The following is a 62,806-nucleotide window of genomic DNA, read 5'->3' as shown; positions in this document are numbered from 1 at the left end:
CAAGTCCATTTTTAGTCAAAGTATGTGTTACCTGTCAATGTTTGTTACCTGCCATCTTCAAATGGAATGCCTGGACTGCAATCCTTCATTCAACAGGAAAATATCATTGATCATGTTCCTTCACAAACTTTCCAGGGCTTTGTAGGTCCTTCTCAGAGACCAGTGTTCACACTTCATAATCACACTGTATTCACACCATCAATTTTTATAGCACCTACACGTTTGAGCAACTACTTTCAAGAATTGAGTACACAGGACTGGACAGATACCTGGAAGTCTTAATAGAACACACTGCTCTTGCAGTGGATCCAAGATCAGATCTGGGTACCCATGTTGAATTGTTCATAATCATTTGTAACTTAAGCTCCTGTGGCCTACAAGGGCACCTGTACTTACATGCATATACCCAAGCCAAGCACAAACACAAACACAGACACATCATCCAGAGGTAAAAGTCTTTTAGACAAATGTTTCTATATATGACAAAGGAACTATGCCTGTGAAATATCAGCAATATGACTGCTTAAACAAAACCTGAGCAATGACAGCACCACTTGACCTCCCAAAGTGGATAGAAATAGCAAGGCACCCCCTCCCAAGATGAAGAGCAACAGGAAATTATACACTGCCTAGACAGGGAGAAGTAATCTTTGCCAAAGATGAGCTCCCCTAATGGTTATCAAACCCCAAGTGGTTAAACCTAAAAGAAATACGATTTTTAGCCTAATAAACCCAATCTATAGGTTGGATTTATATTTTTATCTCCTTCCATGTTGAGACAGAGGGAAAAAGAGAGAATGACAATTAAGGAATAAGAGGCCTTGTATCTTAAAAGACAAACATGGTACGTACTCACTCATATGTGGATTTTAGACATAGAGTAAAGGATTACCAGCCTACAATCCACACTGCCAGAGAAACTAGTAAACAAGGAGGAACCTAAGAGAGACATACATGGTCCCCTGGAGATGGAAAAGGGTCAAGAGCCACTGAGCAAATTGAGAGCACAGGAAGAGTAGGGAGGGAGCTACGAGAATGAGAAGGGAAGAAGAGGAAGGATGCAGAGGTCATGAGGGAGCAGAAAGGTTGAGTCAGGGGAAGAATAGAAGAAAGGGTATGTGATAGGTAGGGTTTTAGAGTTGGGGGAGGACAGGAGGGAGAAGGGAACTGGGATTGTCATGTAAATCAATCTTGTTTCTAATACAAATAAAAAAAGATTTTTTTTTTAAAAGGCCTTGTATCTGAAGGTGATGGGGAATTGTGTGGAGTTCAAGGGACAAATGGGGGATATCATGATTATTTTTTTAATTTTTCTATCAATTCAAAGTGTTCAGCACACTAAGAATAAAATTAGAACTAAAACATCTCAGCCCTACCTTAGAAATTCACTGAGATCAGAGCTGCACCCATCAAGCCTGGGAGTAAAGCATTCCTAGCTCCAAAGCAATGTCAAATATCCCACCAGACTCATGCTGTCCTCCTTTACTGTATGATTAAATGTAGACCAAAATAAATTTTATTATTTATATGACTTCAATTTCTTATTTAGATATCACAAACATGGCGCCTTTTCCATGGTTTTGAAAGATTCTGTATAAATGGGCACCATACAATTAAGATTATTTTATTGTCTAGGAATTTTGTTGCTTCTTTGTATGAACAGATATTGTGTCACTTGCATATGGTCCCTTTTCAGGGGGGAATCATCTTCTTTCCTCACAGTTTGTATGAGTAATGTGTAGCCCAAAGCAGTTATCCCTTCACTGTGGCCCAGAAAGGCCAAAAGGATACACACCCCTGAACTGGAAGATTAATTCTGATCCAATTAATATCATGCAGTTCATGACTAAGACAAGAAAGTCTCTCTTGGTCATAAGTTTTGAAAGGAGTGAATTAAAAATTATCTGAAAAACATAGCGCTGTGGTGGCAAAGCACACACACACACACACACACACACACACACACACACTTGTTCTTAGGGCAAGGCCAGACTGTCTCCCATGTTCCAGAGTTGATCTCACACAGCCCTAACCACCTCATCCTCTAAGTACAGATTCTCAACTCACTCCAGTCAATATCTGCATTTTCACAGGCTGGATCCCTGTTGTCTCACTCCTGAATCTAGTCCTCTAAATAATCATTCCAGATCTAATCAAAGTCCTTGTTTATTATAGAAAATCCTAGACAACACCGGAAAACACCACTGCAGTCCTCAGCAGGGAGGCCAGCACTGATCCAATCTTATTGTGCATCAAATTCTACCCCGAAGCTCGTGATTAGAGATAAAAGCCCATACCTAACAAGCAGGTAACCATACATGTCATTGTTATTCGTTATTATACTTAACTGTGTATGGCTCTAAGACATGATCATTGGCCACAGGACAAACACTTGCTTTGGAGATTTCTCTGTGATGTCCTAGCAGTTTAGGAGAGTCAGAGTGAGTTAAGATGAATTCATCAGACTCTTCAAACAGATGATTCCACTGTATGATCAGAGTCCCAGAGGTTAATTAGATGCTGTACTGAAACTCTGCCTAGTCAAATATGGCTCTGTATCAAGTCTCACTGAGTACCCTATCAATTTGTTGTATATTATAGTGTTATAGCTATTTAATAGTCAATTGATTGTATTATTTAAAATGAAAAGAAAGAAACCAAAGAAACCAAATGAGATCTTACCAGATAGCACAGGATGTAAGAGATAAAAAAAGACAGACTTTGGTTCAATGCAGTCACTGAGGACTTCCTAGGGTCTCAGATCACCCGCAACCACAGCCTCAAACCCTCTTTTCTTGGTCTTTATCCCACCTTAGCTCATGCTAGTATGGTGGCCGTGTCATTTTACCCAACCAGAAATGTTCCTTAACTAATAGAGCCAATCAGAGCTAGGGTGCACAGGTTTAAATGCCTGTGAGGTCCCTGGGCACTCACCTTCTTCATCCCTTCAAGGGCCGTGTCTACTCTGTTCTCCTCCAACCTGAACAGCCTCCTGGGAAGATGTCACCAGTCCTGATTCTCTTGATCTTTCTTCTGCAAAGTGGAGCTGGTGCAGGTGAGTGAACACCCCTGTCCCAGAGGTGCCATCCCATAATACCTCTGTGGACTCTCTGCCCGGCTCTAGTCAGGAACTCTGCTGCACTGAACCAGGAGCTTTCTGAACCTCAGGTCCCATACCAAGCCCACACATGAGAATCTGTCACTGGCTAGATTCTCAACAAGGTCTGAGGAAGGGAGGTGTCCTCAAAAGACTTAGTGGACACTATATACTTTCTGCTCTTTCTGTCACCTGGAGAGTGGATCTTCTTAGACAGGGATGTTACAGAGAATGCAAAGATACTAAAATCTGTATCATTAACTTTACTTGAGCCCACTGAAGGGCAGCATTAATGACAAGCCCGGAAAGGGACAAGGACACCAACTATAGAATATTAGCATCATTTATGAAACTCCACCCTCAGCCTGCTGAAGAAAGAGGCCCAGGGTCACAAGAGCCCTACACTGCCCACTCTGCTAGCTCTGTATTCTAGTGTTGCCTGGCCCCTCCACTTGTGTCTGAGGTCCTCAGCTATCCCATCTTTGCCATCACACACTCAAATGTCCCTCAGGCCCTATATCCCATGAGCTCTGAGCCCCCAGCCCTCCAGCTAAGTAGTACTCATTCATTCATTCATTCATTCATGCTGCCAAATCATTACTGAAACCTAAGATGTATTGGATGCCAGAATAGGAGAATTTTAGAAAATCATCTTCCATAGGGCTTGGTGGGGTAAAAGGTGAAAAAATGGCACCAATGAAGATATTAGTGGGGTTGGGAAGACTAACAAAGAAATTATCAAGGCAAATCACACGAGATCCCCTTGGTCTCTACCAGGATGAAGACAGAGCTTGTCCCTTCATGTATTTGTAAAGAGGGACTCGAGTAGATGTGCTATCCACCCCTTCTCAGAGCAGGGCTTCAGCTTAAGAGTCAACAAAGATTGTTCTGTGTGTAAGGAATTCTGTCCACAACAGGCTTGGGGAACTGCAGATCCCATCATCTTTACCCTACCCAAGATCTTCCCTCCTGACCTCATCTGCTGCTCTCAGACACCCCATATTCTAGCCTTTTCTTTCAGAGGAGATCATCGGGGGCCATGAGGTCAAGCCCCACTCCCGTCCCTACATGGCATTTATTCAGTTTGTGTGTGATGATGTGGATATTTGTTGCTGTGGAGGCTTCCTGGTGCGAGACGACTTTGTGCTGACAGCTGCTCACTGCCTGGGAAGGTGAGGAGAAGCAGCAGGCCCACGTTTTCTGAGACCCCAACAGGAGCTTCTGTCCTCCACTGGTGGATGCTCCTGTGAGTGCTTGCTAGAAGGCAAGACTGTGAAAATGGGAGTCTGAAAACAGGAAAGTTTGAAGTCAAAGGGTGAGATGTCAGAGCCAGCAGCACACTTGGGTTGAAAACAAGGACACTGGCCAAACTAACACAGTGGTTGAGGTTGAGCACACACAGTAAGAGTCAATGCAAACTTTGGAGTATTGCTTAGAAGCAAGAGGGAGTAGTTCCCAGGTGTCTTGAGTCATTGAGAAGCAAAGAAAATCATCTCAAACCTTGAGACCCTCCTGTCTTCTCCAGTATCCTAGCTAGACCACCACCCTACCCACCCTGCCTTTTATTCCTCCTGGATAGTGTCCTCTCTCGCTCCACATCGCTCATCTCCACCCTGCTTTCTTCACAGTTCCATGAAAGTCACTCTGGGAGCCCATGATGTCACTACACAGGAGAAGACCCAGCAGATCATCCCTGTGGCTAAAGCCATTCCACACCCAGACTATAATCCCAAGGACCACTCCAATGACATCATGCTCTTAAGGGTGAGATCTGCCACACCCATCCACACATATCCCAACCCTAGTACCTGTTCCCTGCTTGCCACAGGGCTTCTCCCTCCCCTCCTGCTCTCTTCCTGCTTTTCCTCCCTGCCATCCTGGTTTTCCGAGTGTCCCAGGCCAGCAGGCTCCTGGCTGAGCTGCTCTCTCCTGTCTCTTCCCCAATAGCTGGAGAGGAAAGCCAACAGGACTAAAGCTGTGAGGACCCTCAAGCTTCCCAAGGTCAATGCCCAGGTGAAGCCAGGGCATGTGTGTCGCCTGGCTGGCTGGGGGTTAACATCTTTCAGTGCCACTAGAGGACCTGCTGACCTCCAAGAGGCTATATTGATTATCCAGGAGGACCAGAAATGCAAATCAAATTTCCACCACTACTCCAATACCACACAGATTTGTGCTGGAGACCCGAAGAAAACACAGGCTGCTTTCAAGGTAGGTTCAAGCATTTAACAGAAAGAATTCAGAGAGAGGAACCTGGGAGAGGCCTAGTTATGATGATGGCCAAATCCTCAAGTCTCAGCTCACAGCAGTGACATCCCCAAATCCAGCTTTGATACCTTCCCTGGGTTAGCAAGATTGGAAGATGGAAAACATTCACCATCCCAAAGCAGAATAAAGTATCCCAGAGCATCCCTGAGGACTACAGGGGAAGCCTGGGACTGAGCTAGAAGGAAAAGGGAATTTGAAAAACTGTCCTGGCAGTGACCTAACAGTTTACCTTCCCAGGAGAAGGTAAGGAGAGCAGATCCAGGGGAAACAGGCTCAATTCTCCCTTTCACTGTCCACAGGGTGACTCTGGGGGACCTCTTGTGTGTGACAACAGAGCTTATGGAATTGTGTCCTTTGGAAACACCGAGAGCATCTCTTCAGGAATCTTCACTAAAGTCGTGCCTTTCATGCAATGGATAAAAAGAAGCATGAAGCCCATCTAACAGGTGGTCAAAACAAAACAAAACAACAACAAAAATAGCTGTGTCTGACCATCTTGTCTGGACACAGGCAATGCTCACATATAGTGGGCACCAAAGGCTGAAAATCCATAATAAATTGCATTCTCCACAATGAATACAACGGGATTCCTGTGTTGTTGGAGCCCCTGTCCTGTGCACACCTCTGGTCGAGACAGACCTCTCATGTCACTTTGGGCTTTGCTTCCTTCATCTTCCCCAGCCCCCCCTCAAACTGAAACTTCAGGCAATTACCACATACTTATCACCCATACATGGTGTAGGTGAACAGGTTGTTTGTTTGCTTGTTTGTTTATTTTTTGAGATAGGATCTAACTACATAGCACTGTCTGACCTTGACTTTGCTATTTAGTCCAATCTGGTTTTAAACTCACAGAGATCCGCTTGCCTCTTTTCCCGAGTGCTGGGATTAAGGGTGTGTGCCATGATATCCAACCAAATACATATTTTAATACCCAATTCTCCAAGGTTGCTTTTCTTACAACACAAGCAGGAATCTACAGCTCTACTGAAGTGCCCTACACTCAGTCACTCCTTTTCATACTTAGCCCTCCAAAATTGAATCTCCCTGGGATAGGAAATCCCTACCATCTCTAAACGACCTTCATAAAGTCCCAACATTTTACAGAGAGGCAAACAAGGCATTCCAGCAAAGGAAGACTTGACTCTGGGAATTCAGAAGGCCATGGGCCATGCCATTGGATAAGTTTCCTGTTTCCAGGATCTCCCAAGCTCCAGCTGGGCATGGTATAAGCTCCTCCCTAACTGTGTGCAGTGTAGAAGGTTGAGACATCTCTACGATGGTCTTGGGCTCACGTAGGTCCCATTTCCCATCTCAGAGCTCAGTCACGTTGCTGGCATCGAGTGTTTTCCACTTACTTCCTCTAGCCTCCAGTAGTTTCTGAGCCAGCCCCACCTCTCCCAGCCCTGATTTAAACCAGCCTTTCACTCATCTACCTGTAAGTTTCAAACACTTGCAATCTCTTCAACTCTTAGTCCAGCTACACCAGTCACCTGGCTGCCAGTCACCTGGTGCTCACCCCACCCACATAGGCCAGGCTGGCAGAGCCCTGTTCCAACCCAAGTCTTCCATGAAGAGGCTCAGTCAAGTCTCTCAAAAACCTTGGCTCAGCCTGGAAACTCTGTCTCCCCCAGCTGGCACCATGAGGTATAGCAGTTTGTGAATCAGAGGGATCCAAGAGAAGTATGTCTTTTACACTGATACTCATAGATCTCTGGTTTTGTATAAGATACACAGTGATTCCTTCTTCACCTGTGTTTTTCAATGCACCTCATGTGGAGCCCTCAGTGAAAGAGATGGGCAGGAAAAAGACAAGCAGGGGGACTATGCCTTACTTCATGTTTTAACCACAGACTCCCCACTCCAGTTGAATATAAGACATTTCATTGTGACCCCTGTGACCCTATTTCAGTCCTTCAAACAGCGCCACTGTTGAATTAAGGTCCCTGTACTCTTGGGTGTTGATTCTGTGTATGTAGCTACTCTGTGTTTATTGAGGCGTTCTGACACATGTCACTCACCAGTGGTGCTTTTAGAAGGACCAATTTTGTTTCTGCTCTGATTTTCATTTTCTGAATGTTATTTGGGGGTGGGCTTCTCAGGTTTTTGGTTTGAGGTTGGGGTTTGAGAGAAAAAAAGAGAGGGACAGAGATTGTGAAGTTTAGTGTGTAGGGAGTTGGGGAAGAATTGACAGAGGGGAAATAATATGATCAAAATATATTGTGAAAAAATTAAAGAAATTAGCAATGATAACAGTGAAATTTTATAATTAAAATTTATTTAAATTAATAAGACTAATAACAGAAAACACATTAAGACAGCTCTTCCTCTTTTCTTCCACCAAGTCCTGGGAGTGAAATTATGCCCTTGAGATGTGGATGATGGTAAAAGGACACTGTGAGGAAGCTGCTGGAGGCTTCATGCTCCTGGGGATGAGCTAGCTTCCAGCCTACTTGAGGCTGGCCTGCACTCTTTTTTTATATTTATTTTATTATATATATTTGACTTACAAACAAGATTGAATTACATGACGATCCCAGTTCCCTTCTCCCTCGCTTCCTCCTCTACCACCCCCCCCAACTAAAATCCTACCTGTCATATGTCCTTTCTTCTAATCTACACCTGACTCAAAATTTCTGCTTCCTCATGACCTCTGCATCCTTCCTTTTCTTCCCTTCTCACTCTCATAGCTTCCTCCCCCCTCTTCCCATGTTCTCAATTTGCTCAGGGGATGGTGACCTTTTCCCCTTCTCCAGGGGATAAAGTTTGTCTCTTTTAGGGTCTTCCTTGTTGACTAGTATCTCTGGCAGTGTGGATTGTAGGATGGTAATCCCTTAATCTATGTCTAAAATCCACATATGAGTGAATACGTATCATGTTTGTCTTTTTGTGATTGGGTTACCTCGCTCAGAATGGTTTCTTCTAGATCCATCCATTTTCTGCAAATTTCAAGATTCCATTGTTTTTTTTTCTGCTGAGTAGTACTCCATTGTGTAAATGTACCACATTTTCTCTATCCATTCTTCGGTTGAGGGGCATCTAGGCTGCTTCCAGTTTCTGGCTATTACAAATAATGCTGCTATGGACATGGTTGAACAGATGTCCTTGTTGTATGAACGTGCTGCTTTTGGGTATATGCCTAGGACTGGAATTGCTGGATCTTGTGGTAGACTGATTCCCATTTTCTCGAGGAGTCGCCATACTGATTTCCAAAGTGGCTGTACAAGTTGGCACTCCCACCAGCAGTGGAGGAGTGTTCCTCTTTCTCCGCATCCTCTCCAGCATAAACTGTCATTGGTGTTTTTGATTTTAACCATTCTGACAGGAGTAAGATGGTATCTCAGAGTTGTTTTGATTTGCATTTCCCTGATGGCTAAGGATGTTGAACACTTTCTTATGTGTCTTTCAGCCATTTAGATTCCTCTACTGAGAATTGTCTATTTAATCCTGTACCCCATTTTTTAATTGGATTGTTTGGTGTTTTCGAGAATAGCTTCTTGAGTTCTTTGTATATTTTGGAGATCAGCCCTCTGTCAGATGTGGGGTTGGTGAATATCTTTTCCCTGTCTGTGGGCTGCCATTTTGTCTTGCTAACTATATTCTTTGCCTTACAGAAGCTTCTCAGTTTCAGAAGCTTAATTAATTGTAGATCTCAGTGTCTGTACTACTGGTGTTATGTTCAGGAAGTGGTCTCCTGTACCAATTAATTCAAGGGTATTTCCCACTTTATCTTCTATTAGGTTCAGTGTGGCTGGATTTATGTTGAGGTCTTTGATCCATTTTGACTTAAGTTTTGTGCAGGGCAAAAGGCTTGGGTCTATCTGTAGTTCTACATGTTTGCATCCAATTATGCCAGCACCATGTGTTGAAGATGTTCTCTTTGTTCCAGCGTACATATTTGGATTGTTTGTCAAAAATCAGGTGTTCGTAGGTGTGTGGGTTAATTTCAGGGTTTTCAACTCTATTCCATTGGTCTACCTGTCTATTTTTGTGCCAATACCAAGCTGTTTTTAGGACTATAGCTCTGTAATAGAGCTTGAAGTCAGGGATGGTGATGCCTCCAGAAGTTCCTCTATTGTACAGGATTGTTTCGGCTATCCTGGATCTTTTGTTTCTCCATATAAAGTTGAGAATTGTTCTTTCAAGGTCTGTGAAGAATTGTGTTGGGATTTTGATGGGGATTGCATTGAATCTGTAGATTGCTTTTGGCAAGATTGCCATTTTTACTATGTTGATCCTACCTATCCAAGAGCATGGGAGATCTTTCCATTTTCTGGTATCTTCTTTAATTTCTTTCTTTAGAGACTCAAAATTCTTACAGTACAGGTCTTTCACTTTTTTGGTTAGTGTTACTCCAAGGTATTTTATGTTGTTTGTGGCAATTGTAAAGTGTGATGCTTTTCTCATTTCTTTCACCACCAATGTGTCATCCGTATATAATAGGGCTACAGATTTTTTTGAGTTAATCTTTATCCTGCCACTTTACTGAAGGTGTTTATCAGCTGTAGGAGTTCCCTGGTTGAGTTTTTGGGGAAACTTATGTAGACTATCATATCATCTGCAAATAGTGAGAGATTGACTTTTTCCTTTCTGATTTGTATTCCCTTGATCTCCTTTTGTTGTCTTATTGCTCTAGCTAGAACTTCAAGGACAATATTGAAGAGGTATGGAGAGAGTGGACAGCCTCGTCTTGTTCCTGATATTAGAGGAATTGCATTGAGTTTCTCCCAATTTAATTTGATGTTGGCTGTCGGCTTGCTGTATATTGCTTTTATTATGTTGAGGTATGTTCCTGTTATCCCTGATTTCTCCAGGACCTTTATCATGAAGGGGTGTTGGATTTTGTCAAAGGCTTTTTTGGCATCTAGTGAGATGATCATGTGACTTTTTCCTCAGTGTTTATATGGTGGATTATATTGATAGATTTTCATATGTTGAACCATCCTTGCATCCCTGGGATGAAGCCTACTTGATCGGGATGGATGATTTCTCTGATGTGTTCTTGGATTCGATTTGCCAATATTTTATTGAGAATTTTTGCATCAATGTTCATGAGGGATATTGGTCTTTAGTTCTCTTTCTTAGTTGTGTCTTTGTGTGGCTTAGGTATCAAGGTTATTGAAGCCTCGTAAAAAGAGTTTGGTAATGGCCCTTCTGCTTCTATTGTGTGGAATACTTTGAGGAGAATTGGTATTAGCTGTTCTTTGAATTTCTGGTAGAATTCTGCACTGAGGCCATCTGGCCCTGGGCTTTTTTTGGTTGGGAGACTTCTAATGACTGCTTCAATTTCATTAGAGGTTATAGGTCTATTTAAGTTGCTTATCTGTTCTTGATTTAATTTTGGTAAGTGAAATCTGTCTAGAAAATTGTCCATTTCCTTTAGATTTTCAAATTTTGAGGAATATAGGTTTTCAAAGTATGACCTGATGATTTTCTGGATTTCCTCTGTGTCTGTTGTTATTTCCCCCTTTTCATTCCTGATTTTATTAATTTGCATGTTCACTCTTTGTTTTTTGGTAAGTTTGGATAATGGTTGGTCTATGTTGTTGATTTTCTCAAAGTACCAACTTTTTGTTATATTGATTCTTTGTATTGTTCTCCTAGTTTCCATTTTATTGATTTCAGCCCTCACTTTGACTATTTCCGGGTGTTTGCTCCTCCAGGGTGTATTGGCTTCTTTTTTGTTATCTAAAGCTTTTAGTTGTGCTGTTAATTCTCTAGTGTGATTATTCTCCTGTTTCTTCATGTGGGCATTTAGTGCTATGAACTTTCCTTTTAGCACTGCTTTCAAAGTATCCCATAGGTTTGAATATGTTGTGTCTGCATTCTCATTGAATTCTAAGAAATCTTTAGTTTCTTTTTTTCTTTCTTCCTGGACCCATGAATTGTGCAATTGGGTGTTATTTAATTTCCATGAGTTTGTAGGTTTTCTGTAGTTCTTGTTGTTGTTGAATTCTAGTTTTAAAGCATGGTGGCCTGATAAGACACAGGGGGTTATTTCAATTTTTTTGTACTTGTTGAGGTTTGCTATGTTTCCAAGTATGTGGTCGATTTTAGAGAAGGTTCCATGTGGCACTGAGAAGAAGGTAAATTGTTTTGTATTTGGGTGGAATGTTCTATAGATATCTGTTAAGTCCAATTGTGCCATAACTTCTATTAGTTCTTTTGTTTCTTTGTTAAGTTTCTGTCTGGTGTTCCTGTCCAGTGGTGAGAGTGGGGTGTTGAAATCTCTCACTATATGTGTTTGCGGTTTTATGTGTGATTTGAGTTTTAGTAATGTTTCTTTTACGAGCATGGATGCCTTTGTTTTTGGGGTGTAAATGTTCAGAATTGAGACTTCATCCTGATGGATTTCCCCTGTGATGAGTAGGAAATGACCTTCTTCATCTCTTTTGACTGATTTTAGTTTAAAATCCAATTTGTTGGATATTAGGATTGCTACCCCTGCTTGTTTCTTGGTTCCATTTGATTGGAAGCTCTTTCCCCAACCTTTAATTCTTAGGTACCGTCTGTCTTTGAGGTTGGGATAAGTTTCTTGTATGCAGCAGAAGAAAGGATTCTGTCTTCTTATCCATTTTGCTAATCTGTGTCTTTTTGTAGGGGAGTTAAGACCATTAATGTTGATGGATATTAATGACCATTGATTATTTATTGTTCATTCTTGTTTGTTTTTGATTTGGTGCTGGTGGCGAGATTATGTGTGGGATTCCATCCCTTTTTCCTTTTGGCTGTTGGTAAGTTGGGATTATCTATTGCCTATGTTTTTCTGGTTGTAGTTAACTTCCTTGGGTTGCAGTTTTCCTTCCAGTACTTTCTGTAGGGCTGCATTGGTGGATATGTATTGTTTGAATCTGGTTTTGTCATGGAATATCTTGTTTTCTGCATCTATAATGATTGAAAGCTTTTCTGGGTATAGTAGTCTGGGCTGGCATCCATGGTCTCTTAGTGTAGGTAGAATATCTATCCAGGACCTCTGGCTTTCCGAGTTTCCAAGGAAAAGTCAGGTGTGATTCTGATAGGCTTGCCTTTATAGGTTACTTGACCTTTTTCCTTTGCTGCTCTTGATATTTTCTCTTTGTTGTGTATGCTTGGTGTTTTGATTATTATGTGGCGAGGTGACCTTTTCTTTTGGGTCAGTCTATTTGGTGTTCTGTAGGCTTCTTGTATTTTCATTGGCATGTCTTTCTTTAGGTTGGGGAAGTTTTCTTCTATGATTTTGTTGAATATGTTTTCTGTGCCTTTGAGTTGGATTTCTTCACCTTCTTCTATACCTATTATTCTTAGGTTTGGTCTTTTCACGGTATCCCATATTTCCTGGATATTTTGTGATAGGGATTTGTTGGACTTAAGATTTTCTTTGGTTGATGAATCTTTTTCCACTAGTGTGTCTTCAACTCCTGAGATTCTCTCTTCCATCACTTGTATTCTTTTGGTTATGCTTACGTCTGTGGTTCTGATCATTTACCCAGCTTTTCTATTTCCAGCATTCCCTCAGATTGTGCTTTCTTTATTGTCTCTCTCAGTTTTTAGGTCTTGAATTGTTTCCTTGAGAGATTTGTTTATATCTTGTATTTTTTGGTTAGTTTTTTCTTCCATTTCTTTAAGGGATTTTCTCATGTACTCTTTGAGGTCCACTATCATTTTCATGAAGATGCTTTTAATGTCATTCTCTTCTGGTTCATCTGCATCGTGATGTTGAGGTCTTACTGGTGTATGGTTCCTAGTCTCCGGTGGTGTCATATTGGATTTTCTGTTGTTGGATGTGCTTTTGCCTTGTCCTCTTCTCATCCTTTTTTCTGGTGGGTGTAGCAAGAGTTTCTTGTTCTCCTGGTGGGTGTGGGAGCAACGTTCTCTTCTGTTAGATGCAAACAGATCCAATACTCTGATGTCGGTCCTCTTCTCATGGATGGAAGTGTCACTGTTTCCCTGGTGTTGGCAGTGTTGAGGAATGCCAGGTCCAGCCGGGCCGGCAGTTGGAGGCAGAGCTGTCACCAGGCCTCGGGCACGCAGGTTGCCTGCGTCAGATGACCTTGCCTGCCCTCTTAAGGAGCAAAGAAACACAAACATGGTGTCTATGATGAAGCTGCCATTGCTGCTTCTCCTAATGCTGCTTTTCCTCCTCCTCCTCCTCCTCTTCCTCCTCCTCCTCCTCCTCCTCCTCTTCCTCCTCCTCCTGCTCCTCCTGCTCCTCCTCCTCCTCCTTCTCTTCGTCTTCCTCCTGCTCTTCATATAGCAGTTATCCCATGCTTAGCAGGGAAGACAGTGCAATATTCTAAGGTTTTAATGCCAGGTACAGCTCTTTTTGCAATCTGTATCTGTATGATATTGTCAAACTTTGCTTCTGTAAATATTAACTTCTGATCTTTGTCTTTAGTCCAAATCAATATTTAAATCTTATTTCTCATTATAACATAAAAATAAATGTATTTGAACGTTTTCTAAAGATATTTAGAACTTTCTCGCTATATTGTGTTAATTTATACAGGAAATGGGCTGTAGCCTCTTTCTCTCACTCTTTCTCTTCCTTTTATTGAAAATAGATTGTTTTCCTCACATAATATAACCTGATTACAGTTTCCCTTCTTTCTATCCCTCTTTCCTCCTTCCCCTCCCATCTGGATCCACTCCCTTTCTGTCTCTTATTATAAAATAAAATGGTGTCTAGAGACACCTGAGTTGAAAGCAATTGTACTGCCCAGACTAAAGCAGTGGTTGAGGTTTTACAAACTTTACAATATTGCCTAGAAGCAAGAGAGACCCTCCTGGAGTCTAAGGTCCTTGTCAAACAGAAATCATTAAGTCAAACCCTGAAACCCTCCTGTTTCTCACGTCCCCTCAGCTAGATCCCAACCCTGCCTTTTACACATCCTGGACGGTGTCCTCTCTCACTCCACATCTCTCATCTCCACTCTGCTCTCTAAAGCTCAGTGAAAGTCACTCTGGAAGGCCATGATGTTACAGCACAGAAGGAGACTCAATAGATCATCCCTGCGGTAAAATCCATTCCACACCCGGCCTATAATTGAGAAGGTCTCCAATGACATCATGATCTGAAAGGTGAGACCTCCCACAAGCTCACACACACACACACACACACACACACACACACACACACACACACACACACATCCGAGCTCTCTCTCTCTCTCTCTCTCTCTCTCTCTCTCTCACACACACACACACACACACACACATCCGATCTCTCTCTCTCTCTCTCTCTCTCTCACACACACACACACACACACACACACACACACACACACACACACACACACATAGCTCTCCCACATGGGCATTCCCCCACCCATATCCCATTGCATCCCACCCCACCCCTGTTTCCTGTGCTCTGCTTGCTGCAGGTCTTCTCTCTCCCCTCCTGCTCTCTCCCTGCTTTTCCTCCCTGCCATCCTGGTTTTCAGAATGTCCCAGGCCAGCAGGCTCCTGGCTGAGCTGCTCTCTCCTGTCTCTTCCCCATCAGCTAGAGAGGAAGGCCAAGAGGACTAAAGCTGTGAGGACCCTCACGCTGCCCAGGGTCAATGCCCAGGTGAAGCCAGGGCATGTGTGCCGCCTCAGTGGCTGTGGGTAACATCTCCCAAGCCCATAGCAGGAACTGCCATCCTCCAAGAGGCTGAAATGATCATCCAGGATGACAAGAAGTGCACACATCACTTCCTCCACTACTCCAGGCCCACACAGATTTGTGTGAGAGACCTGAAGAAAATACGGGTGTTTTTCAAGATAAGATTCAACTATTTAACAGACAGAATGCAGGGAGAGAGGAACCTTGGAGAGGCCTAGTTACGATGATGGCCAAACCCTCAAGTCTCAGCTCACAGAAGAGACATCCCAAAATCCAGCTTTGAGTTTCTCCATGGTTTACCAAGAGTGGAAAATTGGAAACATCTGTCATCCTAAAACAACATAAACTATCCCAGAGCATCCCTGAGGACTACAGGGGAAGCCTGGGACTGAGCTAGAAGGAAAAGTCGGGCCTCTGTGGAGCTCTGATACTGAGAGAATTTGAAACCCTGTCCTGGCTGTGCCTAACAGTTAACCTTCCCATGAGGAGGTAGGGAGAGCAGAGCCAGGGGAAACAGGCTCAGTTCTCCCTTTCCCTGTCCACAGGGTGACTCTGGGGCAACCCTTGTGTGTGACAACAGAGCTTATGGAGTTGTGTCCTATGGAAAATCCAAGAGCATCTCTCCAGGAATTCTCGCTCAAGCCATGTCTTTCCTGCAATGGATAAAAGGAAACATGAAGCCCATCTAACAGGTGGTAAAAACCAGCTGTGTCTGACTTGCTTATATGGATACAGGCAATGCCCACATGGAGTGGTCAGCAAAGGCTGAATATTCATAATAAATTGATCTCCATAGTGAATACAACTGAAGTCCTGTATTGTTGGATTCACTCTTGTGTGTACCTCATTTGTCCAGGCACCCCTGTCATGTCAGTTCTGGGTTTTGTTTCCTTCTTCCCTAGCCACTTCCTCTACCTAAACTTCAGGCTAGACAATTACCATATATTTATCACCCATACATACATGGTGCAGGTGAACATGTTGTCTTTTGCTTGTTTGTTTTATGAGATAGGATCTTACTACATAGCTCTGATGACCTGGACTTTACTATGTAGTCCAATATGGTCTTAAACTCACCAATATCTGCCTCCCTCTGCTTCCCCAATGCTGGGATTAAAGATGTGTGAAGTGGTATCCAACCACACATAACTCTCTAAGGTTGACTTTCTCACAACTGGAACAGGAGTCTACAGCACTACTGAGGTGTGGTACACTCAGTCCTTCCTTTTCCTACAGAAATTAATCTCCCCAGGACTAGGAAATCCCTACCATGTCTAAGCCACTTTCATCAAGTCTCAACATTTGCAAGAGAATGAAAAAGACATTGGGGTAGATGGAAATTATAATCTGGAAACTTAGAAGGCCTTGGGATTTTTTCTGTTTCCAGGACCCCCCTTCTTCAGCAGGACAGGGTACAAGCTCCTTCTTTACCGTGTGCAGTCTAGAAGGTTGAGACATCCCTCTGATGGTTCCAGGTCAGAGCTAAGTCAACTTCTGCACCCCTTGCTGGCATCCAGTGTTTTCCACTGACTTCCTCTGCCTCCAGTAGTTTCTGATCCATCCCCACCTCCCCCAGCTCTGATTTAAACCAGCCTTTCACTCATCTACCTGTAAGTTTCAAACACTTGCAATCTCAAAGCTTAGTCCAGCTAAACACGGGCTGCCAGTCACCTGGTGCTCACCCCACCCACCTATGGAGGCTGGCTGAGCCCTGTTCCAACCCCACAGCTGACACCATAGTGTATAGCAGTTTGTGCTCGAGGGGGATCCAAGAGATACTAAGCTAGATGCCTCTCTTTGAAATCGTCAACCAATACTTGTAGATCGCTGGTTTTCTATCATGTACACGGTAGACTCCTATTTCACCTTATTCTCTCATTTCACTAGACAGGTCAAAGTGGCACAAATGGATCTCTATTTGGAATTCACAAATCAGTAACAATTAAAAATGATTAAATTATCTATATTCTAATAGTGCCCCATGCAAAATCTCCTTTGGTTCAGGAAAGCAGTGTGTGGAAAGGGAAGAAAGTTGGAAGCCCTCCAAGGATGTGGTTTTCAATGTACCTCACGTAGAGCCCTTTTCTAAATATGATAAACATGGAGCCTGCTCCATGGTTTTGAAAGATTCTGCGTGAAACGGCACCATGCAATTAAGATTATTTTATTCTCTAAGAATGTTGTTGGTTCTCTGCATGTACAGATATTGTGTCACTTGCATGCGGTCCCTTTTCTGGGAAAAAATTATTTTCTTTCATCACAGCTTATATGAGTAACGTGTATCCCAAAACAGTTATCCCTTCACTGTGGACAGATAAGGTCAAAAGGTTACACACCCCTCTACTGGTTGATTAATTCTGATCCAATTAACATCAGTACTGCAGCTCATGACGAAGACAAGAAAGCCTCTCTAGGTCATAAAGCTGTGGTGGTAAAGCAGGAACCCTAGTAGCTCTGTGGGGACAATACCAGCCTTTTCAAGGGCTGGATCCCTGTGTGTCCCACCTGGTTCTAGTCCTCTAAATAACAATTCAAGATCTAATCAAGGTCCCTGATCATTATATAAAATCCTAGATTCAGACTAATCCAACAGATGATTCCACTGTATGATTGAGTCCCAGAGGTTAATTAGATACTGTATTGAAACTCTGCCTAGCCAAATATGGCTCTGTATCAAGTCTCACTAAGTATCCTATAAATTTGTTTCATGATTAATTGTTATCTGTATTATTAAAAGTGGAAAGATAGAAAGAAACCAAAGGAACAAATAGAGAACTTACTAAAACATGATGGATATATAAGGTAAAAGAGGACAGACTTTGGTTCAATGCAGACACTGAGGACTTCCTGGGGTCTCAGGCCAACCTCAACCAATGACACAAACCCTCTTTTCATGACCTTAACCCCAGCTTAGTTCAAAAGATGTCAATATGGTGGCACTGTCATTTTACCCAAACTAGGAAACATCCTTAAATAATAGAGCCAATAAAAGCAAGAGCGCACAGGTATAAAATCCTGCGAGGGCACTGGGCACTCACCTCCTCCATCTCTTCAAGGGCTGTGTCTACTCTGGTCTCCTCCAACCTGTTCAGCCTCCCTGGGAAGATGCCACATGTCCTGATTCTCCTAATCTTTCTTCTGCCACATGAAGCTGGTATGCATGAGTGAACACCCCTGTCCCAGAGGTGCCAACTCATAATACCTCTGTGGACTCTCTCCCCAGCTCTAGTCAGGAACTGTCCTGCACTGAACCAGGAACCTTCTGAACCTCAGTTCCCCTATCAACCCCACACATGATAATCTGTCACTGGCTATGTTTTCAACAAGGTCTGAGGAAGGGAGGTGTCCTCAGAAGACTTAGTGGACACTATATACTTTCTGCTCTTTTTGTCACCTGGGGAGTGGCCCATTCATTAGAGAAAAACAATACAGTGAATGAAAAGATATATGAAACTACATCATTAACTTTACATGAGCCCAGTGAAGGCCAGCTTTAATGACCAGCCTGCAACGGGGTAAAGCCACCAGCTCTAGAATAGTAGCATTATTTAATATACTCCACCCTCAGCCTGCTGAAGAAAAAGGCACAGGGTGACAAGAGGCCTGCTCTGCACAGTCCATCTATGAGGTCTGCAGTCTAATGTTAGTTGGTCCCTCAACATCTGTCTGAGGTCCCCAGCTATTCCCATTTTCGCCATCACACTCGAATGTCCCCCAGGCTCTACAACTTATGAGCTCTGAAACCCCTGTCCTCCAGCTAACAAAAAGTCATTATTTTTGTGTAGCCAAAAACATTTACTGAAATACAAGATATGTTGGGCAAAAGAATAGGAGAATTTTAAAAGACCCACATCCATAGGGTTTCTGGGTAAAAGGTGAGAAAATGGCACCAATGAAGACATTAGTGTGGTTGGGAGACTAACAAAAAATGACCACGGTAAGTCACACAGGATCCCCTTGGTCTCTACAATCATGAAGATATAGCTTCCCCGCCCCCAAGTATTTGTAAAGAGGAACTCAAGTACAAGTGCTACCCACCCCTTCTCAGAGCAGGGCTTTGGCTTAAGATTCAACAAAGATTATTCTGTGTGCAAGGAATTCTGTTCACAACAGACTTGGGAACTGAGAATCCTATTGCAATCACACTTACCCAGATCATCCCTCCTGACCTCATTAACTGCTCACAGACGCCCCATATTCTAGTCTTTTCTTTCAGAGGAGATCATCGGGGGTCATGAGTTCAAGCCCCACTCCTACCCCCACATGGCATTTATTCAGTCTGTGTGTGATTATGGGAATAAGAGGTGCTGTGGAGGCTTCCTGGTGCGAGACAACTTCATGTTGACAGCTGCTCACTGCCTGGCAGCAGGCCCACATTTTCTGAGACCCCAACAGGAGTGCCCATCCTCTACTTGTGGATGCTCCTGTGAGAACTTGCTAGAAGGCAGGACTGTGAAAATGGAAGTCAGAAAACAGGGAAATGATGGGGAATGTACTTCTTTGTATGTTTATCTTATTGATTATTGAATAAAATACTGTTTGGCCAATGAGACAGCAAGTTAGACAGGACTAGGAGTCAAAGAGGATTCTGGGAAATGTAGTAGAGAAATGATGATCCAGGCAGGAAGTGACATAGCAAGAAGACTCATATAAGCAAGGAGAAGCAGGAAATGTCCCCCTTTTCCCTCCCTCCTCCAGCAGCGCAATGTGATCCACCGGCAAGGAGGGACGCCAATAAGGCGTCCGATAAGATAAGTCTTATAAAATATATAGATGTATGATAATTAAGACTGAGCTAACAGATGAGAATCCTAGTCATTGGCCAAGCAGCATTGTACCTAATATGTCTCTGTATTTTTTTCCATCCATGCAGTGGGCAGTACTCAGGCGGGTGGCGGAGACCGCTCACGTGGAGGTAGGGCTCTGCAGCTTTGGCAGAAAGATTTATCATAACAGGGAAACTTTGGACAAAAGTGTTAGAGGTCAGAGTCAGCAGCACATTTGAGTTGAAAGTAACTACACTGACCAAACTAAAGCACTGGTTGAGGTTGAACTTACACAGGAAGAGTCAACTCAAACTTTCAAATAGTAAGAAGGAGCCCCCAGGTGTCTGGAGTCATTGAGAAGCAAAGAAAGGCGCCTTAAACCCTGAGACCCTCATCTCTCCTCAAATCCCCAATGCTAGACACAACCCTCCCTTTTACAGCTCTGAAATAGTGTCCTCTCTCACTCCACATCTCTCATCTCCACCCTGCTTTCTTCACAGCTCAATGAAAGTCAGTCTGGGAGCCCATGATGTCACAACACAGGAGGAGACCCAGCAGATAATTCCTGTGGCAAAAGCCATTCCACAATCCTAAGGACCACTCCAATGACATCATGTTCTTAAAGGTGAGACCTGCCACCCCTATCACACATACACCACCCCTGGTGCCTGTGCTCTCTGTTTGCTGCAGGACTTGCTCCTCTTCCCTGCCTGCTCTCTTCCTGCTTTTCCTCCCTGCCATCCTGGTTTTCAGAGTGTCCCAGGCCAGCAGGTTCCTGGCTGAGCTGCTCTCTCCTGCCTTTACCCATTGGCTAGAGAGGAAGGCCAAGAAGACTAAAGCTGTGAGGACCCTCACGCTGCCCAGGGTCAATGCCCAGGTGAAGCCAGGGCATGTGTGCCACTTGGCTGGCTGGGGGTCAACATCTCTCAATGCAATTAGAGGACCTGCTGTCCTCCATGAGGCTATATTGATTATCCAGGAGGACCAGAAATGCACATCATGCTTCCACCACTACTCCAAGACCGCACAGATTTGTGCTGGAGACCCGAAGAAAATCCAGGCTGCTTGCAAGGTGATTTCAAGCATTTAACAGACAAAATGCAGGGAGAGAGGAATCTGGGAGAAGCATAGTTATGATGATGGCCAAACCCTCAAGCCTCAGATCACAGAAGTGACATCCCAAAATCCAGCTTTGTGACCTTTCCTGGGTTAGCAATAGTGGAAGATTGGAAACATCCACCACCTGAAAGCAGCATAAATTACCCCAGAGCATCCATGAGGACTACAGGGGAAATTGTGGACTGAGCTAGAAGATAAAGTCGGGCCTCCATGGACCTCTGATACTGTGGGAATTTGAAAACCTGTCCCTGCTGTGACCTAACAGTTAATCTTCCCATGAGGAGGTAGGGAGAGCAGAGCCAGGGGAAGCAGGCTCAGTTCTTCCTTTCCCTGTCCACAGGGTGATTCTGGAGGATCCCTTGTATGTGACAACAGAGTTTATGGAATTGTGTCCTATGGAAAAACAAGAGCATCTCTCTAGGAACCTTCACTAAAGTCGTGTCTTTCCTGCAATGGATAAAAGGAAGCATGAAGCCCATCTAACAGGTAGTAAAAGCCAGCTGTGTCTGACCAACTTATCTGGACACAGGCAAGAATCACATGGAGTGGGCTGCAAAAGCTGAAAATTTACAATAAATGGATCTCCACAGTGAATACAACTGAAGTCCTGTATTGTTGGAGCCACTACTGTGTGTGCCTCTCTGGTCCAGGCAGCCCTCTTATGTCAGTCTGGGCTTTGCTTCCTTCTTCTTCCCCAGCCACTCCTCCTACTGGAACTTCAGCCTAGACAATTCCCACATACTTATCACCCATACAAGGTACAGGTGAGCAGTGCTGGGATGAAAGGTGTGTGCCATGATATCCAACCAAATACAAATTTTAATTCTCAACTCTCCTAGGTTGCCTATCTCACAACATAAGCTGGAATCTACAGCTCTACTGAAGTGTCCTGCACTCAGTCACTCCTTTTCATACTTAGCCCTCCAAAGATGAATCTCCCTGGGATAGGAAATCCCTACCATCTCTAAGCTACCTTCATCAAGTCCCAACTTTTTGGAGAAAAGCAAACAAGGCATTCCAGTGAAGGGAGATTTGACTCTGGGAATTCAGAAGGCCATGGGCCATGCCATTGAATAAGTTTCCTGTTTCCAGGACTGTCCCCTCTCCTGCAGGGCATGGTATAAGCTCCTCTGTTACCATGTGCAGTCTAGAAGGTTGTGAGACATCCCTCTGATAGCCTCAGGCTCACCTACATCCCATTGCCCAGCTCAGTTTCAAACACTTGCAATCTCCTCAACTCTTAGTCCAGCTACACATGGGCTGCCAGTCACCTGGTACACACCCTACCCACCTAGACCAGGCTGGCTGAGCTCTGTTCCAACCCAAGTCTTACAGGAAGAGGCTCAGCCAAGACCTCCAGTCACTCAAAAACCTCGGCTCAGCCTGGAAACTCTGTCTCCCCTAGCTGGCACCATGGGGTATAGCAGTTTGAGAACCAGGGGGATCCAAGGTATGCTAGGCTAGAAGTGTGTTTTTTACACTAATACTCATAGATCTCTGGTTTTGTATAAGATACACAGTGATTCCTTCTTCACCTTCATTGTCAAGTTGCACTAGACAGGTCAATGTGGCACAAATGATCTATATTTTGAATCCACACAAAAATCATGCTTTAAGAATGATTAAATTCTCTTTATTCTAATAGTGCCACATGCATGGTCTTCATTGGTTCAGAAAAGCTGTGTATGGAATTGGAAGAAGGCTGGAAAGCCTCCAGGGCTGTGGTTTTCAATGCACCTCATGTGGAGTCCACAGTGAAAGAGATGGGCAGGAGAAAGACAAGTAGGATATCCCTTACTTCAGGTTCTAACCACAGAATCCCCACTCACACTGAAGTATAAGTCAGTTCCTTGTGACCCCTTTGAACATCTGGTAGAATTCTGCACTGAATCCATCTGGGCCTAAGCTTTTTGGTTGGGTTACTATTGATAACTGTTTCTATTTCCTTAATGGTTATAGGTGTTGTTTAGCTACTCCTGATTTAATTTTGGTATAGGGTACTTGTTTAGAAAATTGTCCATCGCCTTAAAGTTTTCCAATTTTGTGGAGTACAGGTTTCTGAAGTATGACCCGATGATTCTCTGGATTTCCTCAGTGTCTGTTTTTATGTCCCCCTTTTGTTAATTTGGATATTCTCTATGTGTCTCTTGGTTAGTTAGGAATAAGGTTTTCTATTTTGTTGAATTTCTCAAAGAACCAACACTTTGTCTCATTGATTCTTTGCATTGTTTTCTTTGTTTCTATTTGATTGATTTAGCCCTTAATTTGACTATTTCTTACTGTCTACTCATTCTGGGTGAGTTTGCTTCTTTTTGTTCTAGAACTTTCAGTTGTTCTGTTAATTCACTTCTGAGTGATTTTTCCAGCTTCTTTATGTAGGCATTTAGTGCTATGAACTTTCCTCTCAGCACTGCTTTCTTTGTGTCTCATGAGTCTGGGTATCTTGTGAAGTCATTTTCATTAAATTTTATGAAGTCTTTTTTTCTTTCTTTCTTTCTTCCTTGACCCAGTGGTTGTTCAGTTCATCATTGTTCAGTTTCCATGTGTTTGTGGGCTTTCTGACGTTAATTTTTCTGTTGAATTCTAACTTTAAGTTGTGGTTATCTGATAGGGTACAGTGGTTTATTCCATTTTTTTATCTGTTGAGGTTTGCTTTGTTACTGAGTATGTGATCTATTTTTAAGAAGGTTCCATGAAGTGCTGAAAGAAAATATATTCTTTTGTGTTTGGGTGGAATGTTTTATAGATGTCTGTTAAGTCCATTTGAGTCATAACTTCTGTTAGCTACCTTATTTCTCTATTGAGCTTCTGTCTAGCAGATCTGTCCAGTGGTGAGAGTGGGGTGTTGAAGTCTCCTGCTATTAGTGTATGGGGCTTGATTTGTGATTTAAGTTTTAGTAATGTTTCTTTAACAAATGCAGGAGCCCTTGTGTTTGGGGCATAGATGTTCAGAATTGAGATTTCATTTTGATGGATTTTGCCTGTGATGAATATGAAATGCCCTTCTTTATGTTTTTTTTATTGATTTTAGTATGAAGTCTATGTTGGTAGGTATTAGGATAGCCACCCCAGTTTGTTTCCTAGGTCCATTTGATTGGAACATTTTTTTCCCAACCCTTTACTCTGAGGTAATATCTTTCCATGAGTTTGAGGTGTGTTTCTTATATGCAGCAGAAGGATGGATTCTGTTTTCATATCCAATCTGTTATCCTGTGTCTTTTTATAGGTGAATTGAGACCATTTATATTAATGGATATTAATGACCAATGATTCCTAGTTCCTGTTATTTTTATTTTTGTTGTTGGTGATGACATTGTGTGTTCAATTCCCTTCTTTAGGGTTTGCTGCCATAAGCTCATCTATTTCCTGTGTTCTTGTAAACTTGGTGATTTTCTTGGGTTGGTGTTTTCCTTCTAGTTCTTTCTGTAGGGCTGAGTTTGTGGATAGATATTGTTTAAATTTGGTTTTATCATGGAATATCTTGTTTTCTCCATCTACGGTTATTGAAAGCTTTGCTGTGTAAAGCAGTCTGGACTGGCATCCATGGTCCCTTAGAGTCTGCATAACATTTGACCAGGACCTTCTGGTTTTCATTGTTTCCATTGAGAAGTCAGGTGTAATTCTGATAGGTCTGCATTAATTGTTTTTTTTAGAAAAAGGGTTTATTTTGCCCCATAGTTCAAGGTGTACTCCATCCTTGTGGGAAAGTCAAGGAAGTAGGAACCTTAAACAGCTGGTCACCTTGCATCCACAGGGAGAAACAGAAAGTGATGAATGTATACTAGCTTTAAGCTCTTCATTTTGTAGAGTCCAGCATCCCCTGCCCAGGGAATATCCCTGGCAGGTAAATATTCCCTGCCCAGGGAATATGCCCACAGGTAAAATGGATCATTCTACACCAAGGAACTAAATCAACATAATCCCCCACAGACATACTCAGATACCCCTCTCCCAGGTGAGTCTAGATTCTGTCAAATAGACAATTACACTAACCATGAAAACATCTGTCCATCTGTCTGTCTGTCTGACTGTCTGTCTGTCTACCTAACTGCCTATTGATACAGAAGTGGTCTCACTGTCTCCAGGCTCAAGTGATCCTCCTGTATATGTATGCATATACTATTCGATAGGTTTGCATTTATATGGTAACCTGGCCTTTCTCATTTGCAGCTCTTAATATTCTTTCTTTATTCTGTATGTTTATTGTTTTGATTATTATGCAGCAAAGGGACTTTTTTGTCCAGTCTACTTGTTGTTCTATAAACCTCTTGTAGTTTCATAGGCATGTCCTTCGTCCTTCTTTAGGTTGGGAAAGTTTTCTTCTATGATTTTGTTTGTATTTTCCTCAATCTCTTTAAGAGAACTTTTCATTTTCTCTTTAAGGGCCTCAATCATCCTTATAAAGTTATTTTAGGTCATTTTATTCTACTTGATCTGTGTTATGATGTTCAGTCTTGCTGCAGAAGCACCACTATTTCTAGTGGTGCCTTATTGTTCTTTATATTGTTGACTGTGTTCTTACCTTGTTGACTAAGCATCTCCTCTTCTAATCTGTATAGGTGGAGCTTGTGCTTCAGGGGTTCTCTCTTTCTCCAATTGGTACAGTTGGGGGCTGTGACTCCATTGACTGCTCCTTCGGGCACAAGTAGAGTAGAGCTTCAGGCTAATGTTCCTCCTGGTAGAAGTGGACCCAATGCACAGGTGGTCACTCCTTGAGGTGCAGATGGGGCCACAGCTCTGGTGAACACTCCTCCCATTGGTGGTGTAGATGGGACTGAGGGTCCAGTAGTCAATGTAATAGCAGAGTGTCTCCCAGCGAGAAATGGTAGTGGATGCTGGCTGGGACTTAGGTGCTCTTTGCCAGAGGAACATTTTGCAATAGTTTCTGGAAGCTACTGCTGGAAATTGCTGCTGTTGCTTCACCCAGGGATCACTCCTTGCATCTGGGCCTGAGGCTGCAGCCTCCATCTAACACTGCTCCCGGGTCTTAGGCTTGTGGCTCCCCTGACACTGCTCTGGGCCTGAAGTTCTGGCCTAACTCTGATGCTGCTCAGAGTCTCAAGCTTGAACATAACTCTGCCTCTGCTCCCAGGTCTCACACAAGTCCAGTTTTAGCCAGCATATGTATTATCTGTCGATGTTACCTGCCCATTTTCAGATGGAATGCCTTGACTGCAATCCTTCATTCAACAGGAAAATATTTTTTATCATTTCCCTTCACAAACTTTCAGGGCTTTTATAGGTCCTTCACAGAGACCAGTGTCACACTTCACAATCACACTGTATTCACATCATCACTTTTCATAGCACCTATATGTGTGAGCAAATACTTTCAAGACTTGAATAAACAGGACTGGAGCAATGCCTGAAAGTCTTAACAGAACACACTGCTCTTGCAGAGGATCTAAGTTCAGTTCTGGGTATCCATGTTGAATTGTTCATAATCAATTGTAACTTAAGCTCCTTTGTCCTCCAAGGAGGACACCTGTACTCACATGCATATATCCAAACCAAGCACAAACCCAAACACAGACACATCATCCAGAGGTAAAAAGTCTTTTAGACAAATGTTTCTAGATATGACAACAGAACTACACATGCTAAGTACCACCAAAATGTCCACTTAGACAATACCTGAACAATGACAACACCAGTTTCCAAAGTGGATGGGAAACAGCCAGGGGTCCCATCCCAAGAGGGAGAAGTAGTCTCACCAAAGATGAGCTCCCCTAATGGTTAGCCAACCCCACGAAGTCAGACCTAAAAGAAGTATGTGCTCAAGCAATGATAAACCAAAAGTGTAGGTTGAATATATATTTGTATCTGCTTTTATGGAGAGAGAGAGAGAGAGAGAGAGAGAGAGAGAGAGAGAGAGAGAGAGAGAAAACTAAGGAATAAGAGGCCTTGTTTCTGAAGGGGATGAGGAATAGTGTGGAGTTCAGGGGATAAATGGGGGATAGTATGATTATATTTTATTTTTCTATTAATTCAAAGTGTTTAGCACACTAACAGTAAAATTATAACTAAAACATCTCAGCCCCACCTTAGAAATCACTGAGATCAGAGCTGTGCCCATCAAGATGGAGGGTAAAAAGGTCAAAAGCAATTTCAAATATCCCACCAGATTCACAATGTCCTCCTTTCCTGTATGATTAAAAGTATGCCAAAATAAATGTTATTACTTATATGAGTTCAATTTCTTTATTAGATATCACAAACATAGAGCCTGCCCCATGGTTTTGAAAGATTTTGTATAAATGGGCACCATATAATTAGATTATTTTATTGTCTAAGAATTTTGTTGCTTCTGCATATGTGCAGATATTGTGTCACTTACACATGGTCCCTTTTCAGGGGGAATCATCTTCTTTCCTTAAAGGTTGTTTGAGTACCCAGTTGCCCAAAACAGTTAACCCTTCATTGTAGCCCAGAAAGGCCAAAAGGTTACACACACCTGGACTACATGATTAATTCTGATCCAATTAATATCAGCACTGCAGGTCATGACTAAGACAAGAAAGCCGCTCTTGGTCACAAAGTATAAAAGGAGTGAATTAAAATTATATTTAAAACATAAAGCTGTGGTGGTAAAGCTGGAAACCAGGTTGCTCTGTGGGTATCTAGATGTCACCTACACACTTATACACACACACACACACACACACACACACACACACACACACACACACACACACACACATTCTTAGAGAAAGTCAGCCTGAATCTCAAATCTCAGAGCTGATCTCACACAGCTCTAATCATCTCATGATTTAAGCTCAGATTCTCAGCTCACTCCAGTCAATATCAGCCTATTCAGGGGCTGGATCCCTGTGTGTCTCACTCCTGAACTAGTCCTCTAAAAAATCATTCAAGACCTAATCAATGTCCAAGTTTATTATAGAAAATCCTAAACAACACTGTGCAAAACACCACTGCAGACCTCAGCAGGGAAGTAAGTGCTGATCCTATCTTCCTGTGCATCAATTCAACCCAGACCATCTTGCTTAGAGATGAAAGCCAATACCTAACAAACAGGTAACCAGTACATGTCATTGTATTGGTTATTGTACTTAACTGTGTATGGCTCTAAGACATGATCATTAGCCACAGGGCAAACACAGATTTCTCTGTGACGTCCTAGCAGTTTAGGAGATCAGAGTGAGTTAAGATGAATTCATCAGACTCTTCCAACAGATGATTCACAGTATGATAAGAAGTCCCAGGGGCTAATTAGATGCTGTACTGAATCTCTGCCCAGTCAAATATGGCTCTGTATCAAGTCTCACTTAGTACCCTATAAATTTATTATGTATTTGTAGTGCTGTAACTGTTTCATGGTTAATTGATTGTCAGTATTACTTAAAACGGAAAGAAAGAAAGAAAGAAAGAAAGAAAGAAAGAAAGAAAGAAAGAAAGAAAGGAAGGAAGGAAAGAAGGAAGGAAAAAGCTGAAAGCGAGCTTATCAGAATGCACAGGATTTAAGAGGTAAAAAAGGAGAGACTTTGGTTCAATGCAGACCCTGAGGACTTCCCAGGGTCTCGGGACCTCCACACTCACAGCCTCAAACCTTCTTTTCCTGGGGTTCCTTATCCCAGTTTAGCTCATAAGATGTCAGTGTGTTGACAGTGTCATTTTACCCAAACCAGAAACGTCCTTAACTAATAGAGCCAATCAAACAGTGGTGCACAGGTTTAAATGCCTGTGAGGTCCCTGGGCACTCACCTCCTCCATCCCTTCAAGGGCTGTGTCTACTCTGCCCTCCTCCATGTCAAGCAGCCTTTGGGGGAAGATGTCACCTGTCCTGATTCTTCTGACCTTTCTTCTGCTACTTGGAGCAGTGCATGTGAGTGAACACCCCTGCCCTAGAGGCACCACCATTTGGTGGTACTTAGCATGTGTAGTTCTGTTGTCATATCTAGAAACATTTGTCTAAAAGACTTTTTACCTCTGGATGATGTGTCTGTGTTTGGGTTTGTGCTTGGTTTGGATATATGCATGTGAGTACAGGTGCCCTTGGAGGACAAAGGAGCTTAAGTTACAATTGATTATGAACAATTCAACATGGGTACCCAGAACTGAACTTAGATCCTCTGCAAGAGCAGCGTGTTCTGTTAAGACTTTCAGGCATCACTCCAGTCCTGTTTATTCAAGTCTTGAAAGTATTTGCTCACACATATAGGTGCTATGAAAAGTGATGGTGTGAATACAGTGTGATTGTGAAGTGTGACACTGGTCTCTGTGAAGGACCTATAAAAGCCCTGAAAGTTTGTGAAAGGAAATGATAAAAAAATATTTTCCTGTTGAATGAAGGATTGCAGTCAAGGCATTCCATCTGAAAATGGGCAGGTAACATCGACAGATAATACACATGCTGGCTAAAACTGGACTTGTGTGAGACCTGGGAGCAGAGGCAGAGTTATGTTCAAGCTTGAGACTCTGAGCAGCATCAGAGTTAGGCCAGAACTTCAGGCCCAGAGCAGTGTCAGGGGAGCCACAAGCCTAAGACCCGGGAGCAGTGTCAGAGGGAGGCTGCAGCCTCAGGCCCAGATGCAAGGAGTGATCCCTGGGTGAAGCAACAGCAGCAATTTCCAGCAGTAGCTTCCAGAAACTATTGCAAAATGTTCCTCTGGCAAAGAGCACCTAAGTCCCAGCCAGCATCCACTACCATTTCTCGCTGGGAGACACTCTGCTATTACATTGACTACTGGACCCTCAGTCCCATCTACACCACCAATGGGAGGAGTGTTCACCAGAGCTGTGCCCCCATCTGCACCTCAAGGAGTGACCACCTGTGCATTGAGTCCACTTCTACCAGGAGGAACATTAGCCTGAAGCTCTACTCTACTTGTGCCCGAAGGAGCAGTCAATGGAGTCACAGCCCCCAACTGTACCAATTGGAGAAAGAGAGAACCCCTGAAGCACAAGCTCCACCTATACAGATTAGAAGAGGAGATGCTTAGTCAACAAGGTAAGAACACAGTCAACAATATAAAGAACAATAAGGCACCACTAGAAACTAGTGGTGCTTCAGCAGCAAGACTGAACATCAGAACACAGATCAAGTAGAATAAAATGACCTAAAATAACTTTATAAGGATGATTGAGGCCCTTAAAGAGAAAATGAAAAATTCTCTTAAAGAGATTGAGGAAAATACAAACAAAATCATAGAAGAAAACTTTCCCAACCTAAAGAAGGACGAAGGACATGCCTATGAAACTACAAGAGGTTTATAGAACAAGTAGACTGGACAAAAAAGTCCCTTTGCTGCATAATAATCAAAACAATAAACATACAGAATGAAGAAAGAATATTAAGAGCTGCAAATGAGAAAGGCCAGGTTAACATATAAATGCAAACCTATCGAATGGTATATGCATACATATACAGGAGGATCACTTGAGCCTGGAGACAGTGAGACCACTTCTGTATCAATAGGCAGTTAGGTAGACAGACAGACAGTCAGACAGACAGACAGATGGACAGATGTTTTCATGGTTAGTGTAATTGTCTATTTGACAGAATCTAGACTCACCTGGGAGAGGGGTATCTGAGCATGTCTGTGGGGGATTATGTTGATTTAGTTCCTTGGTGTAGAATGATCCATTTTACCTGTGGTCAGGGATATTCCCTGGGCAGGGGATGCTGGACTCTACAAAATGAAGAGCTTAAAGCTAGTATACATTCATCACTTTCTGTTTCTCCCTGTGGATTCAAGGTGACCAGCTGTTTAAGGTTCCTACTTCCTTGACTTTCCCACAAGGATGGAGTACACCTTGAACTATGGACCAAAATAAAACCTTTTTCTAAAAAATCAATTAATGCAGACCTATCAGAATTACACCTGACTTCTCAATGGAAACAATGAAAGCCAGAAGGTCCTGATCAAATGTTATGCAGACTCTAAGGGACTATGGATCACCTTGGTTTCAGTCTTCATGAGGTTAGAGCTTGTCCCTCCATATATTTGAAAGGAGGAACTCAAGGACAAGTGCTACCCACCCTTCTCAGAGCAGGGCTGCAGATTAAGCTTCAACAATGATTATTCTGTGTGCAAGGAACTCTGTCCACAACAGGCTTGGGGAACTGCAGATCCCATCGCCTGCACCCCTCCCTAGGTCTTCCCTCCTGACCTCATCTGCTGCTCCCAGACACCCCATATTCTAGTAATGTGGTGTGCAATTAATGCGGATTGCAATGGAGTCAGAGCTAGTTTGAGAAACAGATGGTTTAATAGGATGTACTCACTCAATGGAGCCAGACCTGTACAACCAGTGGGAGAGGGAACAGAGAAGAGCTGCATGCATGCTACCCTCATATTTATAGCCTTGCTACGTCACTCTGACAATGCCCAAGTGGCATGGCCAGCATTTTCCCCTACATTCTAGCTTTTTCTTTCAGAAGAGATCATCGGGGGCCACAAGCTCAAGCCCCACTCCCACCCCTACATGGCATTTATTCAATCTGTGCTTGGTGGTGGGAAGAAGAGTCACTGTGGAGGCTTCCTGGTGCGAGACAACTTCGTGCTGACAGCTACTCACTGCCTGGGAAGGTGAGGAGAAACAGCAGGCCCACATTTTCTGAGATCCCCAACAGGAGCTTCTGTCCTCTACTTGTGGATGCTCCTGTGAGAGCTGGCTAGAAGGCAGGACTGTGAAAATGGGAGTCTGAAAACAGGGAAACTTTGAGGTCAGAGGTTGAGAGATCAGAGGCAGCAGCGTACCTGAGTTGGAGACAACTACACTGGCCAAACAAAAGCAGTGGTTGAGGTTGAGCACACACAGTAAGAGTCAATGCAAACTTTGGAATATTGCCTAGAAGCAAGAGGGAGCCATCAGGCATCTCAAGTCATTGAGAAGAAAAGAAAGGTGCCTCAAACTCTGAGACCCTCCTGTCTCCTCAAGTCCCCAAAGCTAGGCCACACCCTACCTACCCTGCCTACCCTGCATCCTTTACCTCCGGGATGGTGTCCTTTAAACCCTACATCTCTCTTCTCTACTCTGCTTTCTTAACAGCTCAATGAAAGTCACTCTAGGGGCGCACAACATCAAAGAAAAGGAGGAGACCCAGCAGATCATCCCTGTGGCAAAAGCCATTCCACACCCTGACTATAATCCTAAGGACTGCTCCAATGACATCATGCTCTTAAAGGTGAGACCTGCCATCCCCATTCACAAATCCCACACCCCATTTCCTGTGCTCTGCTTGCTGCAGGTCTTGCCCCCTCCCCTTCCTACTGCTCTCTTCCTGCTTTTTTCCTCCCTGCCATCCTGGTTTTCAGAGTGTCCCAGACCAGCGGGCTCCTGGCTGAGCAGCTCTCTCCTGTCTCTTCCCCAACAGCTGAAGAGGAAGGCCAAGAGGACTAAAGCTGTGAGGCCCCTCAAGTTGCCCAGGGTCAATGCCCAGGTGAAGCAAGGCATGTGTGCCACCTGGCTGGCTGGGGGAAAACATCCTTTAATACCCCTAGGAGAACTGCCTTCCTACAAGAGGCTATATTGATCATCCAGGAGGACCAGAAATGCAAATCATACTTCCACCAGAAAGCCAAAACAATCCTGTACAATAAAGGATCATCTAGGTGCATCACCATCCCTGACTTCAAGCTCTTCTATAGAGATATAGTTATGAAAACAGCTTGGTATTGGCATAAAATCAGACAGGTGGACCAATGGAATCAAGTCGAAGACCCTGATATCAACCTACACACCTATGAACACCTAATTTTTGACAAAGAAGCTAAAAATATAAAATGGAAAAAAGAAAACATTCAACGAGTGGTGCTGGTATAACCGCTGTCAACACATAGAAGACTGCAGATAGATCCATACCCATTGCCATGCACAAATCTTAAGTCCAAATGGTTCAAAGGCCTCGACATAAATCCAGTCACACTGAACCTCTTGAAAGAGAAAGTGGGAAATACCCTTGGAGGAATTGGTACAGGAAACCACTTCCTGAACATAACACCAGTAGCACAGACACTGAGATGGACAATTAGTAAATGGGACCTCCTGAAACTTGGAAGCTTCTGTAAGGCAAAGGACACAGCAAGACAAAATGGCAGCTTTGTTTGGATAAAGTGGCAGCCTACAGAATGGGAAAAGTTCTTCACCAACCCTACATCTGACCAAGGGCTTATTTCCAAAATACACAAAGAACTCAAGCTAGTCACTAAAACACCAAATAATCCAATTTAAAAGTGGGTTACAGAACTAAATAGGAATTCGCAATAGAGAAATCTAAAATGGCTGGAAGACACTTAAAAATTGTTCAACATCCTTAGATTTATCATTTTCTTTGACTGATGTGTCCGTTCTTCTAACATGTCTTCAATGCCTGTGATTCTCTCTTCTGTCTCTTGTACTCCGCCGGTGAGGTTTATCTATGAGGTTTCTGATCAAGTTTCTAAATTTTTTCCATTTGAACTGTTTTACTCATTTCCGTTGTGTTTGAGTTTTCAAAAAATTTAAGGGATTTATTCACTTTCTTTTTCAGGACCTCTAACATATGCATAAAGGCTATTTTAAGGTTCTTGTGCTTCAGCCATGTTGCAATACACAAAGTCTGCTGTGGTAGGGCTGCTGGACTCTAGTAGAAACATATTGTCATGGCTATTATTGATTACAATGCTGAGAAGATAGGAATTCTAGGGACTGATGTCTGGTCTTGTCAGTGTTGTGTGAGTGTCTTGTTCCTTGGTTTCTGTTGCCCTCTCTCATTGCTAGGAGGGTGTGGTTGCTGTGTGTTTCCTGTTAGGATCCTAATAGGTGTGGACACTGGGTTTCCAGGCAAAATGTGTTTCTAGGTATGGGGAGCTAACATGTAGGAATAGGGATTAACTAGGAGAGGGGTGCTGAGGGTCCACAGGAGGGAGGAAAGCAGGGTGTTCCGTCAGGATCTGCTTAGTCTCCTGGGAATTGGGACAGAGAATGAGGAGAGACCACATCAAGTCTGCTACAGAGCTGCAGCTGAGACTGGGGCATTGGACTTGGGGGGTGGAAGAAGAGGTGAAGATCTGCAGCTAACCTTCCTGCTTGGCTGGCTGGAGTGGCCTGTGGGTTCCCAGGGAGTGCCTGGTGGTAATAGGGGATGGGATAAAGTAGCGAGCGCGCGCGCTCGCGCACGCTTGTGTGTGTGTGTGTGTGTGTGTGTGTGTGTGTGTGTGTGTGTGTGTGTGTGTGTGTGTGTGGAGTTAGGAGAGGAAGACCTGTGTGGTCCACCAGTGATGGAGGCAGAGGGGGAGGGGAGACCACGGGAATGGTCTGCACTGGGGATGAGCCTAGGGGTTGGTTTAGGAGGAACTGAGGGAAGAGCTGCGGTTCCCTGCCTGCATCCCCTGCTGGAGTGGCCTGCCGGTAAACTTATTAAAAAGCAAAAAATAGTATCTAACCAAGCACATGGCTATGCACAAACAAAATTCAGTACATTAAATAAATTGCCACTCGCCACAGGTGGCAGGTGATGGAAGGGAGGATGGTTTTTCCTCATCCATGCCATCATTTGGCAGATGGGGGGAGGCAGGGTCAGCGCTCCTGCTGCTCTCCTCCTCTCCGGCCACTCTCCTGCACCCCTGCCAACAGGGTCAGATCTATTGTGCTGCCCAGGAGAGAGATGCCTAAAGGAGCCATTCTTGATGAGGTTGTCTTCTTACAACTATCTCTAAGTTGATTCTCTCTCTCTCTCTCTCTCTCTCTCTCTCTCTCTCCTCTCTCTTCTCTCTCTCTCTCTCTCTCTCCCCTAGCTGCACCACATCCCCTCTTCCCGCCACCATCTGCGTGCTTTCATGCCCCACCCCCAGTGATTTTTTATATTCCTACACCTTTACCAAACATGTTAATGGTTTAAATAAGAAATACCCTTCCAAAAGTTTCCTGCTGAAACCTTGGCCCCCAGCTGGTGGCGCTAGTGAACCACACACGCGCTAACTCAATCAAAGGTTTGCTCCATTGATGGGTTCATACTGAATGGGCTATTAGGATATGAACCCTGGCTGAAAGGAGGCGGAAGTCAGTGGACTGTGGCTCTGAAAGGTGCGCCCTGTCCTAATCCTTTCCTGACTGGCCCCTGCTTCCTGTCGGTACATGAGCAGCTCTGTCCCATGAACTTATTAATGGATCAACCCATTGATTAAGTTAGGGCTTCCATGGTTCGCTACAGTAATGAAAACCTAACGTACCGCATGCAATCAAGTGGTGGGGGGAGTGTGCGCACATATTTGGGGAAGCATTGATAAAGACCCTCATCTTAGTATTATCTAATCCCAAATTAGAATACATATTAGAGTTCAAATGGAGAAATAGACATACTCATCTTTGGCATTATGCAGCCCTTTGGACACCTACATTATTTACCACTACAAAGAACAAGGCTAGGAATATTAACAGGCAAGTTATTTTTAAATACTAGAAAATATTTAGGAAAAAATGAAAAGTTCACTAGCTCATTCCAATATTTGGGAGGTGAAAGGAATAGGTTGTAAGTTCAAGGTTGTCCTCAGCTACACACCAAGTTCAAGACCAGCCTGGGCTACATGACATCTTATCTAAAACAACTAAAATTTTTAAATTATGTTTTCTAAAATAAAATATCAAAGCTCATTAACTAATTTACTAATTAGTAAAAGCATTAGTAAATTTTTGTTAATCTGATTTGGAAGATTTTCAAAAGTAATGACATTTAGACTCAGTGAGGACATTGAGAAAGATGGCATTTTTCCTCCTTGTACCTGGGAGGCTGAAGTAAGAGGGTCACTTGAGGCCAAGGGTGTGTGACCAGCCCAGGCAACATAGTAACACATAGCTCAAAAACAAAACAAAAGAAAAAAAACTGAGAAAGGCCAGAGATGTATGTCAGTTACAACATGCCTGCCCAGTATGAACAAGGCAATGGAATGATCTCCAACACAGTAACAAGAAAGAACCCAAGGGTCTTTGATCGACCTAGTCATTTTTGTCCACACCAAGAAAATGAAACAAGATATGTGTTAGTTTTGTTATACATCTGACCCATAGAAGAATGGTTACCTGGTATCTGCAAGATAAAAGCAAATTATAGGCCAGTATCTACTGTAACTAAATATTTGTTATATATATATTTTCCTGGTAGTTTTTTTTCTTAATGCATATTTATTTCCTTAATTTTACAAATTATATTATTTAGATATATCAAAGACCAGGTCATTAAATGTAAATGATATTCTAAAATGATATACACTAAGTCTTAATGAAATAAAGGAAAATGTTGACTTGAACATCACATCTAAGATTGCAAAGTAAAAATACATAAAGGGGAAATAATCCAGAAGCAACAGAGGAGAGGCTACCTTAAATGCCCTCCCCTGCTAATAAGATTGATGACTGTCTTATATGCCATCCTATAGCCTTCATCCAGCAGCTGGTGGAAGCAGTAGCAGAAGCAGACACCCACAGCTAATCACTGAACAGAACTGGAATCCAGTTGCAGAGAAGAATGAGTGATAGTCAAAGGGGTCCAGACGAGGCTGGTGAAACCCACAGAAACAGCTGACCTGAACAACGGGGAGCTCTTGGTCCCCAGACTGATAGCTGGGAAACCAGCATGGGACTGATCCAGACCCCAGGAACGTGGGTTTCAGTGAGGAGACCTCAGAAATCTACGGGACCTCCTGTAGTAGATCAGTACTTATCCCTAGCATAGGTGTGGACTTTGGGAGCCCAATCCACATACAGGAATACTCCCTGAGCCAGGACACATGGGGATGGGCCCTATCCTAAAGGATACAATAGACTCTGATGACATCCTATGGAAGGCCTCACCCTCCCTGAGCATCAGAAAGGATATGTGATAGGTAGGGTTTTAGTTATCGGGGGAGAGGTAGGGTTGGGGAGGGAGAGGTAACTGGGATTAACGTGTGAAACAATCTTGTTTCTAATTCAAAGGAAAAAAGAAAAAAGAAAAACATCTTCCTGGCTGGGTGCCACACACCTTAATCCTAGCACTATGTAGACAGAGGGAGACCAGTCTATGTGAGTTAGAGGCCAGCTTAGTCTACATTATTAATCCCAGGCTAACAAAGTCTACACAAAAAGACCCAGCCAAGAGAGAGAAAGAGAGAGAGAGAGAGAGAGAGAGAGAGAGAGAGAGAGAGAGAGAGAGCCTCTCCATAGTGGCTTGATGGATAGTGGGATTAAAGCAAAAATGTTTCTCCCTCCAATTGTTTATTTATGATCTTAACCTTACAATTATTAAAACAGCATTGTTCCTGAAACTGTTTCAGGTCCGGAGAAGGTAGCCCTGAGTAAGTTGGTGATGCTCAATAATGCAAACTTCTCCCACAGATCGCCTTCAGTTTGTTTCTTGTCCACACACACTCCAAAATGAATATTCTCAATGAGTTTTTTACTCTCAGATCTTCCAGACTGATCTATAAATTTGACTGTCAGTCCATCATTAAGGGACTCAGACTCAGTGCCCTAAATAAGGCTTCTCAGCTCCTCAAATTTATCTTTCCCAAACCACAAATAGGGAAGGACCTTGAGAGAACGTGAGAGTCAGTCTAGAAGGTGCCTGCCCCATTTTCTGTTGGCTCCAGCTGCTGTAACAGTCTTACCTGAGACTGGAAGCAAACTTGATTATCTGCTTAGTTCATCGTGATTACAATGCTTAATATTGTTTGCTGCTTAAGAGGACCTATGGGCCCTACTTTTGCTTTTTCTTAGTCTTCCATCTTCTTTTATTACATACATTAATTTTTACAAAGTAGCGTGCTTCATGTGGAAACATCCTTATATGCATATAACACATTTTGATCATACACACCCTCTTCTTACCCTTTCCCTCCCGCACGCCCCCAGCCATGTCTCCTTCCATATTTCTAACAGTCCCTCTACTACCATGTCTTCCTGGGTCCAAAATCCACACTTGAAAGAAAGCATATGGCATTTGTCTTTCTGAGCCTGGTTTATTTCATTTCTCCTGATGATCTCCACTGCCACCCATTTTCCTGTAAACAACATAATTTTCTCTTCTTGTAAAACCAGTACATTTCAGCTCTGTCTGGCATGGTGGCACAGGTCTGTAATCCCAGAGCTAGAGACGGAGAAGATGGTTAGGAATCCAAGGTCATCCTTAGCAATAGAGCTCCACTATGAGCTACCTGAGATCCCGTCTCCCAAAAAAAAGTAAATAAAAATAATGCATTTCCATTATAGAAAAATAAATAATATAAAGATGCAAGTAAGGGTCACATAAAATTGGCCTTCTTTCTGGTTATTGCCCTTTTCTCCCTCACAAAATTAGAACTAAATTCTATTAATAATAATATAATTGTTATAATTTCGCCACTCACTGTAAGAGAATGCAAGCTTCTGTGTGCCATTAAGTAGAACTTTAAAATAAACTTTTCTTGCCCTATCCGTGGACTCACCGCAGACCAGGTGAGCCACCCCCTGCTTTTACCCAATTCTTGTCCTAAGCGCCATCCACCCAGATCCCTCCAGGCTCGTCCCTGCTTGAAACAGACACGCCCAGGCAGGGTGGAGCTTCCTGAATCTGGCTTGGTTCAGGACACTCTTCCTTCCCTTTCCGTGGACTCACCGCAGACCAGGTGAGCCACCCCCTGCTTTTACCCAATTCTTGTCCTAAGCGCCATCCACCCAGATCCCTCCAGGCTTGTCCCTGCTTGAAACAGACACGCCCAGGCAGGGTGGAGCTTCCTGAATCTGGCTTGGTTCAGGACACTCTTCCTTCCCTTTCCATGGACTCACCGCAGACCAGAGGCCTAACGCCATCAGAGTGAGGAGGCTACGAGGAGAGGCAAAACCATCCAGAGCTTCGGACATTGAATTCCTGGCCCACACACACTACAGAGTAACAAGAGGAGATAGAGAGATCCTACCTGCACTCACTGGAAAAAGATATGGGAAGAAGACAGAATAAGAACCCGCTCAACAACAGAAAGACCAATATGACACCACCAGAATCTAGGGACTCCACTCCAGCAAGATCTGAAAAGCCCAACACAGTGCATGAAGAAGAGATGGACCTCAAAAATTATCTGAGCAAGATGATAGAGACCTTCAAAGAGGAAACAAGAAAATCCCTTAAAGAAATAGAAGAAAAAGTAAGCAAAAAATTACACGATATGGAGGAAAAGACAAACCAAAATATTCAAGAAATAAACAAATCTCTTAAAGAAGCTAAAGAAACCCAAGATAAAACAACCAAACAAGTGAAGGAAGCTCTTGAAACAGTTCAAAACATGAAAGCTGAATTAGACACATTAAAGAAAACACAGAATGAAGCGATGCTGGAAATGGAAAGGTTGGATAAACGATCAGGATCTAAAGATGTGAGTATAACTAATAGAATTCAAGAGACAGAAGAGAGAATCTCAGCTATTGAAGACTCGCTAGAGGATATACATTCATCAACCAAAGAAAACCTCAAGACCAACAAATCCCTAACACAAAATATACAGGAAATATGGGACACCGTGAAAAGACCAAACCTAAGAATAATAGGTGTAGAAGAAGGTGAAGAAACACTGCTCAAAGGTACAGAAAACATATTCAACAAAATCATAGAAGAAAACTTCCCCAACCTACAGAAAGATATGCCTATGAAAGTACAAGAAGCTTATAGGACACCAAACAGACTGGACCACAAAAAGAAGTCCCCCCGACACATAATAATCAAAACTCCAAATCTACAGAATAAAGAAAAAATATTAAGAGCTGCAAAGGAAAAAGGCCAAGTAACATATAAAGGCAAACCAATCAGAATCACACCCGACTTCTCAATGGAAACTATGAAAGCCAGAAGGTCTTGGATAGATACACTACAAGCACTAAGGGAGCATGGATGTCAACCCAGACTACTGTACCCAGCAAAACTTTCAATCACTATAGATGGAGAAAACAAGATTTTCCATGACAAAAACAGATTTAAACAATACATATCCACAAATCCAGCACTACAGAAGGTTCTGGAAGGAAAACTCCAACTCAAGGAACATAACTACATGCACAAAAACACAGGCAATAGATAATCTAATATTGCCAAACACAAAAAGAAGCAGGAGAGCAAAATCCACACACAATGACACCACCAACAATAAATCCAAACCAAGCAAGAACCAACGAACAATGGACATTAATATCCCTAAATGTCAATGGCCTTAACTTACCCGTAAAAAGATATAGGCTAACAGAATGGATACGAAGACAGAATCCATCTTTCTGCTGTTTACAAGAAACACACCTCAACTTCAAAGACAGGCGATACCTCAGAGTAAAAGGATGGGAAAAGATTTTCCAATCAAATGGCCTCAAGAAACAAGCAGGTGTAGCAATCCTAATATCTAACAAAATGGACTTTAAACTAAAATCAATCAAAAGAGATGAAGAAGGGCATTTCATACTCATCACAGGAAAAGTCCATCAAGATGAAATCTCAATCCTGAACATCTATGCTCCAAATACGAAGGCACCCACATTTGTGAAAGAAACATTACTAAAGCTCAAACCACACATAAAACCACACACACTTATAGTAGGAGACTTCAACACCCCCCTTACACCACTAGACAGGACCACCAGACAAAAACTTAACAAAGAAACAGAGGATCTGAAAGAAGTCATGGCCCAACTGGGGTTAACGGATATCTATAGAGCATTCCATCCAAACTCAAAAGAATATACCTTCTTCTCAGCACCACATGGCACCTTCTCCAAAATTGACCACATAGTAGGCAACAAAGCAAACCTCCACAATTACAAAAGAATTGAAATAACCCCCTGTATCTTATCAGACCACCATGCATTAAAGCTAGAATTCAGCAACAATACAAATGGCAGGAAACCTGCAAACTTTTGGAAAATGAATAACACCCAATTGCACCATTCCTGGGTTGAGGAAGAAATAAAAAAACAAATTAAAGACTTCCTAGATTCTAATGAAAATGCAGACACAACATACCCAAATTTATGGGACACTCTGAAAGCAGTCCTAAGAGGGAAGTTCATAGCACTAAGTGCCCACATGAAGAAACTAGAAAAAAGTCACATTAGAGAACTGACAGAACAACTGAAAACACTAGAGCAAAAAGAAGCAAACTCACCAAGGAGGAGTAGACGCCAGGAAATAATCAACCTGAGAGCTGAAATCAATAAAGTAGAAACTAGGAAAACATTACAAAGAATCAATGAAACAAAGAGTTGGTTCTTTGAGAAGATCAACAAGATAGACAAACCTCTAGCCAAACTAACCAAAAGGCAGAGAGAGAGCACACTAATTAACAAAATCAGAAACGAAAAGGGGGATATAACAACGGACACTGTGGAAATCCAGAGAATCTTTAGGTCATACTTTGAAAATCTGTACTCCACAAAATTCGAAAATCTAATGGAAATGGACAGTTTCCTGGATAAATATCACTTACCAAAATTAAATCAAGATCAGATAAACAATTTAAATCGACCCATAACCCCTAATGAAATAGAAGCAGTCATCAAAAGCCTCCCAACCAAAAAAAGCCCAGGACCAGATGGCTTCACTGCAGAATTCTACCAGAAATTCAAACAAGAGCTGATACCAATACTCCTCAAACTGTTCCGCACAATAGAAGCAGATGGGATATTGCCAAACTCCTTCTATGAGGCTACAATCACTTTGATACCCAAGCCACACAAAGATAAGAATAAGAAAGAGAACTACAGACCAATATCTCTCATGAACATTGATGCTAAAATACTCAATAAAATATTGGCTAATCGAATCCAAGAACATATCAGAAAAATCATCCACCACGATCAAGTGGGCTTCATCCCAGGGATGCAAGGATGGTTCAATATACGAAAAACCATCAATGTAATCCACCATATAAACAAACTGAAAAAGAAAAACCACATGATCATCTCACTAGATGCTGAAAAGGCCTTTGACAAAATCCAACATCCCTTCATGATAAAGATCTTGGAGAGAACAGGAATAACAGGAACATATCTAAACATGATAAATGCGATATACACCAAACCAATAGCCAACATCAAACTAAATGGAGAGAAACTCAAAGCATTTCCTCTAAAATCAGGAACAAGACAAGGATGTCCACTCTCTCCATATCTCTTCAATATTGTTCTTGAAGTTCTAGCTAGAGCAATAAGACAAGATCAGGATATCAAAGGGATACAAATTGGAAAGGACGAAGTCAAACTTTCACTATTTGCAGATGACATGATAGTCTACATAAGTGACCCGAAAAACTCTACCAGGAAACTCCTACAGCTGATAAACACCTTCAGCAAGGTAGCAGGATACAAAATTAACTTAAATAAATCTGTAGCCCTACTGTATACAGATGATAAACTCAATGAGAAAGAAATCATGGAAACATCACCTTTCACAATATCCACAAGCAACATTAAATATCTGGGGGTAACACTAACCAAAAAAGTGAAAGACCTGTACAATAAGAACTTTGAGACTTTAAAGAAAGAAATTAAAGAAGATACCAGAAAGTGGAAAGATCTCCCGTGCTCTTGGATAGGCAGAATTAACATAGTAAAAATGGCAATTCTACCAAAAGCAATCTACAGATTTAATGCAATCCCCATCAAAATCCCAACACAGTTTTTCACAGACATTGAAAGAACAATACTCAACTTTATATGGAAAAATAAAAAACCTAGGATAGCCAAAACAACTCTTTACAATAAAAGATCCTCTGGAGGCATCACCATCCCTGACTTCAAGGTCTACTATAGAGCCATAGTTCTGAAAACAGCTTGGTATTGGCACAAGAATAGACAGATAGACCAATGGAATCGAATTGAAGACCCAGATATTAACCCACGCACCTACGAACACCTTATTTTTGACAAAGGTGCTAAATCCATACAATGGAAAAAAGATAGCATCTTCAACAAATGGTGCTGGCACAATTGGATTCGAACATGCAGAAAATTGCAGATAGATCCATACTTGTCACCATGCACGAAACTTAAGTGCAAATGGATCAAAGATCTCTCCATAAACCCAGCCACACTGAATCTTTTAGAAGAGAAAGTGGGAACAACCCTTGAACAAATTGGCACAGGAGAACGATTCCTGAACATCACGCCAGAAGCACAGACACTGAGGTCTGCAATTAATAAATGGGACCTCTTGAAACTGAGAAGCTTCTGTAAGGCAAAGGACACAGTCAGTAAGACAAAACGACCACCCACAGAATGGGAAAAAATCTTCACCAGCCCCACATCTGACAGAGGTCTGATTTCCAAAATATACAAGGAGCTCAAGAAGCTAGCCACCAAAACACCATACAATGAAATTAAAAAGTGGGGTGCAGAACTAAACAGAGATTTTTCAACAGAGGAATCTGAAATGGCTGAAAGACACTTAAGAAAGTGTTCAAAATCCTTGGCCATCAGAGAAATGCAACTCAAAACAACTCTGAGATACCACCTCACACCTGTCAGAATGGCTAAAATCAAAAATACCAATGACAACCTATGCTGGAGAGGATGTGGAGAAGAAGGAACACTCCTCCATTGCTGGTGGGAGTGTGAACTTGTAAGACCACTTTGGAAATCAGTATGGCGGTTGCTCAGAAAAATGGGAATCAATCTACCTCAAGATCCAGCCATTCCTCTCTTGGGTATATACCCAAATACTGCTTGTCCATACAACAAGGACATATGTTCAACCATGTTCATAGCAGCATTGTTTGTAATAGCCAGAACCTGGAAACAACCTAGATGCCCCTCAACTGAAGAATGGATAGAGAAAATGTGGTACATTTATACAATGGAGTACTACTCAGCAGAAAAAAGCAATGGAATCTTGAAATTCGCAGGCAAATGGATGGAACTAGAAGAAACCATCCTGAGTGAGGTAACCCAATCACAAAAAGACAAACATGGTATGTACTCACTCATATATGATTTTTAGACATAGAGCAAAGGTTTACCAGCCTATAATCCTCTACCCCAAGGAAACTAGAAATCATGAATGACTCTAAGGGATAAATGGACCCCAGGAATGGGAAATGGCATGAACTCCCGAGCTAATTGAGAGCATGAGGGTAGGGAAGTGGGTGCTGCCACAATAAGAGCACAAGATGAAGAGTAGAGGAGAAGAAATGGAGGAGCAGATATATTGAGTTGGGGGAAGAATAGAGGAGAGAGAGCAGGATGAGAGATACCATATCAGAGGGAGTCACTATAGGTCCGAGAAGAGATCTGGAACTAGGAAGATCTCCAGAGACCTATAAGGATGACACGATCTGACAGTCTGGGCAGTGGAGGAGAAGTTGGCCTAGAAACCCTTCCCCTAGAATGAGATTGATGAATACTCTCTATGCTATTCTAGAGTCCTCATCCAGTGGCTGATGAGAGCAGAGACAGACATCCACAGAAATACACTGAGCTGAAATCTGGAACTCAGTTGAAGAGAGGGAGGAATGAAGAACGAAGGGGTCTGTACCTGGTTGGAGAAACCCACAGAAACAGTTGGCCTGAAAAAGGGAAAGCATATCGACCCCAGATGCTCTTTGGGAGGACAGTACAGGACTAATCCAGCCCCCTGATCATGGATGCCAATGGGGAGGCCCCTGCACTCCTGGGATTTTTAGACATAGAGCAAAGGTTTACCAGCCTATAATCCTCTACCCCAAGGAAACTAGAAATCATGAATGACTCCAGAGGGAGGTGGACTGGCGTTTTGCCCTGGTGGGTGGGAGGGACTTCGAGAGCCCATCCCACTTGAAGGGATTCGCTCTGTCTCTGAACACATGGGGAGGAGCCTAGGCCCAGCACAGGAAGATTTGGTGGACTTGGTGGAACCCTGGTTGGGGGCCCTACCCTGCCTGGGGAGTGGCGGGTGGATGGGGTGGGGGGTAGGTTGGAGGTGGGGGAGAAGGAATGGGGGTGGGGGGAGGGAGAGGGAGAGGGAAAGTATATGTGAAAATATTAATAATTTAATAAAAAAAGAAAAATAAATAAATAAACTTTTCTTACTGGCTAGACATGCTTCTATCATGATCCATACTGTTGAAGATTTGGGTGGTCTGTCTTTCTGGCTAGACAACACATCATCCCATGCCTATATCATGATCTATATTGTTGAAGATTCAGATGGTCTGGGAGGTTTGCCAAGAGGATCTCATATTGGCCCCTGCCTGGCATTAGAAATAACCTTTTCTGGCAGACATGCTCAGGACCCTTCCCAAGTGTGTCTTTCCCTCTAAATTCTCTATCTGGAAGGTCTTGTGCAGACACCAGCAAACCTACTATTTGCAATCCTGTACTTCGGGATTCTCTGGGGCTTCAGTCTCTCCTTCATCACCTGCTGCTCTTATTGGGAAAGCAACACACAGTCCAGTTCTTGGTTAAAGGGTCTGGCTGCTTGCAGGCACTTTTGTCAAAAGCTGTGATATTGCCTCCTCCTAGCATAACACTGACAAAATATCTACACTCTGAGGAGACATCTGAGATGCTCCCCAAACACCCTTTCAGTAGTGACACTAAGACAGCCCTGAGGAGGTGAGGTCAGTACATCCCTGGTCTCCTACAAAGTCAAGAACAACTAAATTGGTTTCTCAATTGGGAGTGGGGGTATCTCTGACCCAGCTGCAGCTGGTCACTGCCTGCCCAGAGGATCGGTACATGGGGTTTCTGCAGCCTGGGAAGGAGATGGGAAATACCCAATACTAATGTCTCAACACCCCAGAGGAGAAAAAAAAATCGTAACTGACAGAAATGAAATAGAACAGTCAAAAACAGATGCAACCAGTTATGGACATTGTGAAATATGTTAACAGTCTTATTTGTTCAAACGACAATTTTATTCAAATAAAAACGTTTTAAAGATATGTACTCTGATCTATTATGATAGTCCCCTTTCCACTCAAATGTTCTCTCCAACACCCCCTGTAGCAAAGACTTTAATATATATGTGTGTGTTATATAATATACATTATATAATGCAAAATACATTTATTTGGAAAGCCCACAGAGTCTATGCATAGCCTTGAAAAAATACTTATGAGGCAACTGTTGTGTTTTAGGTCAGGAGGTGGAGCCATTTTCCAGAAACCCTCTATGATTCTCCCCTCCAACTCTAGAAGTACCGACATTCTGGCTTGATGCAGCCTTCTGGATTTTTATATATTTTTCTTATGTGTGTGAACTTCTACATAAAGTCATTCTTTACTTAACTTTGAGTTTTATATAAACTTGATTGCACTGAGTGTTTTCTTCGGCCCTTTCTAATGTTTTTTACATGCCTGGAAAAGACAAATGTCCACTTATATTCGTAGCTGTCCTATTATAGACTATCCCTCAAGTTACTCTTCCCAAGTGTTCCTGGCTGAGACTATCCCAAACTGCTGCTCAGATAGATGCAGAGAGTGCCCTCCTTGGAAGTGAGCTTCCTTTGGGTTTATTTCCATGGATGGGTGATGATGCTGATTTCTCAGACATCAGTGTCTTCCTGTCTAGATTCTCACTATTCCTTCAATTTGGGCCTGAAGATAACTCCTGCACAGGCAGTTTCAGGCTTTTCCATTGTTGGGTCGTTCAACAGCCACGTGTCTCATTGTTTTCTGTGGGAAAGTAGATGTGAAATCTGGTCACTGGTATAAAATACCCTATGTACACCATTACTTACATAACTGGGTGTGTGGCTTTCATGCCTCTTTTTTCTATGTATTCAGGCTTTTTATCCTCTTTTAAAAAATCCAGATAACATTTATAAAACAGAACAAAGTGTTGAGCCATTATTGAAACGAAAGTATCCCAAATGCAGAGGTAACCCTGCTGGGGTGTTCTCTTGTCCTTCACCTCTCAGACACACACAGAGAACATGGATTAAGATGGGATTAAGCTCCGTGCAGCTCTGAAAATAAGTGGAAAACTGTGTTGAGATGAGAGAGAATGCTTACTTCCAAATTAACTTACTTTCAAGTTAGCCTATCATGCTCCATAGATTAGGAAGTGTGCCAGTCAGCAGCTGTTTTGCATAAGTGATGCCCGGTTATGTCCATCTGCTATGTACAGTGAGTCTACTAGATATTTTTCAGTAGGCTTAATAATCCATTGTGTGACTCTGCTGTGATCTCTTGTGCCCCTGTTCATTATTTGACCCCAGCTCTTCTTGATGAACGTGTAGCACAATAATAAGCATGTCTTCTTTTTAAAACTTTTACCCCAGAGGCTAAGAATGCACACTAGTTGACTGGTCTCTTCCACCGTCAATAATTTAAGATCCTAAATGTTTCCAGAAAAAGTCAGACAGCTCTCTACCAGTCAAGGTGCTGGGCCTCCGCAGCACACAGGAGATCCTGGAGAACATAAAGACCTTTGCCAGAATTGGCAAAAAGTCTTCGATTGAGTCATGATTCCACTGAGAGTGGGTTGGGACTCAGGTGAGCCAAGAAATTCAATATCAGAGGCTTGACCTGCCCTTTCTTCTCCAGCAGCACCCTCCATGACCTCAGGAGAGTGGCCATTCTCCCTACCTTGGCAACTTCTAGAAGGACATGGGAGCAGTAAGGATCTTAAAGGATGAAGGTGGGCAGGATTCATTCCTCTTTTCCCCTCTTTGACCTTGCCTGTTGTCTTCACCCATACCTCCCTCCACCATTTATTCATCTTTGTCCTTGGACATTAATTACTAAATACATGTGAATAAAGAATCCGGAGTTGGCAGAGTGATTGCCTACCATGCATGAAACCCTATATTTGGTCCCCAGCACCTCATAAACCTGACATGGTAGTGAACTCCAGCAGTCCCAGGACTCGGGAGTGGAGGCAAGAACAACAGAAATTCAAGGTCATCCTCAACATATAGCCATGTTGAAGCCATCCTGGGCTATGTAAGACTCTGAGTCTCTCTGAGTATCTCTCTCTCTCTCTCTCTCTCTCTCTCTCTCTCTCTCTCTCTCTGTGTGTGTGTGTGTGTGTGTGTGAACATATATATTTTTCAAGCAATGTCAATATGTATGTATTATGTATGTATACTGACATTCCTTGAATGTCAGTTGAAGCTGTAACCCCATAAGGAGAGAGAGAAGGAGTTTCCCGGAATTAATGAGTGGACAGAGGACTGGGAACACATTGTTCCAAGACTCACTCATGGTTTCTACTTGGCCATCAGCACTGACACAGTTACTATGTGGGACAGCACACAGGCTTGGTTGAGTCCCCCTTCTCCTAGATCACTGGCAGTTGGTGGGCAAACCTCCTAGGAAGCCTTGAGTGATGAAACCTGTCACTCAGCAGGGAAGTGGGACTGTGACTTCCCAGCTCCCCCTTCCTTCCTCTCCACATGGGATAAAAGTCTGGCAGAGAGAAGAACAAGCAGCAACTAACTAAACACCGAGTGCTCTGGGAAGATGCAGTGGTTCCCGCTCATGCTCATCCTTATTCTGCTCCGAGGAGATGAGGCAGGTGAGTGACCAACCACACCTCAGGGATCCAATCCCATCCCATATACTAGAGCTACACTGTTGCAGCAATCCTAACTCTGTATCATTAAGTGAGTTATCTGAACACACATTTCCTCAGTTTCCTTATGTATAAAAATGAGGCTAATATTAATTCTGCCTCCTAGCGTTGCTACGGCAGTTAAATTGGTTAATGTATGAGAGAGTCTTGTTACTGGCCCTGACATATAAAAAGTGCTGTATAAATATTTTCTACATAAATTTATTCAGTAGACCAGATACCAAAGCCCAGAGACAAGAACACAGCTGTAAGTCCCCTCAGCTCATGTCTGGATTCATATCTAGTCCCAGGATTCCAGGAGGTGGACTCTGGGATGGGAGATGCTCTCTGAGGAAGACACCAGGGAGCAAAGAACACTCATACCTTGGGAAAGTCTCTTTCCTCAATACCTGAGGCCAGGGCCAGCCTTGTGCGGAACCAACATCATTCTCCATCTAGAGAAGGAACACACAAAGGTCTGGGGAGGGCATGAGTCCCCCTTCACGCCAAGAGTAATTCCTGCAGAGCCTTAGAGTCTTCTCCCTGTACCTGATCCGAAAAGCTCTCCTGTGTCACCCCCGTATACCCCTCCCCACTTCCAGCCCACTAAAGCAGCCCACCTGGTGCTTCCTTTCAGGAAAGATCATTGGAGGCCGAGAAGCCAGGCCCCACTCCCACCCTTACATGGCCTTTCTTCAGATCCAGACTCCAGAAGGGCTGGGTGCTTGTGGAGGGTTTCTGGTTCGAGAAGACTTTGTCATGACAGCAGCTCACTGCTGGGGAAGGTGAGGACCCTGGAGCTTCCCAGGAAACCAAAGTCCCCAAAACTTCCTCCTCAGAGCCACCTGAATGTATGCAATTATAATTAAGCATATTATAATGAAAGGTTCTGCCTTTGATTCTAGAAACAAGACAGAACTGGGAGGAGGGCGGTAAGGACCCAGTGTTGGTACAGAGAAAAGGAGGGTGTGATCAAAAGGTACAGGAGGAGGAGGTAGAAGGCGCAGCTGGGCGTGAACTATGAACTCAAACTATTTCTGTTCAATCTGCTGTCCCCGGTTCAGGATTTCTGGGAAACAGCAGGCAGGGGTCAAGCCAGGGCCCTCCCATGCCCCACCCGGCTCTCTCCTACTGCAGTCTTCCTGTCCTTGGGCCGTTCAACTGACCCACTGAGATGCGGGATCTCATATCTACTTCTAGTCCAACTTTTCTTTTTGCAGCTCTATAAATGTCACCCTGGGGGCCCACAACATCCAGAGGCCAGAAAGGAGCCAGCAACACGTCACTGTGCTCAGAGCCATCCCTCATCCTGATTACGATCCGCAGACCATCAGCAATGACATTATGCTGCTTCAGGTACCTGACCTCCGGCTCCCAAGGCTTGCTGGCTTCCTCTTGGCCGTGTGGCTTTTCTGTGTTTAGGGACTGTTGAGAAGGAAGCTGGGGCTGGGTTCTAGGGTGGTGGTGAGAACACAGAATCCCCCCGAATGTTGGTGGGAGATGCCGCTGAGCTCAAGCGCCTACACTCCTCCTGACAGCTGAGGAGCAGAATCCGGAAGAATCGAGTGGTGAGGCCAGTGACTCTGCCTAAGGCCACTAACCGAGTGCGTCCTGGGGATTTGTGCACAGTGGCTGGCTGGGGCCTGGTGAGCCAGAACAGGAGAACAAATGTACTCCAGGAGGTGCGGCTAAGAGTGCAGAGGGACCGAAGGTGCAGCGATCGCTTCGACACCTACAACAGCCAGACTCAGATCTGTGTGGGAAACCCAAGAGAAAGGAAGTCTGCCTTCAGGGTAAGAGTGTGAATGCCCACTAGCATTTCTTAGGACAAGGGGCTCAGGGCTGACAGGACAGCAGGGCCAGTGGAAGTGCCTTGATGGAGTGAGCTCGAGGCAGTAACTTTAGCCAGGCCTGAAGCCCAACAGATGAGAGACCCAAGGGCTTCACTCATGCATGCCCATCAAATGCCCAGACCCCACACACAGGCAGCTGAAGGACCCCACCCACCCTTGCCTTCTCTGGGAGCCCGAATCATAGGGCATCGTGTCCTTTTCCTCCTCTGCCCACAGGGTGATTCTGGTGGCCCTCTGGTATGTAACAATGTGGCCCAGGGCATCGTCTCCTATGGAGACAGGAATGGTATTCCTCCAGCTGTATTCACCAAGATCCAGAGCTTCATTCCCTGGATAAAGAGAACAATGAGCCGCCTTGCACCGCGGCATCAGGGACCTACCGACTCCCTGTCTGGGGCACAGACCAGCTCCGGGGGATTTCCACAGCCTTGATTAATGTCATATGGAGAATGTAAATTTTGTTTATTAAATATCATTTAGTGGTGTCTTAGTTTACTTGAACTCCTATGTCAAAACTTTGCCACGTTTGAGAGTCTGAGAAGTCTGAAGCCAGGGCACCAACCATTTGGTGTCTGATGAGGGGCTACTTATGAGATCACAGCTGTCTTCTGGTGTCCCCACAGGTAGAAAGTGCCAGGGATTCCACGGGGCCTCTTCAATAGGGTGACTACTCACAGGGGTTCTTCTCTTGTAACCCATCTCCTCTCAGCTAATCCCTTTCAAATGGGGATTAGGTTTCCATGTGTCAGTGTTGAAGGAGCCTAAACACTTGTTCTCCAGTGACTACCAATGACATGTGCCTGGATAGAGGGAAGTTCCTTCAGAAAATGAGCTTTCTTCCCCATGGCAAACAAACCCCAGCATCTACCCACAGCCTGGAGATAGGGGTGAGCTTCCTCCCTTCCTTAAACCATAGCCTGCCTTTCTTCCCCATTTCACTCTCTGAACACACTTCTCTCCCCAGGGCAGGCTCTCTCTCCCTGACAGCCACCCACTCAGTGCTGAACTGTGCAGACAGACAAGCCTCATCAAAGGACAGGGTTGAAATTCCATTAAAGCCCCCATTTAAAACAAGACAAACCTCAAACCCATGGAAGCAATGGACTCTTAATAAGTGGTGTTAGAATATGCTATATTTTAAAAGTTGTGAGATAGTATACTTTAAGTGTTCTCAAAACAAAAATGATTAATATGTGTGATATAACATGTTAATTGGTTTAATTTAGCCATGCCATTGTGAACATACTGTATTATGTATCATAATTGTGCATGGCTTTATTTATGAGCTAAATAAATGAATGGAAAAGAAAAAAATAAGTGGTGTTAGGACAATCAGATAGTCGTTTCCATGAGGAAAAGATAATATTGAATCAGTTCCTTATACCAAACTCAAAACTAAGCCTTAAATGCATGCAAATGCTAAAGATTAAACTACACAGGCACTAGAAGAGAGGAACAAATAGAACACTGGTATGTTAAAACAAATGCCAATGTTCATAGCAGCATAAGTCACAAAAATAAAGGGAGAAGCAAGGCAGTGTCCATCAAAGAGGGTAGTTCTTGTCTAAAACCTCATATTATACCAACATAACGTGTTAGAGACCAGTGATTTCATTTTCAGTGATGAAGATAGGCTCCACACTTTCAGTACTCTGAAGTTATATAAAACTGCAAGCAAAATGCTGACTAGACGAATAATGTTTCTATGGCTGTCTACATTGAATAAGGATTACTGAGATCACATAATCTGAGATCAGACTTTAAACATCTTAAAGCCACCTCATAGAATCAGATGTAAAGATTTTCTGATCCATCAAAATGGTGATTACCCTTGACAGTGGGACATTTGCAACCTGAACTATTTCGGTTTCTATAGTCCTAAGTGAAATAATTACTGAACGGTTGTTACACCACATCCAACTGGGCATATACACACATGGCTTTGGTGAATTCGGTCATTGTTTCATGTGTAACTCCTAGCACAAGGTCATTTGTTTAATAGTCAAAGTGGGTCATTTGACAACAAAATTGCAAAATATAGCATCTCAGGCATCACTCAATCTGTTGGTAACTGTGCTCAGGTAATTTGTGCTAGCAAATGGAGAGAACTCTTGCCAGTAAGGTTGGAAGAATAGAGAACAGTAGAAAGGTCCTGCTATTTGTCCTATGATATTTACTTAGAGTCCCAGAACCCTGCCCAGTCCCAGACTCAACAATGAGGAAACCCAGGGCAGCCCCGCCTCTTTGCATGTCTCGTTCCCCACAGCAGCTCTTCCAAGGCAGCTTCTCATATCTGACTTCCATTTAGAAAGGCTTCCATAATTCCCTCCGTCCTGATGCCTGTGTCCCATGAGTTCCTGCAGGTCTGAACACACCTGCACTCTCCTCTGGTGTTTTCACAGTCTTTAACACACCACTTCATACACACATACATGCTCGCATGTACTCAGGACTTGAAGTCTCACTTGGGGTCCTGATACACTAATGTAGGTAGGTCCAGGCTGTGAAGGAATTCTCCTCTGAAGGAAAATGTGATTGAAGACCCAGATGCCCAATGTGCTCTTCTCATGACCAAATCCATGTGCACTGTGTAACAAGCAGATCTGAAGGGCCCTGAGGGCCTAGGACATCACTCTCTACACCATCACCTGTCCCTACTGTGTCTCTCACATGTCCCTGGTGAGCGACTCAATGCCATTTTTAACCACATATTGTAACAGTGGTGATAGCCAGCGCATATTTTGTTTGTTTGTTTGTTTTTGTTTTTCAAGACAGGATTTCTCTGTGGCTTTGGAGGCTGTCCTGGAACTAGCCCTTGTAGATCAGGCTGGTCTCGAACTCACAGAGATCAGCCTGCCTCTGCCTCCCGAGTGCTGGAATTAAAGGCGTGCACCACCAACGCCTGGGGGTTAATAATTATATTCTTAATGCTGTTTTATTAGATAGATCTTTTGCAAATGTTCTTTCAGCCTCTGCACGTCTTCTTGTTCTCGTATTACTGTCTTTCAGGGAGTTTTTAATTGACAGTTGATTATACATGTACTTAGTTAGAGTTCCTGTTACTGTGATAAACACCATGACCAAAAGCATCATGGGGAAGAAAGATTATTTCATCTTAAAATTCTTAGGTCCCACTCCATCGCTGAAGGAAGTCAGGACAGGAGCTCAAAGCAGAAACCTGGAGGCAGGAGCTGATGCAGAGGCCATGGAGGTGTGTAGGGAGACTCTGTAGCCACACTTCCTAAGGGCAAGCTACAGGTGTAGCCTGTCAGGGCATGGTCAGGGGAGGTTCAGGATGACCATGGGGAGTTCTTAAGGGGCGACAGACACGTGGGAGCGCTCTCTCTCTCTGGCCTCCCTAGTTTGCCACCTCTAGGCATGCTCTGGCTTGTGCTTGGCCGGTATTATTTGAATAAAGATATCATAACCTGTAACTTCTCATTATAGAGGGGTGCTGCTTACTGGCTTGATTTATATGGCTTGCTCAGCCTGCTTTCTTATAAAACCCAAAACCACCAACCCAGAGGCGGCCCCACCCACAATGGGCTGAGCCCCTGCACTTCAAACACTAAGAAAGCTCCCTACAGACTTGCCTACTGCTCAGTTTAAGAAGGTGCTTTCTCAATTGATCTCCCTCTTCCCAAATGACTCTAGCTTGTGTCAAGTTGGTGTAAAATTAGCCAGCACACCACACCATCTGTTACTGTTACAAATACAACCTGCTGGGTCTGTTTTTGTTGTTTATTTCTTTCAAGGATGCCAACTCTGAATTGAACAACCAATAAGGGGGCTCATTCCTTGGAGATGCTAATTCTCCTTCTCCCAGAAGTCGGTAGTGGCTTTGTCTAGGAGTCAGACCCCTCAAAAATTTCCCCCTTCCTTGTTAGCATGTCCATTGATATCGCTGCTGCTCCTGTCTTGTTTATGCAGCGATTTCTAGGAGAGACTGTTTCACAGCAATCTTCCTGGTGTTCTGGCTAGAACAGTCTTTCCAGACCCTCTTCCACGATGTTCCCTGAGCCATAGATACAGGAGCTGTGATTTAGATGTATTCACTGGGACTTAGCTCACCAAACTCCTTGACCATATTTTTCCGGGTCTATTAATGTGTTGTTATCCTATTCCCGTGACCTGTTTATCTCTTCTTTGGTGAGCCCCCTACTGTCCCTGCTATTGAATTGTAGCTTAGACAGTACCAAATTTTCACTTGTTCTACTTGTGTGTTGAAATACTGTGGTGCTTGAAAGTGCAACCCTGTCAACGCACTGTGGTAGCGAGGCATGACAGTGTTTCCTCAGGAGGAGCTGGACCACACTTGGCAGGACCTGACCACACCAGGCCTGAAACAAATTGAGATGTGACCCATTCCCACATCAGGACCAAGCAGAGTGTCAAGACAAAGAAAGAGAAAGGACTGCAGATGTCAGCATCACAGGCTGGAACCTCTCCCTGCACCACAGCAGGCCTTTTACACCTGCTCCCCTGCCCATCCAAGACCACGTGCTCTGTACCCATTTCTAATGAGGCAATCGTGGGATAAAACTTCATGCTGAACAACTGACCAGGCTTAAACAGCCAAAACAAACTGCAACAGATATCACATATACAGACACTTAGCGTTCAACTGGACCAAAACAGACAAATAGTCAAATACAGTAACAGAATGTAATAGATATGCATGTACATATTACTACTTCAGCATAAGTGCTTCAGACAGGAATTGTATATTTTGCAAACTAATTCCTTTTATTTTATGTATAAGTAAATGCAATTATTAAAAATAATCAGTAACTTTCCATGACATTATGTTATTAATTGTAGAACAAATTGAATCTTTGACATGTGAAAAATATAATTTAGAGTTCTTTCCAAAATGATACAGCAATTCATTATCTTTCTCGTGCTTATTATAAATTTATGTTTTGTTGCATATTTGTTTTGTTATCTTAATATGCAAAGTATATATGATGTTTGCTTCAAAACATAAATATTCAAAGATTATGGACCTCACATGTATAAAATACGATGCCATGTTTCTTTGGTTTCAGAAGACTAAAATATTGCCACCTGCTTGTTCCACTTTATAGTAATACTTGAACTAATTACTAGCCTCTTCTGAACACCCATCTTTCCTTTTGGATGCCAACAAAGTGGACTCCAGTCAAGCTTCCCGTTCATTTTACCACAGACAGCTTCCTGGTGTATCCTCACCACAAAAGGCCTTGAGCACCTGGTACTGAGGACACTACTAGGAAGCAGCAGCAGCTGACTGTGAGTCTCAGGCTTCAGCTCCCACATCTTCAGGACTTCCCATCAAATGGTAGCTACAGGATTGTCCTGCCTGACCAGTTATTTGACACTCAGATTCCGTCACGTGCAAGGGCATTCACGTGATTGTGGAGCTGTCTATAAAGGGTGAAGGGGAACAAAAGAATCAAGATACCTACCGTAGTAGGACCATGAATATTAAATATTTGCTATGTCTCCCATTTATTTCACTAAAATATTCATGGTTAACAAAAGAAAAATGTTAAAAGGCACCCATAGACACTACACACCTCCATCAAAATGGAGGACTCAGAAAGTGACCATATGGCATCTATTAAGTTAATTCAGGAACACAGTTAATCTCAGGTCTGCACTCTAAGCTGTTGCTCCTCCAGTTAAGTATTTTCTTGATGCTTCCTCTGCTGAAGTATGTATCTGGAGAAGATGTATCATGTGACAGCAACTGACTTATTCCTTCTCCTTCCACTGACTAGAAACCTACATCCCTGGGAATTTCAGACATCCATATACACCAGTAGAGTGGTAGTGCTATGTAAAATGTTTCTACAAGATTTCTGTGTTGGTGTGACTCTTTAATTGAATGAATATCTAGGGTGTGTCATTTGCCATCTCTGAACCAAAGAATTCTCCCAGAAGATTCTCAGCATCAAATCTAACAGTGTCTGTGAGGTTCTTTACAGCACTCTTTGCACTAAAGAGCATCAGTTCACAAAGAATCGTTGCCCTCTTCTCTCCCATCTCTGGAAGCAAAGGAGAAAGTGCCACTAGGCAGACTGATAGTCCTTACTATGGGACAGCTATCATAGTCACCATCCTTTCAGTGTCACTCTGCTCTTCCCTACAACAAACTCTTGCTCTCCAGTTCTTCATCTGCTGTCTTCACATGCTTGGAAGTCCACTCATTTCCCAGGATCCTTTCTTGAGGAATTTACCTTAAGTTGGAACCTCCTATCACAACCTCAAGCTGAGTTGGCTGGTCAGGTAAAAAGAAAACTAAACCAGGGAGGAAGGTTCCAATCCTCAGACACAATGAGCAGCTCAGTAGACTCCAGGCTTTGAGTGTGGTTCCTGGAAGCAAAGCGAAAAATATCTCAACTGCATATACCTTTTGCTTCCAGTAGTGGCTTCCATACAAAAGAGGCAGAAGAATTACCCAAACACAGCAGGAACATTACCTTAACTGGGTATATTTATTCCTTAGAAACAGGAACAGAGGTCTGTTCAAGACTTCAGGCTTTTTCTCAGATGAGTGTGATGACATCCATTTCTGACTAAAAACAAAAGGTGCTTCTTATAATTTTCTTCTAAAACATCAGAAGTTGTGGTAATCTACAGCCTGTAGTCTGCCTTAAAAACCTAAGAAGAACACAAGAGCAAACTCCCTCCTGGGAGATTCCTCCTAGTGTCCAGATGGAAAAGAAAATTCAGTCAGGCTTTTCTGTCATCACCTCACCACCTCCCAAGCTCTCACTCTAGTTTTTACACGGCCCGTTTTCTAGGACACAACATAGTCCTAACTTATCTAATAGAGTCTGGTTGGTAAACAAAGTAACAACCATGTATAAAGCATGAGGAAGTAGCATGCTCTACATGCTGGTGTTTGTACAAAAGGCTCTCACAGATCAGCAGAGACACGAATCAAGGCAGACAAGGGGAACAACAGGACAGGATTATCATCCATGTTCAGTGTTTCCATAGAGATGAAAAATATCTAGGAAGAGTGGTACTGAGAGCTGTACAAGGCTGGGGTGGGTCTACAGAACGCCATTGCTCTCTACTAGTAAAACAACTAAAACTATCAAACTTCTGTTTCCTACATTTTGCAACAATGGCACTTTTTTATTTTGAACAAACTGAGAATATAAGAAGACCAAATCTTTAATGGAAGAAGAAGTTGCCTAGAGAAGGTGGGTGACACCATGGGCTGTTCAGATAAAGTATTGATGAGTCGTCCTCTTCCCCTGGAGCTTTCAGCTTTTCAGCCCCAGGAAGAAGGCTCCAACTGTGGCTGACATCACAGCCTAGCAGCGCCCAGGTCTACATTGCTATCTGTGATCATAGCACAGAAACAGAAGTTGTGGGAAACAGGGACCCAGAGGCATTATCTACAGAAAGGTCTGGGCAGGAAAGGTGAGGATGAGTGCAGACACAAGTGGAAAGGGCTTGCATGGCCTAGACACTTGTCTGAGGTTCTCCTAATTAGAGTCCACTGACCTCATGGCAGCACCTCGGTGATTTATTTTGTCCCATTAAATATGACAATTGTTTATGGATTACTTTCATGCCTGATCTGGGACCATTTGTTATTGCCTTCTGAGCCCGCCATCACTAACATACATTGTATATATATGCACTATTGCATTTAAATATGACCCATTTTCTCATTGCCTTCTGGGCCTATCACTCACGTACACACACTACCCCATTAAAAGGTAGGACCTGTTTGTTTCCCCTCTTTCTACTCTGAAAGTCTTAAGGGAATTACACATTCATCAGTCAAATACTCACACCAGCAAACAAACTTTATTCCCCAAATAATGTCCAATTCCATGCACATATTGTCCGTCCATTGGACAGAATAGCAGTGACCTCTGACAAATGCCACAGGGAGCACTAGGAACACTCACAGTATGCCTACTTGACAATGTAAACTGGTCCAAGAAGCTCTGAGATAATGGGACTCCAACCAAGTGTGAGGCACAAGACCAGCCAAAGAGCCTGTCCCAATCTCTCGAAAGTCGTTTAACTACCAGGAAAATGTGATGGCACTATCAAGATGTAAGAAATCAGAATTGTGACAGAGCAGGAGCAGATGAAACTAAATGATAACCAGCTGTGGCAGGAGTAACTTGATAATCGAGCATCTTTAACTTTCTAGGTGTTCACACTCATGGACTTTGTTTTAACAGAATATATGGTACCAGAGAGACATTCTTCATTACTGAAAGTGTTCAGCATTGGCAAATTGAAGGGGAGGGGATGTAAATTAACAGAGGAACAAAAAAATTAATCCCTTCCACATCCCCTTGGAGGGAAATGAAGATGAGGATATGTCTGACTACTCCAGCTGTGCTGTGAAAGATGCAAAGTCAGCTGGGGACTACATGCAGCTGACACCAGAGGTCTCCCTGTCTATACTAAATGACAAGATTGCCCAGAAAAGCACAATCAAATGTCAGCTGGACTCTGGAGTTCTGAGAGGAAATGCACTTGGGTTTCACATTCGAAAGCACCTGCATATACAAACTGCAGGAGGGACGGGAGACAGAGAAGCTGCTTTCTCAGGGGAGACAGAGAGACAGAAACTGGTTCCTCAGCAGAAGCAGAGCTTTGCCTATGTCACCCTGTTCCCTGGGGACCAGACTGCCCAGTGAGGGTGGAACAAGAACAAGAGCAGACCCGCTGCAGGAAGAGAACAGCTCTGATTCTGCTCTTCATCTCTCCTTTCCTGACAATAACTACTTTGCTGTTGAGATGATTTAAACATTTGAGATGTCTTTATAGACTGCATGGGGTCCCAAGTATTTGTCTGTCAAATCCTTTCCATACAGCTCCCCTATTCTGTGGAGACCCAAGTCATAAAGCTGGGGAAACAGCATTGGATGAAACCAAACCTTCTGAATGTGGGTGCCAGCTAGGAGGCCAAGACAGTCTATGGCTCCTCTGACAGCAGAGCACAAATGGGCTTAGGGAGTCCATTCCCTGTGGAGGGATACTATTGCAGCCCAGATACAGCAAGGAGGGTCTAGACCCTCCCCCAAACAATATGATAGACTTTGATGGTCCTTGGTAGAGGGCCTCACTGTCCCTGGGGAAGAGTCATGGGTGGGTTTGGGTGGGTTGGGTGGGGAACATGGGAGGACCGGAGGGCGAGGGAATGGGGGGATGGATATGTAAATATGAGTAATTAAAAATAATAAACACTTAAAAAACAATAAAAACTGATAAATAAAAAAAGCTCCCCTATTCTGTCATTTCCTGCTGACAGTGTCATCAACATCACACTGGCACTTCATCCTAAATCTTTACTCTTCCCCACATCCCCCAGTAGTGTCCAAACCTTCAATATGTGAATAAATGGCTGAGCCTTTTTCCTAGGGCATTGACATAGAGGAACAATTTTGAACCTAGAACAAAAGTCTTCATGCTCTTGAAAAAATAGAAATAAGCACCTCAAAGAGAGTAATAGGGGACGTAGAGATGATGTCTCAAGGACATAATTACCTGATCACAAGTTCAAGACACAGAGGCATCATACTGCAATTCCCTGGTCACTGGCAGGAGGGGACTCCCTCTCTGCTCTATGTGGAAGGACTCAGGAGGCTCTTCCTCCCTCCAAGGAGGCCAACATTCCTGTGGGGAATGTGGTCATGCTCACCAGTAACTGACTGACAAGATGCTTCCTGCACACTCACCACACAGATGTAGCAAGAACTCAGATCTTAAATCTCACACAGGAAATTAATGGTCAACAGCCCTGACCCTCTTTCCACACCTAAAAGTTTAAAAGTGTGAGGCACAAACAGGTGACAATTGACAACAGGTCAGAACCTCTGAAGATGTTCCTGCTCCTGAGCATCCTGGTGGCTGTCCTGCCAGTCAGCACTGAAGGAGGTAAGCAACCATTCCCCTCCCTAGAGTCTTGTGTGTGTCACACTGACACTTCCATAGTGTCCCAGTCAGGTTCTGTCTATGGTCTGCTCCTCACTCAGTTCATCTGAGAAGTTTGCTGAGCCCCAGCCTAGCGCTGGTTAAATGGGCTCTGAAATCAAAACAAACTACTTGTAATGGCACTTAGTAAGACAGATCTTCACCAACTAACAGAGAGGAATTACAAAACTATCATAGGACCCTATAGGAAAGATAGAGTTGAAAATGAAGGCTGCAGTTCTGATTGGCCAAACCTAAGAGTGGGCAGCTTTATCCCTTGACTGACATGTGGATTGGGACCTAAACAACCTGACTTGTCTATGTTCTTCTGAGCCATACAGGTCTGCCATGACAGCTCCCCACAATCTAATAGGGCCAGCTAAGTGTGGCTTCATCACTGCTCTAAAGGTTGTTGGAATCAGGTTGACATAGGAGCCTACAACCCATCTCCCCATCTCACTAGGATCCCTACAACTCTGTGTTCTCCCTTCTAAGTGCTAAGGCTATTTCATTGCCTTAGGAAGACAATCCCATGCTGAGGTTCAGACTATATTAGGAACTCCTCTCCCAGCTACTGGCATAGCACACTTGAGGGATTTTCATGGTTTGTACAAGAGTCTTGTTTCTGAGTAGTGTCCTTGCTATGTATCATTAATAAGAATAGAGAAGAGGAAGACAGAGTTTTCTATCCCAATAGTACTTCATGCTAACCTCAGGCACAGCCCAGTGCCTAAGTGAGCAGGACTCCAGGGGAAGCAACTGTTTCTGGTTGATGTATTCTAGGTCTTCTGGAGAATGTATGCTGAATTCTTCCTATATGGCTACATGGGGTTTCAGTGGTATAGGGGGGAAAACGTGGTTCTAACATTCATACAAGAAGAAACTTAAAACTTGGGGAAAAGTAACATCATACTACAAGCCATGCATGATCATCCGCAAAGCCAGAGATATTTACCTGGTGTGTGACAGGCACTACAAAAGGTTCTCTTCTTCGTGTCAAATCCACATGTTCTCCTGGCCCTTATCCCAGAGACCAGGTTTGTTGCACAGTTTCCATGAGCACAGAGGTTCAGAACAAATTTTCTCTTTCAGGAGAAATAATGTGGGGTACAGAGGCCAAACCCCACTCCCATCCCTACATGGCATTCTTAAGGATTTATAGAAACGAATCGGGTAAAATTCGATGTGGTGGTTTCCTGGTGGCAAAAGACATAGTAATGACAGCAGCTCACTGTTATGCAAGGTAAGGAAAAGCAACAGGGACTTTGTGGCCTGGGACTGACCAATAGGAACAGATCCAATCTGTCCTTCAAAATTGAACTAAGGTGAGATCAAACTCCCTTTATCCAATTTGACCTAAACTGATTGTGGGACAGGGGACCTGATGCTGTCAGTGAAGGATCTGAATGGCTGGAGATGCTTCTGAAGCCCTAAGACACAACCTTCTTCATGAATTTCTTGCTATTTGACTCAGGCTTAGGCTGAGTCCTCCACTTGCATTTCAGAGAATGATATATTGTTCCCATGTTGTACTTAATCCATTTTATTTTCAAAGGAATATAAGTGTAATCTTGGGTGCTCATGATATCAAGAAACTGAAAAACACCCAGATCCTCACTGTCCTTAATGCCACCAAGCACGAGAACTATAATAGTAAAACAAAGGCCAATGACATCATGCTACTCAAGGTACCATTTTTTGGATTTTTTGGAGCACTCCACAGATTACTATTGTATCAGTCCAATCCTCTCTCTGGGTGACTGGTTTATGGTCCCAGGGCAATAGATTAGGTCTTTGGGGGGTTTGTACTTTTGGAATATAGTCAACCCCATCTGTGATTTAAGCTTACTGAGGTGCCAGACCTGAATCTTTCTTCTTCAACCTTGTTACCAGCTGGAACGCCAAGCTCAACTCAGTAAAGCTGTGAACATCATTGACCTTCCGAAGAGCCAGGATTTGGTGAAACCTAAGCAGGTGTGCACAGTAGCAGGCTGGGGAGACCTGGCCAATTGTACTCTGCCTAACAAACTTCAGGAAGTCAAGCTAGAAGTCCAAGAAAGTGATGTTTGCCGAAAACTGTCCCAAAGCTACAACAATTCCATCCAGCTCTGTGTGGGAAATCCCAAGGAGAAGAAGGCTACTGGTAAGGTAAGGACATGGCCATCTTCAAATGTTTTCCAGGGGCAGAGATATAATGCAGACAGAGTCAAGGCTTCTCCCACTGTGCAACTGCTGCTAGTCTAGAGTTTATGGAGGGATCAACCCACAAGAATCCACCAGTTTCCCTCAGCCAAATATGTACTTTAACCATGGGAAAATAGGAAAGTTAGAGTCTACTGAGACTGAAGAAAGACACATCAGGCTCAGACACTCTAGGTAGAGAGTCACAGAGTTCATTGACCTCCTTCCCATCTTGGACCCAGGTCAATGATGGCAGTTAGCCTTTCCATCTGAAAACCCAGGCCCTAGTGGGAACAGAGAAGATCAGAGAGAAAATGAGTCTGGCAACAGGGGATGATATTTACTAAGACTTCTCATTTTTCTGTCCACAGGGAGATTCTGGGGGACCATTTGTGTGTAATGGTGTGGCCCAGGGCATTGTCAGTCATCAACTTTGTACCAAGAAACCTCCACGGGTTTTCACCAGAATCTCAAGCTTTATACCTTGGATTAAGAAAAAAATGAAACTCCTTCAACAACCATAGAAGACAAGCCCTGTGCCGGG

At 43.3% G+C, this 62,806-nt stretch overlaps 3 protein-coding genes, 2 non-coding genes and 2 pseudogenes across 8 annotated transcripts in view; 5 read left to right on the top strand and 2 right to left on the bottom strand.

The window, feature by feature from the left end:
• The first annotated feature begins 3,000 nt into the window (after positions 1–3,000).
• Positions 3,001–5,805, top strand: LOC118239672 (granzyme G-like). 4 transcript variants are annotated; one of them, XM_035452894.1, is made up of 6 exons: positions 3,001–3,055; positions 4,119–4,269; positions 4,547–4,558; positions 4,726–4,861; positions 5,045–5,305; positions 5,662–5,805. In XM_035452894.1, the coding sequence occupies exons 1-6, from the start codon at positions 3,001–3,003 to the stop codon at positions 5,803–5,805; spliced, it is 759 nt and encodes a 252-aa protein (XP_035308785.1). The 4 variants fall into 4 exon arrangements, with proteins under 4 accessions (XP_035308785.1, XP_035308787.1, XP_035308786.1 ...); XM_035452896.1 differs by lacking the exon at positions 4,547–4,558 and having other exon boundaries at positions 5,045–5,110; XM_035452895.1 differs by lacking the exon at positions 4,547–4,558.
• Positions 5,806–16,080: 10,275 nt separating this feature from the next.
• On the bottom strand, positions 16,081–16,161 carry LOC113832733. Its single transcript, XR_003480180.1, has one exon. It is a non-coding gene; the product is annotated as a small nucleolar RNA SNORD55/SNORD39 (small nucleolar RNA).
• Positions 16,162–18,870: 2,709 nt separating this feature from the next.
• On the top strand, positions 18,871–21,310 carry LOC100766984 (annotated as a pseudogene).
• A 336-nt stretch (positions 21,311–21,646) lies between these two features.
• On the bottom strand, positions 21,647–21,725 carry LOC113832734. The gene has a single exon (XR_003480181.1). It is a non-coding gene; the product is annotated as a small nucleolar RNA SNORD55/SNORD39 (small nucleolar RNA).
• Positions 21,726–28,616: 6,891 nt separating this feature from the next.
• On the top strand, positions 28,617–37,105 carry LOC103159542 (annotated as a pseudogene).
• Positions 37,106–48,198: 11,093 nt separating this feature from the next.
• Positions 48,199–50,574, top strand: LOC100767270 (cathepsin G). The gene is made up of 5 exons (XM_027390053.2): positions 48,199–48,253; positions 48,927–49,074; positions 49,510–49,645; positions 49,828–50,082; positions 50,359–50,574. The coding sequence occupies exons 1-5, from the start codon at positions 48,199–48,201 to the stop codon at positions 50,572–50,574; spliced, it is 810 nt and encodes a 269-aa protein (XP_027245854.1).
• Positions 50,575–59,821: 9,247 nt separating this feature from the next.
• The window catches only part of LOC100754885 (granzyme-like protein 2), a 3,050-nt gene continuing 65 nt past the window's right edge, over positions 59,822–62,806 (top strand). The window contains exons 1-5 of the mRNA XM_027390054.2: positions 59,822–60,045; positions 61,174–61,324; positions 61,637–61,769; positions 61,975–62,229; positions 62,634–62,806. The exon at positions 62,634–62,806 is cut by the window's right edge and continues 65 nt beyond it. Of these exons, the coding sequence (XP_027245855.1) occupies positions 59,991–60,045; positions 61,174–61,324; positions 61,637–61,769; positions 61,975–62,229; positions 62,634–62,786 (747 nt within the window). The 5' untranslated portion in view covers positions 59,822–59,990 and the 3' untranslated portion in view covers positions 62,787–62,806. The remainder of the gene's footprint in view (positions 60,046–61,173; positions 61,325–61,636; positions 61,770–61,974; positions 62,230–62,633) is intronic.

Source organism: Cricetulus griseus (assembly GCF_003668045.3).
Source record: "Cricetulus griseus strain 17A/GY chromosome 1 unlocalized genomic scaffold, alternate assembly CriGri-PICRH-1.0 chr1_1, whole genome shotgun sequence".
Classification (NCBI taxonomy): Eukaryota; Metazoa; Chordata; class Mammalia; order Rodentia; family Cricetidae; genus Cricetulus; species Cricetulus griseus.
This window is presented reverse-complemented; position numbering and strand designations above follow the sequence as displayed.

Bases quoted from the DNA above. Each gene is read 5' to 3' on its own strand.
- LOC100767270 (XM_027390053.2), top strand. From the start codon at position 48,199: ATGCAGTGGTTCCCGCTCATGCTCATCCTTATTCTGCTCCGAGGAGAT. The intron at 48,254-48,926 runs GTGAGTGACCAA...GCTTCCTTTCAG, and splicing joins GCTCCGAGGAGATGAGGCAG to GAAAGATCATTGGAGGCCGA. The intron at 50,083-50,358 runs GTAAGAGTGTGA...CTCTGCCCACAG, and splicing joins AAAGGAAGTCTGCCTTCAGG to GGTGATTCTGGTGGCCCTCT.
- LOC118239672 (XM_035452894.1), top strand. From the start codon at position 3,001: ATGTCACCAGTCCTGATTCTCTTGATCTTTCTTCTGCAAAGTGGAGCT. The intron at 3,056-4,118 runs GTGAGTGAACAC...CTTTTCTTTCAG, and splicing joins GCAAAGTGGAGCTGGTGCAG to AGGAGATCATCGGGGGCCAT. The intron at 5,306-5,661 runs GTAGGTTCAAGC...CACTGTCCACAG, and splicing joins AAACACAGGCTGCTTTCAAG to GGTGACTCTGGGGGACCTCT.